The sequence below is a fragment of the Lycium barbarum genome, chromosome 12 (genome assembly GCF_019175385.1).
Source record: "Lycium barbarum isolate Lr01 chromosome 12, ASM1917538v2, whole genome shotgun sequence".
Lineage (NCBI taxonomy): Eukaryota > Viridiplantae > Streptophyta > Magnoliopsida > Solanales > Solanaceae > Lycium > Lycium barbarum.
The window spans coordinates 10,765,746-10,826,300 of record NC_083348.1 but is presented as its reverse complement, the minus strand read 5'-3'; the positions used below and the strand labels follow the sequence as shown (position 1 = coordinate 10,826,300).

At 38.4% G+C, this 60,555-nt stretch overlaps 2 long non-coding RNA genes across 19 annotated transcripts; one reads left to right on the top strand and one right to left on the bottom strand.

Moving 5' to 3' along the window:
• Positions 1-433: 433 nt before the first annotated feature.
• On the top strand, positions 434-14,549 carry LOC132625150 (uncharacterized). 18 transcript variants are annotated; one of them, XR_009576676.1, is made up of 7 exons: positions 434-2,157; positions 3,166-3,294; positions 3,706-3,775; positions 8,595-8,836; positions 9,561-11,132; positions 11,982-12,039; positions 13,206-14,548. It is a non-coding gene; the product is annotated as an uncharacterized LOC132625150 (long non-coding RNA). The 18 variants fall into 18 exon arrangements; XR_009576672.1 differs by lacking the exon at positions 13,206-14,548 and having other exon boundaries at positions 435-2,157; positions 9,561-9,669; positions 10,430-11,132; positions 11,982-12,286; XR_009576682.1 differs by having other exon boundaries at positions 441-2,157; positions 9,561-9,669; positions 11,972-12,039; positions 13,206-14,549.
• A 20,280-nt stretch (positions 14,550-34,829) lies between these two features.
• Positions 34,830-40,283, bottom strand: LOC132623834 (uncharacterized). Its single transcript, XR_009576440.1, has 3 exons — positions 40,095-40,283; positions 39,804-39,839; positions 34,830-39,667 (listed from the first exon to the last, which is right to left on the bottom strand). It is a non-coding gene; the product is annotated as an uncharacterized LOC132623834 (long non-coding RNA).
• Between the last annotated feature and the right edge of the window lie 20,272 nt (positions 40,284-60,555).

The window sequence follows — 60,555 nt, the reverse complement described above, 5'->3', positions numbered from 1 at the left end:
TATTTTTTACCTGAGTTTTATTAATATATATAAACTAATTTCTAATTAAGAGTTAAAGGGTATTTTAGTAAACTTACAAGTTATTTTATAGTACCATACAGTCAAACCAAACAATACAAATGTTATTAAACCATAACAAACGATACAGTCTATCCAAACATTATGTTCATTAATACAGTACAATAAAATACAACACCATATTGTACATACCATACTGTACATTAATGAACCACGAGAAACAACCATCCAAATAGAGGGTTACTGCTACAGTTGCTTTACTTGCTTTGTTTATCTGGCTTTTTCCTGCCGTTATTTTCTTTCACAACTGTTTTGATTACTTATTTTGAGCTAAGTCTTTTGAAAACAACCTCTCTAACCAAAAAGATAGGGTAGAGTTTCGTACATTTTCCGTATTTCACTAGGCATGTTATTGTTGTTGTTGAAGTTGAAATATTACTGCACGAACATTGGCCACAATTAAAAGTAATTTTTATTATTTTATCTTTCCTGCTCACAAAAAATGGTTTCCGCTCCAATATTTTCTCCAAGGTCACGAATACATCCAAAAAAAGCAAAACGGCTAGCATCTTGAAAATTTTGGGAACCAAATCCGTCACCGATCAGCACTGCCAACGACATAGACCTGATTTGATTCTTGTTTTCTTGCACTTTGGGGATTTCTTTTAATGTGCGAAAATTAGTGATGATCTTGAACTGTATGTTCATTCTCTGTATGCCTGCTTCAAACATCTAGTGTTCTCTATTCTCTTTCTACTTCAAAATTGCGATGAATTTCATACAAAAATTGGTCAAGTTATGATATTCCATGAATAATCTCTGCATTTTATCTTTATAGTTGTTGTTAAGTTACTTGGTGGATTGTGAAGGTTGATTATATTGTTCTATAAAAAATTGTTCCACAATTTTGTCGTTGCAGAGAGATTTTAATTGATCATATCCTTTTAGGAAAATTAGAAATATTTTTTAATGGAGATATACAGTGGGACATAAATCAATATATTAGTGGAGAAATACATATAGATGAATGCAATTTTAATTGAATCTGCCCAAGGATCTTAGCTTTGCCGATCATTACAAAATTCCTTTTGGTGTGTCTTATCTTTATTTTCTTATTCTGCAACTTTTTTCTTAGTGATTTTAAACATTTACTCTTACGTGTTTGTTGATTCAAATATTGCTTTGCTTTTGAGTGAGTGGAGTGTGCTAATTCAATCATTTCAGTTTTCGACTTGAGTGGTCTGTAAAATTCCAAGCTCTCTTTATGATAACGGCTTTGTCGTTAAAGGAAAATTTTAGATTAGACTTGTATTAATAGCCATATAGTAGCATGTCCTACTAACTTCTACCATAAAGTCTAAGGCAGATCTAGGATTTAAACTTCATGGATTCGATTGTAATTCGATCACATCCATCAAATTTACTGTGTTCAGAATCTATTATTATTCATATTTAGTAGATCTTTCAACACATATGCATAGCGTAGGCCAAAACCTATGGCTTCATATGAAGAAAAGTGGACATAGACTATATACAGGTACCAAAGTAGTGAAGACTTTATGCTTTCTGCTGTAATCTGTGAATAAAAGAATTATTACAGATGTATATTCTTTAGAAAGTAAGTGCACATACAGAGAAGACGATGTTACTCCATTTGCAAGCCTTTGATAATTAGGAGTGGAGATATCTTGTGGATGTCAAATTTATTCGCAGATCAAGACTTGCAGTTGACATTCAGCATAGTTTTACTGGTTAGGATTTCAGTTGCTTTGTGTAGTTACCATTTGCATTTTTGTAGTTGCCATTTCCATCGTTCAGTTACTAGTTGACACAAAACTTGCCTGAATTGTGCGAATTAACTAGACATGACTACAAGCCTGCATCCTAGGCTATCGTGGTGTTACCGGTAACATGGATTAGAGCTGCCGGAAAAATTTGGATATGAATTTTACGAAGCACTGTTTTGTGGGAGATATGGGGAGAGAGCAATAGAGGTACCAAGAGAGAGTTGGAATATGGGCAAACGTAATCTGAAAATTATCTGTTGCGGTCTTCCTTTTAGTAAAATGATCTTTATATCCAAGAGACCAAGATTGTTAATCGTCTGTTTGAAGAGGCAATAGTGAATACTTCATAAAGGTTTGTTCTACTTGAGATGACAAAATATTAGTTGTTGTTTCCTTCAGTTTTTCATCAGACGCAGCAGTAATGGGTATAGTGCTATATTTTTCCTTGTGTAAGTGGTCCTGCAATGAATGTGTACTTCGGTACATGGACTTTAAATGTATTGAAAAAGAGAGATGGTAGCATCAAACAACAATATGAGAAAGAGAAATAGTATTTGCATATAGTATGACTCCTGTAGAGTCTATTAAGACTACTTTTTTCATTATTTATCTGTGTATTTGTGTGATGAATGCGAAAACGGGATTATTCATTTGTTTGCTTATATAAGCTTTCTCTTTTTACTGTAAATCTGTAGATGATGGAGTTAAGAAAATTGTCAAACTCTAACTTTGCATTTCAATTTAATGTTACTGCAGTTAGGTACTTCTTTTAATCATATTTACAATTATAGGTGTTTTTTATCGACAAAAAAAGGGGGAAAAAGCACCGGACATGAAACGCATCGCCGTTTGTCAATACGTAAATAGCTATGATTTGGTAACACGTTAAATATTTTATCCTAAGCTGAGGATCTATCGGAAACAACCTCTCTACCTCCCAAGGTAGGGTAAGGTATGCATACACTCCCCAGACCCCACTTGTGGGATTATACTGGGTATGTTGTTAAATATTTTCTAATATGATGCTGCCGTGAAAGATTGTATATTTTGACACAAAATGTATGTAAATAATATTCAACAACTAGCATGCAATGTTGCCAATCTTATTTGATAACTTACACACATTGATCTGATGAGAATGAAAATTGGTAAATTTCACATCTACGGACTCCCATTCTCCCTCCCAAGTGATTCTCATCCTCACCGCAGCCTTCTTTTGCCGAAAAATGCTGATGACATGTGGGAAATTTAACTGTTAGATATTGACTTCAGATTAGTTGTGTTCTAAAGTTTTTCAAATCTTTGAATTAAATGTAGGAATTCTACTCATTTTTGGTTTCTGCATGAATTTTGTTTTTAGGTGCAAGTAGGAGGATCACCAGTTTATAAGATTGGAAGGAAGTTTTGCAAAGGTGGTTTTTGACAGGTGTTTTTGGGTCAACGTCTTGCTGGCAAGAACGAATGTGCTAATGGTCCCTTGGCTCTGTAGGTAACGTGGTTGCTTGCGAATTCTCTAGCCACTTTTATTTCTCCTCCTTGAAAAGGTGCATTTACCTGTCAACAAGTTTTAGCATCTTCTGGATAGAATTGTTAATGAAATCTCATTTTACCTGATAAAAGAAAACCACATTGACTTTATGCTATGGTCCACAATTTTAGGTATTCGCTTAATCTTATTAAGTATAGGTGCTTTTCTTCTATTATTCAAGGCTCTTTATTTTGGGGGCGTACATGGTACCTGGGCTCCGGGTGGGGGAGAAGTAAGAAAAATTATAGGTCGCACTGAAGTTTGAGCATCGAAGCAGCAAAGGGTGGAGCTATGGCCCTCCATATGAGTGGCAACTTAACACTTATATTGAAATAAGATTTGCAGGTCTGACTGTATGCTTTTTTTGTTCAGTACTCTTGGAGGTAGCCATGGAGTGCCAAGAGAGCATTATAAAGGAAGGGCAGGAAACTATTATGTCATGGTATGTTTATTGAATGCAAATCTGTATTACTTACAGTAATTATGGAGGACAACAAAATTTGAGTTGTAGCTTATTCATTATGAGGAGAAGCATCAACATTAAGAGTTGCGGCTCTAATTGTGACCTCTTTTACCGTTCTAATTTCAGCTTTCATAAAGAATTAAATATATATATATGAGTTTCGCTAATCTACAACATGAATGTTGTAGGATAGCAATGTACCCATTTTTACTTTTTCTTAAATGCCCCTAATAGTATATTGCAAGTCATAGAGGTGGTCTTTTGGTCATTTCCGAAAAATTAAACCCACCATCTTTGTCATCCTTTCGAATCCTTTCACTGTCGTCTCTCTGTTCCTCTACTTATTCGCCCCTCATTGTTGTAATGCCCACAGATCTGAGGTTGTAAATGAATGCAAAGAACAATTCAAGGCCTTGAGGATAAAGTCATAAACCCATTTTGTCCTAGTGGTTTTTTGGAGAAGTAAACGGGGAAAATTAAAGAATAGGGGGAAGAAATTAAAGAGCAAGTGTTTGCTTTTATATGGAAAAGAATCCATTGAAGCTGAAAATAAAGCAAATAACACATTTGTAGTGGATTATTTCATTCATTCAACTCAAGATGAACAGATGCACAACTTTTTCAATAACAAACAGGAAAATTTGCCCAATCAAAAATTATTCTTATGTTCAAGTCAAGATTTGTGTGATTTACAACTCAATCTTGAAAGAATATGTTGAAGGTTCCATGACCTCATGTGAATTGCTCCTGATAAAAACATAGGCAGTTAGTCTTTTTTCTGCCTCTGTATCGTTAAAAGTAAATTGGAGAATGTAGGAATAGGAAAAATTCTGAAACAAAAAAATTATTTAAAATTTTTGCTTGCTGCCTGTGAGTTTTAGCTTGATTTCTTGTTGGCATCACCATGGGCAGAGCAGACAAGAAAAGAAAGAGGGGGAAGACCAAAGTATTGGGGTTTTGAGTAAAAGACAACTAAGCCCCTCATGTTAATATATTGTTGGTGTGTTGGTAAGGGTATTTAAGGAAAGTAAAAGTCGGTACATTGCTATCCTACAACCTTCATGTTGTAGGTTAGCAACACCCTATATATATACACACACACACATTAAACAAGAATGATAGTCTTTTTGCTTAAAAAGTAAAACCCAGTTATCATTCTTCTCTTTTTCTGCTTTTCCGTCTCCCTATCAGCTATGGTGAAACTCATTCTTCACCACCTTTAATCATTTGTCATTCTCAACTCCAAGCAAAGATTCACAACCACCAAATTTTTCACTGTTGCCATTCCTTCTTCCATCTTCAAACAAGAAACTCTAAACACTTTGCAAGCTCCACCAAATATTGTGCTGCCTTCTCCATTTTGTGCAGCTCTTTCAACAATTAATGAGTTATCCCTTCCTTCCTTTCCTCTTCAATATTATCCTGCAAACGCATCTCGACTGTCACGCCTATATATTGCCACTAGCGTCAGCGCTGCAATCTTTGTTGTCCATCACTAATTTCTATTTGTATAATAATATCTATAAGGGGGATGAAGATGCAGGAACATCTAGAAAATAAAATCTAGTACATTTAGGTGAAAACAAAAATAAGCAATTGAGGGATAGAATGAGAAGATGAGGATAAATGAAGCACAAATTGTTAAACATGAAGAAGAAATTGGGCAATTTTAAAGATGAATTGGCGGGTTTTGGAGAGAGCGAAATGAGTGGGGTTTCGGGTGAAAACATGGGAGAGGGAAATGAATTGGGATTTTGTAATGAAATGATAAAAATATTCCTAATTTATTTTAATGGCAGAAAATAGTTAGGGCATTTAAGGAAATTAGAAAATGGGAACATGGCTAACCTACTACCTTCGTGTAGTAGGCTGGCAAAACCCTATATATACATATTGAAAGAGAAGATTTCAATGTGTCAAAGTGTCAGTCACTTGGAGCCTCAAATAATATTGAACAACAAGTGAGTCATTTAGTAATTAGCACCAAAATTCTGAATTTTTTTAGAGGTCATGTCGCCATGATTCAGTGAACTTTCATCAACATTATGAGCAAAGGGTAGCGTTAAGAATGTTATGGATCTTGCACCTAACTGAATCCCAAAAGTTAGCTCAAGATGTGAAGATTACCCAAGCCATATTAAAGAGTGCACTCATCCCTTAAAGGGGCCGATTTGAAAGGAAGTATGGGTTTACCTAAGAAACACAAAAAACTGTCCGGTGACCCTATATCAGTTAGATAAAATTACATAGGAAATAAATTATGCATGTATCATCAATTTAACTTGCAATGTACTTTGAATTGAATAAAGAACAGATTTAAACATTCTAACCCTCCCGCCCATCCATAAAACATAGAGAGCGAAACAAAAGAAAAAAAAATGAAACTTGCTTTCTTCCGGAACAACAGTAATATCACTGGTTTTTCAAATTGTACCAGACCGAAAAGGGAATGAAAGCTTTTCACTACTACATTTTATTTCAATATAGCAACAATTTCTAAGGATTTTAAAGTTCAAAATTCAAGTATTTGTCATACATAACCAATTTACTGAAAAACTTGAAAGAGGCAATGCACATAACAAAATTTCAGTACTGTTACAAGCACTAGACAAAGCAAGAAAGACTGCAACATCGCAAATGAATAACAAAAACACATGTGCTGTAATTACCTCAGACAAACTAATGAACTGGCAGATCAGAAAATTTTAATCTACTCTGAAAATCAACAATTCTTTTATTATTTGGGAAATCAACAATTCAAGAGTTAATATCTGTATAAATTGTATCGACACGAAGAAGAATATGAACCAGCAAATTTCTGCTATGTCTCCTTAAGCTAGGCCCTAATGTAGGTTGGACTTGTAAGATCTCCGCCTCTACACTTTGGTTCTTTTGAACGGGCTTCAATGTTGAAACTTTTGGATCCACAGCATCCTGCTGAAAAGGCATCTTTGAAATCTGTTTCATGTCATGTCTAGATACAAAAACACTCATTCCTATTTCTTCTCAAGCGACATGGTGTTAGCCTGTTGCTTCAAGAATGGAAGCTTTGGGTGAAAACTCAATTAAGCAAATCTATCTCCTCCCCACATTGCTATTTCTCTTTCCATCATCAACTCTCTTCTTACTTCGAACTCTAGCATGTGTCTTCGAGCAACCTCTTCTGCAATGATCTCTTCCCTAATGTGTTCCTTCTCAATCTCTCTCCTGATTGCCTCTTGCACATTGATAGAATCTTGATAACAATTGAATAACTGACCAATACGATCTCTCTTTTTTACTTTTTGTTCTGTTTATTTGGTTGGTTAGTTACATAGCCCCTCGTAGTGGTCAGTCATTCAATTGTTTTCAAGATTCTAGCAATGCGCATGAGTCAATGGGGAGAGAGATTGAGAAGGAACGTATTGGGGAAGAGATCATTGCAGAAAGGTTGCTCGAAGACACATGTTGGAGTTCGAAGTAAGAAGAGAGCTTATGATGGAAAGAGAAGTAGCAATGTGGGGAGGAGATAGATTTGCTTCATTGAGTTTTTCCCTAAAGCTTCCATTTTTGAAGCAACAGGCTAGCGCCATGTCGCTTGAGGAGAAGATTGGGATGAGTGTTTTTGTACCTAGAGACATGAAACAGATTTCAGAGATACCATTTCAATGTCCTGCTGTGGAACCAAAAGTTTCAACATTGAAGCCCGTTCAAAAGAACCAAAGTACAGAGACAGAGATTTTACAAATGCAACCCACTTTGTGGCCTAGATTAAGGAGAGAGAGGGGAATCATGCTGGTTTATATCCTTCTTCACGTCGGTATTGTTTATATAATTATTAACATTTGAATTGCGGATTTCCAAAAAAAAAAAAAAAAAAAAAAAAAAAAGAATTGTTGGTTTTCAGAGTATTAGAAAATTTTCTGATCTGCAAGTCATTTGTCTGAGGGAATTACTTCACACGTGTCTCTGTTATTCACTTACGGAGCTGCAGTCTTTCTTGTTTTTGTATGTCTTGTAACTTTACTAAATTTTTGTTATGTGCATCGCCTCTTTCAAGTTTTTACGTTAATGTTTAAGAATGAAAAATATTTGAATTTTGAACTTAAAAATCCTTAGGAATAGTTGCTACATTGAAACAAAATGAAGTAGTGAAAAGCTTTTGTTCGTTTTTCGGTTTGGTAGAAGTTTGAAACTAGTGATAATACTGTTGTTCCGGAAGAAAACGTGTTTTAACTTTTTTCTTTTGTTTCACTCTCTGTTTTTGTGGATGGACGGGAGTGCGTTAGAATGTTTAAGTCTGCTTTTTATTCCATTCCAAGTACATTGCAAGTTAACTTGATGATGCATATACAATCTATTTTCTATGTACTTTTATCTAACTGATATAGGGTCTCCAGACAAAGTTTTTCGTGTTTCTTAGGTAAACCCATAGTTCCTTTCAATCGGCCCGTTAAGGAATGAGTGGTCGCTTTAATAGATTGGGCAATCCTCACCTCTTGAGCTAACTTACGGGGTTGAGTTCCCCACGATCCATAACATTCATAATGCTACCCTTTGCTCATAATGTTGATAAAAGCTAGTCTTTGCTCATAATGATGATAAAATTGCATTGAATCATGGCTGGAAATATCCACGTGACCTGTAAGACTCTTCAGAACTTTGGTGCTAAATAACTTACTTTTTTTTCAACATTGTTTGAGGCTCATCCAAGTGATTGACACATTGAAATCTTCTCTTTTAATATGTATGTCAGAGAAGGGGCCTTTCAACTACTGAATCCTGAAGTTACACTGACCAGTCTCTTGTTGGTGAATAGGCTATTGTCAGTCTCAGGACAAGATGTGTAAAGGGTTGTTTCCCTGGCAGTTGGTGGCCGTATTACTTGTGAATTGGTGGAGTCAGTTGTGACATGGGCAGGCCAGTTGTTGACTTGCAAGAGTCAAGTTTATTTGTTTGGGTTTCCAAACCATGTGATGGTTTTGCAACTTCTTTTCTGGTGTAATTGACAGATGCATCTATCTTCGGTCGTTGATTTTCATGTGTGGATTCATCTGGAGGGTAGGCCACCTTGTTTTGAGTGCAAGGAATTTGCTTTATCTACACAAGGACATTCCCCTTTCTGTCCGCTTTAGTGGTTGAAGCGTTAAGCTGCTTATGCACATCTAACAGAACTAGCCGGTCTTTAGAAAAGTACACACAGTTTATCAAACAAATGTTATCACCTACTATTAAAAGGGCAGCCCGGTACACTAAGCTCCCGCTATGCACGGGGTCCGGGGAAGGGCAGGACCACAAGGTCTATTGTACGTAGCCTTACCCTGTATTTCTTCAAGAGGCTGTTATCACCTACTATTATATTTGTATAAGTTCTGCAAATTATTCATCTCTCCAACACATTAGTAGGATTTATTAGTTTAAGCTTTTCTGATAAACTTCTCTTCTTTCTGGGTTAGAAGTATAAAATTTTCTCTAGTGTAATTTTTTTCTGCTGAATGTAGATTCTCGGAAGCAGGACACTCAATCTCCTCTTTCTTAACACTGTAATTGATTCCTCCAAACTTAAGGGAGGTAGCGATATAGTTGAAACGGAGAAAGTATATCTGTTTCGATTCTTGAATAGATGCCTATGTTCCCTGATTTTCTTCCTTTAGGTCCTCTGTCCTCTGTCCGCATTAGTCATGTTCTTGGTTTTCTGGTGACATAATAAAAGCTAACGGGACGTAATTGAATTTATATTGTTGTAATTGGAGGTTTAGATGCTGATGTTGTATCACTTTTACAGGGAAGGATTTAATTTTCAGGATTTGAATCTTCTTTTTTAAGAAGCAATTATTTAGAAGATCTGGCAGAATAATCATGTATCCATTTAGACCTGTTTATATCATTGCAAGGTAAGTCATCTCTAAATTGAGCAGCCAAAACTAAGAAATAATTTCCTGGAATAGATAACTGGAAAATTAAACTTTGTCAATGGAAACAACATTAATTCTTATACAACTTATATTGGCCCAGTTTAGCTCAACCAGTAGATAATGCTTGCATGTTAATGTCCTCCAATACATATTTCAGTTATGCTTTTGCTCTCTTGATAGATTGTCCATGGGTCCCTCAATGAACAAGTACAACTTCCTATCCCCAGGCCCTCGAGTTTACTGTCCTCGAGTAGTGATGGCCTAAGTTGCTCGGACTGCGGTGTGGGTGTCCGATATGGGTGCAGATCTGGAGGTTGGGTCCTTCATGATCTAAATTTTAAGATTAGGGAATACGGATCTAGGTATGGATATGGGTGCAGGATTCGGCTAAAAAATAATTCGAATATCTAAAAATAGAATGATAAGCTATGCCTAAATTATGGTGGACTATTTGAAAGGAAAGGAATACACGAACTTTTGAGAGTAAGTTCGAATATGTAATTACTATCAAGTACAAATGCATCTCTTTAAAATTTTTTGGGTGTAACATGGCTATTGCAAATTATATAGACGTCATGATATACTTCTTGAGTTCATTGCACAATCATCAGTGATGTTGACCTGTAAATATCTTTAAAGCACCTTCTGGTTGCTCACTTTTTTATACAAAATATCTTTTATCGATGCCAAAAGATATGCCTAAATTATGGATTCACCCTAGCTTTTGTTTTGATTTCAGAAATCATTGTATCTGTCTCGAATTTCTCTGTCGATTTTGGTTAAAGTACCCAAAATCGTTTGGCCATATTCGGTACGGATACCATACTCACGTCCACACCCATACCCACGCCGTGTCTACAGGGGTGCAACACCAATATTGAAGAGTCTGCACAACTTAAGTGATGGCAGCTACTGTCAATTCAGAATTAGGACCCAGATTCTCCTTGTTTGTCACATTCCAGCGAGCATTTTGAGAAAATCATTATGCTTCGTAATGTTCAGGCATCATATCGGCCTGAATCTTTACTGTGTTATTCTCTGCAAGTTGAAGGCAGTTGAAATTGTTTGGTTGTCACATCATTAGAGCCAATTGGCATTCCATTTCCAGCAACAACTGCTGTTTGCACCTGGTATATTAATACCAAGTACACCAGGCAGTCCTCCAGTAGTAAGAAGAAGAGTGAGGTTGGCACCTGCTTTTCTAATTCCTTCATTGTCATCCTCTGAATCTGATTTATCTCCCTCAAATCCATATTCTTTTGCCTGTTCGTTTCTGGCTGCTCTACTACTTCATCCTCTTCTTCATTAAATTTAAAACCACTACAACCATAAACAGTCCCATGCACTAACTCATCCCTGATTCACCTTCGCCATGAAACTATCAGCTAGAGCTTTCAGGTCATATGGAACAACTTACTCCACAATTGTAAAGCTTTTACAAGGTCAGTTGCATATCATTCATCGTCTTTAAATAACAGCGGTTCAAACCACCGCTATTTAAAAAAAAAACAATTAACCTATGTAGTGAATTTATATCAACACTTGGGCGCCTCATTTATTTCGATTGTTCCAGAACTTCTTCGGCGCCTTTCGTAGGTAATCTCTCAGAATAATTTTCTCAATCCCTAGCTGTAATTCGTCTGGCTTAGTGAATTTCTCAACTAAGCAGTGCATTTCTCAATCCCTAGCTGGAAATCGTCAACTTTGTTTTGTGCTTATGCAGGTTTTTAGCAAAATAATGGAATTTATCTAAGGTTATGAACCAATAGCAGACTTTTTCCACGATTCTTCTTTTAAATTGATTTTTGGGGTTCATGCATGACAGGAATTTCCTATGATTTTGAAATTTCATTTTATGTGTAGTGATTTTACTGTTCAAAGTGTCTGAATTTGTCGCTACGAGTAGTCCATTTCACTTTCTGGTAATCGATTACTCTGTGTTTGATAATCCTTTGGTATATTAGCAATCGATTTCACTTTCTGTGTGTTGGATAATCCTTCGATGGAACTAAAAGACCTTTGTTAGGGTTCATGCATGTTTGGGAATGTAGCAATTTTCCCAATTCCTGTTCTAATGCTTTCATTTTTTTCTTTCTCTTAGTTTTCGGTCTACTTATTGTTATTTTTCAGTTCAATTAGTTTGATATTTGCTTCAATTTTCGCTGCTTTGTCTCGTATTTGGATTGCATGCAATTAATTTTGACATTTTTAGTAAATTTACCAGTTTCATTTTTTTTTTTTTTGACATTTTTAGTTGTTGTTCCTGCTAATATTACTCTAGTATCATACAGGTAGCAAACCTGCTAGTGAAACTATTGGGATCGATGTCGACGTTTAACTGTTTGATAGGTATAAAATCTTATCAATTTCAGCAGTTTCAGTTGTGACAATGTAATTTGTAGTTTTAGAAGCTGAATTGATGTACTTCTTCATTTTATGTCAAATTTTGGAATCACAACTGTTACACTTCTGTTACTACTATCTGTGTTCACCAGGAATACATTTACAAAATGTTGGTACAGTTTGCCATTGAATCAGAACCATAGCTTGTAAACCTGCATCACAATGCTTATACATTGAGTTTAAGTTTTACGAACTGTTTTTCGGAAACAGCTTGCCTACCTTTCGAGGTAGGGATAAGGTCTGCGTACACTTTACCCTCCTCAGACCCCACATTGTGGGATTTCACTGGGTATGTTGTTTTTAGAAGACTTTGACACTAAGAAAATTGTACTATTGCTTGAATATTGAAATTGGAACTTTGTTAGTTGCATATACGGGGACAAAAAGAGTACTACTTTTTGTAAGTTTATAGTAGTGTTCAACTGCTACAGATTGAAGCTGGTAGTGTATTTGGCTCAAGAGAAAAACTAGATGGTTTAGTGGCAAGAAAAAGCACACGTCTGTAAAATCTAAACGTGTTGAGAATTTGTTCTTCTGGTGTAGGAGGAAAACAGTTACTGATTTCCAGTCCTCAATCAGTTACTGATTTAGAACACTTACTGTTCTAAGTGTGTGAATCTGATGTTGGAAGTCTTAATCGAGAGAAACACACAACTAGTTTCATACAGTTAACAGAGTCTTAAAAAAAAAAATCACAACTATTTGCATGTCAAGAAGATCCAGATGTAGAGTGATTGACTATTTAAGCTTTCCCCTTTTGAATAGGGCAATGATTATTAATTTCATCTTTTTTGACTCTGCATCTATCTTTTTCGTTGCTCACTCTTTCCCTAGAGAACTGTCGTTTATTTAACAGCACAGATTATTGTCTGTTCTTTCTAACTGTGAATGTCTATAATGCCCCTCTTTTCCCTCCTTATATCAATTTTTTTTTGAGGAAGCTGTAGTTAAAATCTTATTTCAATTTCTGCCTTTCTCTGGAACCATTTTACTTCTTTCAGTTTATCATAAACTGAGTTTGTTCTAGATCAGGGTATACCAAAATGAGTATTAGCGGCAATCCTAGCTTCTGTTGAAAAAAGGTGGAGGCTTATATTCAATTTCTTATGCAGACGATGCTGAAGTAGTACTCCGATCACTTTTATTAGTATAATAATTCTTTAAGCTTAACATCTCCGTGAGTTGGTGGCCGAAAATGGAAGAATATATAGAAGCTTATATGAAGACTGTGAATCATGTGACCCAATTGATTGAAGGCATTGGCATGGCATGACATTGACATGAAGATGGGTGAAAAATATTCTAAGTGTTAGGTGAATCCATGAGGCAGAATTCGGGCTAGGCACACGCACGACACATGCCAAGAAGGCATGCACACGGGGCATGCATGAGGGTCATCTTTTATTAGTACAGTCAGACCTCTCTACAACGGCATCCGCATATAACAGTACCTCTCTATAACAGCCAAGTTTTTTCGGAACCGATTTTTTATGTTATATTTTATTTCTCTATAACAGCAACAACCAACTTTATAATAGTACTCTCTTTGCCAAATTACCCCCATATAACAACTATCTTTTTTTTTTGGTAATATAATAATTAACCATCTTTATAAAAATAGAATATCTTGATTACTAATAATAAGTGTAGAGATTTTACTAAATATTTGATCCTTTGATACAATATTTATGACAAAAAATATCATATGAATATATATATTATCATTATAAGATTTTCCTTCATTATACAAAGTGTGATTAAGCTTAGAATTTGGCAATTAAAAATGAAAAATTAGATTTTATGCATTTTTTTGCCTATAACAGCAAAATATTATTTAAATGTCAATGCTGTTAAATGCGTATAACAACAATTCTCTATAACAACAAAAAAATTTCGGATCCAATGATGCTGTTATAGAGAAGTTTGACTGTATAATAAGTCTTTAAATTCAACATCTCCGTGAGTTGGTGGCTGAAAATGGAAGAAGATATAGAAGCTTATCCGAAGATTGTGAATCGTGTGGTCCAATTGATTGAAGGCATTGGCATGGCATGACATTGACATGAAGTTGGGTGAAAAATATTCTAAGTGTTAGGCGAAGCCATGAGGCAGAATTCGGGCTAGGCACATGCACGACACATGCCAAGAAGGCATGCACACGGGACATGCATGAGGGTCATGCACACGACACAAGCGACAATTACGCAGTGTGCGTTGCAGTTTCGTCAGTTGAGGCGAATTTCTGAAGGCTTCCCCTCATGGGTGAAGTGGTTCCCTTAGAATCAGCTTAATGCCCTCTTATGGAACTGCTGGCACATGCCAAGCACGCCCCTACCCTTGTAATTACCCTGGCAGGTTTCTTTATGTAGGCAGAATTTGGCTAAGGCATGGATCAGTTTTGTAAGCCTCCAATTGTAATATCTGAGAGATAATAAAAGTTTGGGCATTTGCCTGTAAACGTGTGTGTCCCTTTCAGTATACTGTCCCGAAATTAATCTAAGTGTCAAACGTGTGTGAGCGCGCAAAGGCTGGAGTTGGCTATGACGCTGGCCGAGCAGTAGTGACGAGAGAAAAAATCCACACCTATTACAACTGGTATCTCTGGCCAGTTTAATTTATGTCTTATTTTTCCTTTTTTGTTAAGTTTAAAAAAATGTCACTTTTATGAGTATAATAGTTCTTTAAATTCAACATCATACATGACACATTTAAGACAACAAAGTACTAAAGGCATTATGATACTATACATGCATCTTTAGTTTACGACCAGAAAATACAAAAGGCATTATGGTATTAGTAGAACTAATTCTTTAAATTCAACATCCTACATGACACATTTAAGACCACAAAATACAAAAGACATTATGATACTGTACATGCATCTTTAGTTTACGACCGCTAGAGTCTTAATCGAGAGAAACACACAACTAGTTTGCTTATATATGTGTGATTCTTGTGGAAGTAACAGTTAACAGAGTCTGCATTTTGGCTAATTATAGAGTTCTCTATACTAATGAAACATGCCTCTGCTAACATTTTGGACACTATTAACCATATCCATTAACTAATAATGGTGTATGCATTTTGGCAAATTTTTAGGAGAGACAGTGAGCTTAGGTTTCAAACTTCTATTTATGTTTGCTTAATTTTGTCCATGAGCTAGCTTTTTCATTTTGATATTGTGATGTTTTTTTTTTAATTTTAAGTTGGATCATTATGTGTTCTTTCTAGCCATGCCAATTGATAAATCTTGGATTAGCAAACTACAAAACACACCTGAATATGAAAATGTGCTAGGAAAATTTTTGGGCTTTGCTTTCGAGCATGGGTCTGTTGATGGGCGTGTAATTAAGTGTCCATGTCCGAGATGTGGCTTTAAGAAGTGGCAAGGAAGAAGTGCAATTGAAGAGCAGCTGACTTATAAGTCTTTTCTAGAAAATTACAAATTTTGGTATTTGCACGGTGAAGAGTCAAATGCAACTGTGCCATAGACTTTTCAGAGCACAAATGTTACAGAAGATACTCTGCAACCCCAAAATTCGATGGCAACCATGATTAATGGTGAATTTGGTTCACCAGGAACAATGTCAATGAGCCTGATGTGTCTTGTGAGCCTATAAATACAGAAGAAACATTTAATGAAGGGCACATTAAGGGGAATAATGAAGTTTGTGCGAAGTGTTCTTTGAATTGATCGAAGATGGCAAGCAACCGTTATACGAAGGGTGTATGAAGTATTCCAAATTGTCATTCCTAATTAAGTTGTATCATATATAAAATGTTTGTGCCGCATGACTGACAAAGCGATGAGTATGATATTATAATTGTTAAAAGATGCCTTTGAAGATACCAAGATTCCAGTTACTTTTTATGATGACAAGAAATCCATAAACACGTTGATGGTTCACTCAACAAAAAGTGGAAGGAGTTCAGGATTAACCAATGGCGTGCGGCTTGGAATCCATTAAAGAGTAAAGAAGAAATCATCAAGAAAGTTTCGGAAGGCATTCCCATGGACCAATGTCGCTCCCAAACGCACACAAGTATTCAAGACCGTACAAGTAATATAGGATTAAAGTCCAAATATCATATTCACTGGGACTTATGATTAACCGTCAACTAAATTAAACTAGTGCTAATTATCTAAACAAGAAATAATCCAAAATTATATTTATAAACTAACAAAAAATAAAAAGAACGCAAATAACGAACTTCGATCAAGAAAGAGCAGTTTTTTATCGGAGAAGAGAAGAGATAGATCTAGGGATATGACCACTAACAATCCAGCTAAGTCTTCTAATCATTACATGGTTCTAGTTGACGGGTTAATTATTGCTTTATGAGTATCGTCCGAGTTGCTCACAAGCCTGTTGATGTTACACTAACGCCTATATTCCTATGGTCATCAGAAAATAATAGGAACACATTTATAGCTCCGTATTCAACTAAGCAAGGCTAAAGGGTATATTTCTATCCTCATTAGTGAAACGATGTATTTATTCTTATTACGCATGCAAATTCCCTATCCCTAGTTCAATTCACACTCCACAAATAGCGTCTAACTATTGGCCAGATAATCAAACAATTGAGACCAAGAATAAATAAATAACTCCAACGATTGGAAACCAATAGATGTAAACGATAATCAAACGACAACTTTCATGTTTGAGCCAAAATCCTAGAACTAAAGAGTTTAGCTCCACATAGACATGGAGGAAAAAAGACAAACCATCCGAATGAAAACATAAAAACGAGTACTACAGAGAAGAAAAGGTCAAACCCCGAAACTACTGCCTCAACGGCGGCTCCAAGCTCTCTCATAGGTGTAGGAAAAAGTCCAGACGAAATAACCCAATCCAAAATAAAATGAGATAAGTTTTAATCCGAGAACCCCTTGGTTGCTCCATTGTTATCAGAATCTCAGGAATTTATATGAATTCGAGTGATTCCTAAGCTATTACAAGAGTTTCTATGAACTCGAGTGAAGATAGCTAAGTAATGGAGCGTAAAAATGTAGAAGAAGTAGTTGTGATTGAAAAAGAGTAAAAGTATATTCATCCATGAAATCAATATTGAGATTACAATCCTTTATAAGGCTGAATTCAAATCCGTGAATGTGCTAACCACCCAAACTAACTTTCCCGCTTAAACTGCATTTGAACTAACTCTACTTGAATTAACCAACTAACATACTGCTGAGCTGGAAATTCTCAATTAGATGGAATTCCAGCTGATTACGAATCAATTACAATTCACTAAACACAAATCATGTATCAGTACTCCCTGCATCAAAAGATCCTTGACCACAAGGATCAAAATTCAGGAAACCTAGTGTGAAGTACATTGACAAACTCCCAAGTAGCAGCATTAGCTGTAAGACCATGCCATTTCACCAGGACCTGAGCTACTGCTTTATTGCCCTTCTTCACCATTCTTCTTTGTAAAATCAACTCAGTGTTGGGACAGTAGGGACTGTCAACATAGACCACTGGAGGGTAAGCAATTTGGGACGGCAATTCATAACATTTCTTCAATAATGACACATGAACTATAGGGTGAATTTTGACAGAATCAGGAAACAAAAGTGTGTATGCTACAGGACCAGCTTTCACTTCAGTATTTGGAATGGTCCATAATACTTGGCAGCTAGCTTATGAAATGGATGACGAGAAATGGTCATTTGTCTATAGGGTTGCACTTTAAAATACACCCAATCTCCCACATCAAAGTTCCTATCACTTCTATGATTATTTGCTTCTTGTTTCATCCTCAATTGAGCCCTCAGTAAGTGATGCTTAAGAAGCTGCAGTTTGAATTCTCTGTTAATAAGTGGGTTATCCACCTCAGAAGAAGCAGATTCCCTAGGAAGATAAGGCAAGTGTAATGGAGGTGGTCTGCCATAAAGAGCTTCATAAGGTGTCAAGCTAATAGCTGAATGATGACTAGTATTGTACCAATACTCTACCATAGGTAAACAAGAGAACCAGTTATGAGAATCATCAGCACAAAAACATCTCAAATAGGTTTCTGTTGATTTGGTATTAATGATTAAGATTGAGATGTTGATTTGATATTGATGATTAAGATGGATAGCTTAATTTTAGGAATATATTGTATTGATGTAAATGATTAGGAATTGATTGTGTAATATTGTCTTTCCTTATTTAGTCTTAGAACTCATGTATAAGTACCCATTCTTATGGATTGTATATTCATTCAGAAATACAAGAAGTCCTTTCTTCTTGCTAAAAATCTTCATGGTATCAAAGCCATTGCTGCCTTTTTGAGGTGAGTTTTCTCCCTCGCAGCACTAGGGTTCCGTGTTTTATCTAAGAGGTCGAGTTTTTCTCTCTCTTTGTGGCTATCCGCACAAAAACTCCTCCAGTTCAGTTCGTTTCTGGATTATTTTTCTCTGTTGGGGTTGCTGGAACATTCTGCGCCTATCCCTATCAGTTTTTTTTTCGATCACCGGAATTAGGATTCCGGCGTGGCAGCCAACTTTCCGGCGATTTTTTTTCTGGATTTTGTTTTCAGTTCTCGGGTCGTAGGCCTATTCTAACCCTTCCCATCCAGATAATATGGGTGACACTACTTCTGGAGAGACTTTTTCTCAAGATGAAGTTCAACATCTTCGCCGTCTTCTGAACAAACTTGACTCTTCTAGTGTTGCTAGCCCCAATTATGTGCAGTCAGGTATTGCTTTTAATGCTCAGCTTAATTGTTGGATTATTGATTCTGGTGCGAATAGACACATGACAGGCTCTTCTAAAGGCCTTCAAAATTACTCTCCTAGTCCCAAAGGGGATTATGTCAGAATAGCCAATGGCTCCCTAGCCCCTGTCTCTGGAACAGGTTCAATGTTTTGTACTCCTGATATTACCTTATCATCCATTCTTCATGTGCCTGATTTTCCTATTAACCTATTATCTGTTAGCGCTATCACCAAAGAACTAAACTGTAGTGTCAGATTCTTTCCTGATTATTGTGTTTTTGAAGACCTTCATACAGGGAAAAAGATTGGCAGTGGTAGATTGCATGATGGCTTATATTTGATCGATGGAACTCGAGACTCTGGTCAGGCCTTTTTTGTAGGAAATAAGGATGTCAACCGAGAAATAATACAGTGGCATAGACGGTTGGGACACCCATCTTTTTTTGCTTTAAAAAAGTTATACCCTGGTTTATTTTCTAGAACTGAGTTTGAATCTTTGTCTTGTGATGCATGTGAATATGCCAAGCACACTAAAACTCTTATCCTCTGAGTGACAATAAAAGCACAATTCCCTTTTCGACTATTCATTCTGATGTCTGGGGTCCTACTCAAACACTTTCTTTATCTAGTAGTCGATGGTTTGTTACTTTTATCGATTGTTGCACTAGAATGACATGGGTATATCTGTTAAAAGCCAAAAGTGAAGTTTTCTCCTGTTTTAAGTCATTTCATAAGATGATTTGTACTCAGTTTGAGGCTAAGATAAAGATATTTCGAACTGACAATGGCACAGAATACATGGATAAAACTTTTGGAGCTTACTTGGAGTCTTTTGGGATAATCCATCAAACTAGTTGTCCTTATACTAGTGCACAAAATGGGGTTGCTGAAAGAAAAAATAGGCATTTGTTAGAAGTAGCAAGATCCCTTTTGTTTACCATGAATCTGCCAAAGCCTTACTGGGGGGATGCCATTCTAGTAGCTGCCTACCTCATCAATAGAATGCCACTTAAAACTCTTAATTTCCGGAGTCCTTTAGAAGCTTTAAAGGGTAAAAATGACTATACTGTTCCTCCAAAGATATTTGGGTGTGTTTGCTTTGTTCACGCTAGTAACTCTGGGAAACTTGAACCTAGAGCTCTTAAATGTGTCTTTATTGGGTATTCTCCAACACAGAAAGGGTACAAATGTTATCACCCTCCTTCTAGGAGATTCTTTGTCAGTATGGATGTTACCTTTTGGGAATCTGAGCCCTATTTCAGTATTACACCATCACCTCTTCAGGGGGAGAATTATAAGGAAGCAGAGATGGTTTTTCCTAGTTCTATTGTTGAAACTACTGCCATAAGAGAAAGTGAAATTAGAGAAAGAATTGATAACTTACTCAAGGAGAAATAGAGTAGAAGAAGTCATCATGCAACCTGCCGAAGCCGAACCTTCTTCTTCTGGTGAGTTATCTATACTTCTTAATGAGTTAGATTTGCCTATTGCTCACAGGAAAGGAGTCAGATCTTGCACTAAACACCCTTTATCCAACTTCGTTTCCTATAATTCTTTATCTCCCTCCTATAGAGCCTTTGCCTTGTCTATTTCTTCTGTGTCTATTCCCCAGAATTGGAGGGAAGCTTTTGGAGATTCTAAGTGGAAGCAAGCTATGATGGAAGAAATGAAGGCTTTATCAAAGAATGAGACTTAGGAACTTGTTGCATCACCACCAGACAAGAAGTTGGTTGGTTGCAAATGGGTCTTCACTGTAAAACATAAAGCTGATGGTTCCATTGAAAGGTTCAAAGCAAGATTGGTGGCTAAAGGATTCACTCAGACTTTTGGAGTGGATTATCAAGAGACATTTGCTCCTGTTGCAAAAATGAATACTATTAGAATTCTTCTATCTTGTGCAGCTAATCTTGACTGGGACTTGCAACAGTTTGATGTGAAGAATGCATTTCTTCATGGAGACTTAGAAGAAGAGGTGTACATGGAGATTCCTCCTGGTTTTGGTACTGAACAAAGTCAAGGAAAGATATGCAGACTGAAGAAAGCCTTGTACGAATTGAAGCAATCTCCTAGAGCTTGGTTTGACAGATTCTATAAAGCAATGATCTCCTTTGGTTACCAACAAAGCAATGCGGATCACACCCTCTTTATACGACATTTAAAGGGTAAACTCACTCTTCTCATAGTTTATGTTGATGACATAGTAATGACAGGAGATGACAAAGAGGAGATGACCCGATTGAAGAAGTTGTTGGCACAGGAATTTGAGATCAAGGATCTAGGAAAATTGCAGTACTTCTTGGGAATTGAAGTTGCTAGATCAAAAAGAGGAATCTTTATTTCTCAAAGAAAGTATATTCTGGATCTCTTGAAAGAAACAGGCATGACAGGTTGCAAACCAGCAGAATCACTCATTGAAAGCAATCACAAACTACAAAGCGGAGTTGGAAAGTCAGTTGATAAAGAGAGATATCAGAGGCTGGTTGGAAGACTCATTTATCTCTCTCACACTAGACTAGACATAGCCTATTCAGTCAGCCTAGTGAGCCAGTTTATGCATGATCCTCGAGATCCTCATATGCAAGCTGTCTTTCATATTTTGCGGTATCTGAAGTCTGCTCCAGGAAAAGGTCTACTTTACTCCAGACATGGTCACCTCCAAATAGAAGCCTTTACCGATGCAGATTGGGCTGGATCTTTAGATGACAGAAGGCCTACATCCGGTTACTGTACACTCGTAGGAGGAAACTTGGTCACTTGGAGAAGCAAGAAGCAAAGTGTAGTTGCTAGATCAAGTGCGGAGGCAGAATATAGAGCTATGGCCCAGGGTGTTTGCGAACTTTTGTGGTTACAAAAGTTACTAGAAGAATTGAGATTGTCTGAAAAAAGGAAACTTTCCTTGTATTGTGACAACAAGGCTGCAATCAGTATAGCTCGAAATCCAGTCCAGCATGACCGAACAAAGCACGTTGAAATTGATCGACACTTCATCAAAGAAAAAGTCACGGGTGGTGTCTTGAGTTTATTCCACGTGTCATCAGAAAAACAACTAGCTGATGTGTTTACTAAAGGCCTCAACAAACGGACTTTTCATACACTGATTTGCAAGTTGGGCATGTGCGACATCTTTGCACCAACTTGAGGGGGAGTGTTGATTTGGTATTAATGATTAAGATTGAGATGTTGATTTGATATTGATGATTAAGATTGATAGCTTAATTTTAGGAATATATTGTATTGATGTAAATGATTAGGAATTGATTGTGTAATATTGTCTTTCCTTATTTAGTCTTAGAACTCATGTATAAGTACCCATTCTTATGGATTGTATATTCATTCAGAAATACAAGAAGTCCTTTCTTCTTGCTAAAAATCTTCTGTTTCTAAACATCTGTTAAGGACCTCAGTTTGTCCATCAGATTGTGGATGGTAGGCTGAAGATATGTGCAGTTGAACCCCTTGTATTGAAAAGAGTTCTTGCCAAAAAGTACTCAAAAAGATTGCATCCCTATCACTAGTGATAGCATCAGGTAGTCCATGAAGTCTTACAATAACATCCACAAAGAACTTAGCTACAGACTGAGCAGTGTAAGGGTGTTTAAGTGGAATGAAATGACCATATTTACTTGGTCTATCCACTACCACCAAGATGACTTCATGACCCTGAGAATTTGGTAAACCATCCACAAAGTCCATACTGATCTGAGACCATACCACATCAGGAATAGGAAGAGGTTGTAAAAGACCAGGATAAGTAGCTAAGTCAGCTTTACTCCTCTGGCATACATCACATTTCTGCACAAAGGATTTAACATCCTTTCTCAGCCCTTTCCAATAGAATAAAGTCAGTAACCTCTTGAGTGCAGCATCAACTCCTGAGTGCCCACCTTGAGCAGTAGAATGCCAAAGTGAGATGATAGTATTTCTCAGTTGATCAGATTTACCAATAACCAATCTTCCTTTTCTCCTGAGCTGATTATTGTGCCAAGTGAACTGAGAAGGAACATCAGCATTAGACTGCAGCCTCTCAATTAGTGATTTCAGTTCCACATCAGTACTCCAACTATCAGAATTGGTATTAGAGAATGTTAGGACCAGTAATTCAGCACCAGATATCTAGAGAGAGCATCTGCAACCTTGTTTTCTACCCCCTTTTTATACTTAATAGTATAATCAAAAGGCATAAGTTTTGTCAACCAAAGTAACTGTGAATTGGTGTGAAGAGTTTATTCCATTAAGTACTTCAAAGCCTTCTGGTCAGTTCTAATAATGAACTTCTGGCTGAGTAAGTATTCAGACCACTTGGTAACTGCATGTACAATGGCTAAATGTTCTCTGTCATAGATAGACATAGTTGCATGTCTTGGAGATAGGGCCTTGCTAATGAAGGCAATGGGATGACCCTCTTGCATGAGAACAACTTCAATTCCAAACCCACTGGCATCAGTCACAACCACAAAGGTCTTGGTGATGTCAGGCAAGGCTAAGACAGGTACATTTGTCAAAGCATTCTTAAGTTTTTCAAATGCTGCTGTAGCCACTGGTGAGCATTTGAAACTATCCTTCCTTAGTAGGTCAGTTAGAGGCTTTCATATGATAACTAAAACCTTGAATGAATCTCCTGTAATAACCCAGCTAATCCAATAAAGCCCCTCAACTGCTTCAAGGTTGTAGGAATAGGCCAATTTTGAACTGCTGCTATCTTTTGAGGATCAATGGACACACCTTCCTCAGTAATGAAATGACCTAAATACTCAATTTTCTTCACCCCAAAGAAGCATTTACTGTGCTTAGCAAATATTGATGCTTCACCATTTCTTGGAAAACAACTCTCAACTGCCATACATGCTCATCCACTGCGTTGCTGTATATTAATATGCCATCAAAAAATACCAATACAAACCTCCTCAAGAAAGGTTGGAATACAGAATTAATGAGACCCTGGAATGTTGCAGGTGCATTGGACAATCCAAAGGGCATGACTGAGAGCTTATACTGCCCTGAATGAGTCCTAAAAGCTGTTTTTAGTATATCTTCAGTTGCCATATTTAGCTGGTGATAACTAGATCTAAGGTCAATTTTAGAAAAAATCTTTGAGCCTCCTAACTCATCCAATAGATCCTCTACCGTAGGAATAGGAAATTTGTTTTTAACAGTGGCCTTATTGGGATCTCTATAATCAACACACAATCTCCAAGTCCCATCCTTTTTCCCCACCAAAACTACTGGTGCAGCAAATGGACTGCAACTAGGTTGTATCACCCCTTGATTCAACATTTGTTTTACCAATGATTCTATCACTTCCTTTTTAATAGATGGATACATTTAAGGTTACTTATTTATAGGTTAAGTCCCTTGGTTTAACACTACTCTATGATCAAATACACCTCTAGAGGGTGGTAATTGAGTAGGTTCTTCAAACAATCCCTTAAACTCACCTAGCAGATTGGATTAACTAGTATCAGTCTGAGTTAATGTATTAGCTTCTGGTGAATGCCAATGTACTTCGTCATAACTGGTAGGTTGCAACTGAATCATGAAAAGTTGAATATCATTACCTGAGATTTTTGCCAATTTACCATATCCTGTGTGTAAAACTTGCCTTCCAGCTCCCCTCAAGACATGTTTCTTGCCCTTGTATAGGAACTCCATTGTAAGATTCCTGAAGTTCATCTTGATATCCCCTAGAGTGCATAACCATTGGACTCCTAATGCTACTCCACAACTTCCTAATGGCAATAGCAAGAATTCAGCTTTCAACTCTGCCCCTTGCAATAACCAAGATAACTGACACATTTTATCAACCTATGGTCCCATTAGCTGCTGAAACCACATCAGGAATGGTTTCAATAACTTGATAACCCAACTGCTCCACTACTGCAGGATCAATGAAGTTATGTGAACTTCCTATATGTATTAGTATGTGTAATGGGTTCTTGGAATGATAGCCAGTGACCTTCAAAGTTCTGTAGCCCATTGATCCATTCAAAGCATGAATAAATATCTCTATGTGCTCCTTGCCTTGCAGTTGTTCTAGTTCTTCAATCATCAATTCATTATGTAATTCCTCCTTAGAGTTCTGAACTCTATTAAGTTGTTCTTCTAACTCTTGGATGTATAGTTGTTTCTGGTGCTTGCACTTGTGTCCCATGACATACTTCTCATCACAAAAGAAGCATAATCCTTTGGCTCTCTTCTCATGCATTTCCTCAGGTGTCAATGTCCTTCTATTGAACCCCTTCTGCTGTGGTATATTATTCCTATGAGAAGTTGGAAGAATAGGTTTCCCTTGAGTTTTTGGATCATTAAATCTTCTTACAGGATTGACTACATTGCTCACAGTTAAAGAAGCAACTTGTTGTAATGCAGCAATGTAAGCTTCTTGCATCCTAGTAGTTTTATAAACTTGTGATAAAGTAGTTGGATTTGTGACTTTAATTGCAATGTATAACTCAGGTTTCAACACCCCCCCCCCCCAAGAAACAACTGATGGCATTTTCCTGAGACAAATTTACCCTTGTCAAATTCCTCTCAAAGACTGCCTGATAATCCTTCACACACTCTTCTTGTTTCACTTTTTTGATTTCTTCCACGGGATCATCAAAATCAGTGCCAAACCTCTCCCCCATGCCATGATGTATTCATTCCAAGTAGCTGGTTTTAGGTATTGTTTGTATTTCACAAAAGAAAGGTGCCATTGAATATCATCACCTTCCAATTGCAGAGCAGCAACCCCAATTTTCTCATCATTTGGTACATCTTCCATCTCAAAAAATTGTTCAATCTTGAACAACCAAGATCTGAGATCTTCTCCAGAAAATCTCATGAATTATAACCTTGACCATCGATTGAAATTTGAATGCTGAGAATTGTAACTTGTAGGGATTCATTCTCTTTCCCTTTGTACTCTCTCCTCTGAATTGTTATTTCTAGATGGACCTTCTTCCTGTACCAATGCAGTATGCTCTCTTGGAGTCTTGTCCCTTCGATTTTCTCCAGTTGCTGCTGCTAATTGATTCTTCAATTCCACCATTGCTTGGTCCAATTTCTCCAAGTGTGAAACCTTGCCTGCTAAGGTTCCCATTTCTGTTATCATGATTTGCATCATATCTCTCAATTCTCCCACTTCTGTAGTTGATGTTTCAGGAGTTGGTTCACCATTTGTCCTTGTTACTTTCGCCCTTAATGCCGAGTATTGTTCAGCTCTAATACCATTGTTATCAGAATCTCAGGAATTTATATGAATTCGAGTGATTCCTAAGCTATTACAGGAGTTTCTATGAACTCAACTGAAGATAGCTAAGTAATGGAGGGTAAGAATGTAGAAGAAGTAGTTGTGATTGAACAAGAGTAAAAGTATATTCATCCATGAAATCAATATTTAAATTACAATCCTTTATAAGGCTGAATTCGAATCCGTGAATGTGCTAACCACCCAAACTAACTTTCCCGCCTAAACTGCATTTGAACTAACTCTACTTGAATTAACCAACTAACATACTGCTGAGCTGGAAATTCTCAATTAGATGGAATTCCAGCTGATTACGAATCAATTACAATTCACTAAACACAAATCATGTATCATCCACGACGTGCAAAGCATCAATATTGCTCACTGTCAGCTACGTGTCACGAGGAAGTCTGTTTGCTACATCACTTGTAATTACAGTTGTTCTTTTTCAATTTCAAGTGTAATTTTCATCTATTGTTGACCCAATCATCATGTGTAATGTTGATGGTCCCCTCAATTGTCTCCTCTTCTTTTACTTTCCTTTTGTTACCGCACTTTATTCAATTTTGCTCCAAATTTTTTCATCTTCACACCGCTTTATTCTTATATGGTAAAAATATAATATTAAGCACAAAGCAATATAATTTATACTCAAAAGACGATTAAAAGTACTAGAATGTGAGGAAACAATGGCTAAATATATGCATTTTAGGCCGAACATCAACCAACAAGCACTGTTTGCTGCTAATTATTGCCTGAAAGAAGAAACACAGTTACTTACTCTTCTTTCTGCTTCTGCGACTGCATCTTCTTCTACTTCTTCTGGGAATGCTTCTGCTTTTGCGTCTGCGAATGCTTCTGCTTTTGCGTCTGCGAATGCTTCTGCTGTGAAAAGGAGAGCATCAAATGGTTATTTTGCTTCTTCTACTTTTTTTTTGAGACTGGTACTATTGTATTCCTCAGCATTAAGGGTATGCTGGCCACCTTCAGAAAAAACAGAGTTCAACAGAGAGAAAGAAAAGAAAAGAAAAAAAATAGATCTACAGGGCACCTAAGAAATCCACCAGATCATCTACCTCCTCTATGAAGTTTTCTTTACACCAAAAGAATAAAGATAAATTACAATTCCATTTTACTTTGTATATGGAATTGATTTTATCTTCAAAGCATCTATCATTCCTCTTCTTCCAAACAGTCCACCAAATGCAGGGTGGTATAATCCTCCACCACTTCTTCTGAGTCTTACTGCCCCCTCTTCTGATCCAGCAACTCATCAGATCTGCAGTGTGCTCGGGCATTGTCCACTTGATCTTTTTGAGACTAAAGAACATGGTCCATATTTGAGCATTGAATTTTCAATGAAGGAATAGATGATTGTTGGTCTCTCCCGTCTCATTGCATAAAAAACATCTGGTTACTACTGGCATACCCTTCTTTTGTAGTACTTCATGAGTGAGACAAGCCCTTTTGGCCACCAACCATGTAAAGCATTTCACCTTAGTTGGTGCCAGACTTTTCCAGATATTCTTCCAGGTCCTTGTACTGCTCCCCACCTAGTATTTTGCTTCTTCTACTTCAATCTGAAATTCGGTTTTTCCCCTCTTTTTCAGCTTTTTTGTTTGATTTAAGTTGTTGATCGATATAGAGTATTCATACAACTTTACTCCAACTAGTTTGGAAATGATTTTGTAGTTGTTATTTTGTTGTATTGGCATATTGCAAATAGGTTTTTGTGTTCGAGCTGAAATTTGATCTCACGTGATGTATGAATTATATACAGTGTTATATTTCAATCTGAAAATCATTTTTTTCACGAGATTACTTATAGCATTTGTGTCCGTAAACCAGTTATGTATCTTGTGATATTTTATGAAGTCTTTATATAAGACAAGAGTTTTGGCTATCCTTTTTAGCATGATTACTTAACATAGTCTTTTACCAGAAAAGCTATTCTTATTTTGTTATTGTTTTGTCTTTCGTGTAGGAGAGAATCGAAGCTATCCTAAGGCAACCCTCAGAAGGTCTTGCAGGAGTTTCGCCTAATGATGCGCTTGGTGTGGTCTTCGATCCCGAGCACCCTGGCCGTGTTCGAGGGTTTGGCATGCGTGTCGTTCCAACTGTGGCATTCAATCAAACATCAAGGCTAGGTGGTCGTTTTTTATACGCGTTCATCTAGTGCTAGCGCTTCACCCCCACAATGGCAACAAGAGATGGCGGATATAAGATCACAATTAAATGCGCTAACAAGCTTATATCAAATGGACATAGGGAGTATCCCGAGGAGTTTAATAACTTATTTCCGACTCCTCCACATGTACAAGTACTTATTTTATCTTTATTATAGATTTAAAATATTATGATGCACATTTTGAGAATACACATTTTGAGAAGTCAGTACCTTTTAATACAACATCTTAGTTGCATAGACACTTGATGGAACATAATCAACAAGCAAACTACTATTGTCTTCTGGGTTTTAACTGTTGTTGAGTTACTTTCTTTTATTTCTCTTCTATTTTTGCTGGTTTGACACAATTTTTGCTCCTCTTTTCTAGGTTAGTCTTGAAATTTGAAGCTAGTGAATTATTTTTCTTGAATTGGTCGTTTGCTTAGTCTAGTGTTTTAGGTTTTTAAATTGCATGAGTTTTGTTTCCTTGATTTTTTTCTTTTTTTGAGTAACTAAAAGCCTGCAATTCTGGATGATTCTCCCTTTTTTTGGTTGATGATTATTTTCTGTCTGATTATATTGGGTATTGAGAAAGTTGGGACCTTTGACTTCTTTAGGTGGTTTTGTAATGGTGTAAAGAAACGATCTTTTGTCTCATCTATGCCAAATGGAATTAGCTATCCCTTTTAATTAACAATTTCCTCTCTCATCTTTGTTCTGTTGGCAGTTATTTATTTGTTTACTTTTAATATCCAAAGAGAGTTTTTTTTTTAATTATTTTTTATTACATAGGGGTAGGGGAAGGAGAAATGTGAGAGGGGATTACAATATGGAGATTCGAACCCTCACCAACAAGGTAAAAGTTTAGGTAGCCACCAACTGAACTACTAGATCCCTACCCAAAGATAGAGCTTTGGTTAAGTGGTTGCGTTTGTTTTTTCTTGAGATGAATGAACTTGTCCATTAGCTGATGCTGATCTTTTTATTTAGATGTTGGTTTTATATTCTTCTTTCTGAATGTTTGTTGGTCACCTTTTATAGCTTAGTGATCTTGGAAGATATATTTAGTACAGATTGGAAAAAAAAGTTGTTTGCTGAGTAGCCTAGTCCCTATCTTGGCCTCCTTTAGTCATTACCAAGGAAGAAAGGAGTCGTCAAACCTCAGATGGTCTTGCAGATGTTTCGCCTAATGATGCGTTTGGTGTGGTCTTCAGTCCGAGCACTCTGGCCGTGTTTGAGGGTTAGACATGGGTGTCGTTCCAACTGTGGCATTCAATCAAAGATCAAGGCAAGGTGGTCATTTTTTTATGGGTTCATGTGGTGCTAGCGCTCCTCCACAATGGCAACAAGAGTTGGCGGCTATGAGATCACAATTAAATGCGCTAACAAGCTTATGTCGAATGATAGGGAGTATCCCCGAGGAGTTTAATTACTTATTTCCCACTCCTCCACAAGTACAAGTACTTATTTTATCTTTATTATAGACTTAAATATATTATGACGGACATTTTGAGAATACACATTTTAAGAAGTCAGTACCTTTTAAAAAAAGTTAGTTCTTTAACTAGAGGTGGTGTCTTTTGGGGCATCCCGTGGATCTAGGATTTTGATGAGACACATCTTGCACCAAGTGGAAATAATTGACTGATATGTGTAGTTGTGGACGCGAAGATGACTATCTTGCACAGTGGCAAGAGAGGTTTAAGATTTTAATTATACAGTTATTTTATGTAGAGCACTCCCTGTTGTATCATTTAGCATTCTCAGCCTGTATATAATACTTGTTTAGTTGTAATCCTATTTTTTTTAGCAAGTACAAGATTTAGGAAGCGTTCCATCTCCAATTGGACCAGGAAGATCCTCGATAGAAGTAACAACGGCGATAGAGCGAGTGACAATTAATAATCATCATTTGGATCAAAACTATGTTTTTTGGGTATTGTTGGTGAATCCCTTTGAAACTCTAACTTGAATCTAGATGTAATTTTGGGATACTTTTGTTTTCTCATTTAATCCTTGCAAGTGTTAAAATTATTATGGTGTTTGATTTCATAAAAGGTGGAATTGTTATGAATGGTGTTTGATTTCATAAAATGTGCAGAAATAGGATCTAAATCTGATATACAAAATTGTTAACTGCTTAGGGTGGTCTAAACTGCCAAAATATTATTTTATACAATTACAAAAGTCAGTATAAAAAATGCATTTCGAACCATCGTTATTGTCGCCTAAAAAATACAAATTATTAGCACTAGTATATAACGTGCATTTTACGGCGGTTTTGGCAGAAACGGCCGTAATAGTACTAAATCAAAAGGAAATGGCGATAGAAGGCTAGCTTTCAGAATTAGAAAAGGCACCTTATTATCATGATAGGGGGATGCTTAGACAAGCAAAAAGCATTCAACAAAACGGGAAAAATGCTTTCTTAGGAAGGATTCCGCTCTGGGGGTGGGACTATTACATAATGGCGGCAGGTATTGTGGCGGTGTTGAAAACCGTCATTTTGGCTGGTTACGGTGGTTTGAAACCGTTGTTATACCTAATTTTAACCGCCGTAATCTTTCCCTTTTTTCTGTGGTGTGTTACCGCATCGCTCGTTCACCCTTCCGGCTTCTTACATTAAAAAAAAGGTAGTCTTTCCTTGATATATGGGGCCAAGAAGGCTTCTCTTATAAAAGCATAACTCATCAGATCTTTTGAAATATTAAGGCAACTATTGGACTTGCTTTTCCTAACTGTGATATTACACTTTGGTTTAAACTCTGTGAAGTGGTTGAGTTGATGGAACCAATTAGAGTATTAAAGCAAGTTACAGGGAACTCTCCTTCTAGTGGTTGGATTAAATTAAACACAAATGAAAGCTTTATGGAAGCAAAAGGAAAAGCTGGTATAAGGGGAATAATTAGGGATGACTAAGGAAACCTAATTATGATTTTTTTGGTCCCAATCATGTACAACAATAACAATCAAGCTCAAGCTGTCAAGTTTGGAGTTGGTTGGTTCATTAGAATGGGAATCAGGAAATTGATTGGAACTTGACTCCCTGATCATAACGAACTTCTTAAAAAATCAAGGTATGGACAACATGAAGCTCAAGATGATTATTGAAGACACTTACACCAAGCGGAGGTAAAATTAATTATTGTTATAGAGGAGCAAATCAAGTAGCGGATGGGTTGGCGAAACATGCTATGACTGTGGAACAATCTAGTTGTTTTCCAATGAAAATGGATTAGATCAGAAAATCAGTTAGAGATTTGTTTTTATAGGATTTGAAGACAAGTAAGTCGTATCCAATCCTGAAAAATCTGTTATGAGCCCGGTTTGGAGTAGCAATGAGTACGGGTAAAGCACAATGCGAGATAACAAACAAGAAAATGATTCAAGAAAATAGATAAATAATGGATGTTCTTGTCTATATTGCCTTAGAGAGAATAGAGAGATAGAGTTTATAAAATGTGAGCAAGATGCCCTTCTATCCTAAGCTATCCTTATATAAGTCAAAGTTGGACTTTTCAACCCCTAAAGTATGGGTGATGTGACCTCTCTGTGACCACAATGTTAGTGTATGATGTGGTTCTCTGATCGAGGTCGGTAGACGTGATAGGAGTTGGTAGGAGTGGAAGCCAGCTGTATGGATACCCCAGACCTCTTAAGCATCCGGTCACGCAAACCAACCTCAGGTGCATTTTCCACCCAATACACTAGCATCTACGACACGTTTCAACCACCGACTTTAGAGTGTAAAGGACACTTTCAGGTATATAAATTGCAGTTACCAAATTTTAGTGGTGGGTTGGGGTAGTGGTGGATAGAAAAGGGGCGTGGGGCGGGGGACGAGGGGCCCATTGGGAGGAGAAATAAGAGTGAATGTCACATATGATTTTGTTTCTCTAGTCCCATCATAAAAGTCATTTTCTTGTTTTTTGTTGTGTGTCTTGGCAGCAGAAAGTTAGAAATTTTATTTACTTCGCCTTTGCATCGTGAGATGATAATAGTGTGTGGATGTTGAAAGAAGTGTTGTCTGAAAGTACAGGGGGGGGGGTGAATTGTAAGCCTGTTAAAAAATTTAGTCGACTACTGTTCGGTGCCAGTCGACTGATAGCGAGACAGCCTGCACAAAATTATTAGTCCTTCAATTTGCACAAGTATAAACCACAATAAATAGTAAGGGTGCAGAATATAATATGAGAGAAATAAAATAAATGACACCAGCAATTTTTATACTGGTTCGGAACCAATGTGGTATCCTAATCCAGTCCCCTTGGGTTGCAAGGAGGTTATCTCTTTAAGCTCTTTGTAGTTTGAGTTGAGTACAACCTTTGTGGTTTTTCTCGTTCACCACCAACGTTTACAAGGTTGGTTTTTACTCGCTCACCAACAATGTATAAGGGTTGGTTTTGACACGCTCACCAACAACGCACAAAGTTGGTTTTTCGCTCACTCACCAACAACGACTCTTTGGTTTTCACTCGCTCACCAAAGAAACGAACAATGACACAACCTCTCAATACAAAGCCTCACCAACTATACTATATCTCTCCTCTCTTTTTTGTTTACACAGTAAGTCACTCAGAATTACAATGCTTATGAAAAGTAGAGCAAAGAACTTGAGAAGGTTGAGACGAAAGTATAAGTGACTGCATATCTCATCTCGCTTCGCTTGCTCCTATTTATACTGGTTCATTTGAATTTGACCAATGTAAGAATCTCTTTCTGTAGCAGTGATACGATCCACCAAATCTCTTTCCATAAAATTGATTGCTTACTTGAATACGGGCTTGAACTTGGACATCCTTGTCTCATTAAGAGAGAATCTTTATTTAAGGAATGATAATTGTACTCATTCCTTTAATAACTTAGTACTGTGCTGCATTTCCCTTCTTTGATTGCCTTATGTTGACTTGTAGAATATTCCAAGCAGAATAGATGCCACCAATAACTTAGTACCAAACTTTCCTTTTTGTCAACTTCTTCTTAATAGTTTATTTCCGTTTGCCTCTGCCTTGAGCCACAACTCTTATTTACTTTCCTTGAACACATGTATTTTCCAAGATATAGAATATAATAAAATATTCTTTCATAAATGATGGTAGTAATTTGAACACCCTGAATCTTCCATTCTTGATTATGGAAAATAAAATCTTTTTCAATAACTGATATTCACTCAATATCCTCCTTTCATAGTCAACAAATCTTCACAATAAACTAAATCTCCATGGTCTTCACGAGATTTGGAACTGTAGACTTGTAGTAGAGATCTTTCTTGCCTTCCAACTCGTAGTAGATGTATATTCATATTTGAAATGCAAATTCAAATATTTCTTTTCTTTTCTGGCTTGTACAAATATGAGCTTTTATTTAATCAATCCAAGAGGATTTCAAGATCCTCTTCATTTCACCTTGGATCTTGGTTTATATTAATTTGAATGTAGTCACATCCATCTTCTTGAATTAGGAGTTTGATCACTCTGAATATGGACTCTTTTGTGAACTTGAATCTTCTGGCATATCTTGATGTTCCATAGATTTTGAACCTTCCTTAAGTACCAGATTGATCTTGATCTTGATATTTTCCTTCCATAGGATCGTAGTAAATATTCTTCCCTTAATTCGTGTACCTTGATTTGAGTAAGTATTTTTCTTTCACATCTTCTTCCGTAATTTCATCTCGTAATATCTTCTTTTCCATATTTGATTAGATCTTCACCAAATCCTTCTCCATCAAATAAACCTATACCAAAAATAAATTTACCACAAGTAAATGTTCTTTTATTAATAATTATGTTGGTTTGTTATCATCAAAATTAATAGGTGAAATCTTGGACCTAACAATCTCCCCATTTTTGATGATGGCAAACCATTGAGTACAAAACTTTCAATTTTAATAAAAGACAGAATCAAAGATGATAAGAAGATGTGAACTTCCCCGAATTAATGAGCTCCCCCTGAATGTATGTTCCTTGATTCTTGAAGCACAACTTGAAGGAGTGGCTCCCCCTCACTTTATGCTTTATCGCTCTTCTTGTGCATTTCATGTCTGAAAATACTAACAAAGCAAACGTTTTGTACAAGAAAACTTCTCCCCCTTTTGGCATCATCAAAAGGGTGGAACGTATAGTTGCACCTTAGCAAAGATTTAGAGCAAAAAAAAAAACTCACAGGATACTTAATTTTCCCAAAGTACTTTTGAGCATATACTTACAAATAATTGCAAATTCTCATATCTAGTTTACAATATGAACTAATAAGCATTGAGACTCATGCAAACATTTAAATCACAATTATCACATGTAGAATCTCAAGTAACCCAAAATTAATTTTGATCAAAATGTCTAAATCATTAATTCAATATCAAAGTCATTGGACAGTTATAATGGGTTGACCAAAGACCAATTCAGAACAAGTGAGATATTATGGTCATACAAAAATGTAGCACTGTAGGAAATATTTTGAGTCCATTTTTAGAAAATTTGTGATTGACTCAATCTTCAGAAATATTTTCAATGTCTTGCAAACTCACAAATGATAAACATATAGTAGTTAAGAGAATAATGAACCAATTTGTATCATGAAAGGATATAAAATTGTACTTCATTGCCATATCAATTTCTTTCCTCAAAGTGAGAAAATATCTGCATCTTAATATGCAATGTCTTCAAGGCAAGCTTCCATATAATCTTTTATCAACTAGATAAAGTTGTGAATCCTTGCTCTTGACTCTTCATGATATACATGATCAAAACATGATTTATGCTAGTCAACTTTGTCTCCTGCAAGGTTTGCATCTAAGGGTATCCCGCTAGATCAAAACTGTTAGTTCTTGGATACAAAAATCAATTTTTTGAGTGCCAACCAGAAATCTCAATAATCTTTTTATAAAAGAATAGGGTGGCTTAAACACGAAATCTGGTCTAATAATTATTGAATTACAATAGAGAGGTAATCATACCTTGGCACTTTTGATTTGTGTACTTACCACCATTTTTCTTATTTGCGAGAGAGATATGATGAGCTTACTAGAGTATTCATGTACAACAAATTTTTCATACAAAATCTCTTGAGTACTCCCTTTGAATACTTGGCTTCGCTGAAAAACCTCTCATCTAACTTTGCATTATTTGAAACTTGAAGAAGGATGTTAATTCTCCCTCGTAATCATCTCAAGTTCGAATACCTTGTAAAATCTTCTTGTTGTGAAATCTTGAGCTACAATTTTACCCTTAGTTCTTACAACCTTACCTTTTTCATAAGGTTCATCTGAACATCCATAATTGTAGATCAGTTTCCTTGGCTATAAGTTCTCATATGTTATTTCCTCCATTTGCATTCAACTATTCTTGCATTGTTGGAATCTTTCATTTACTTCCATGCTTCATCTCTAGTTAAGCTTGTACATACATATGCATATCAATCGATTTCTTGTTGTCCAGAGTACGCTATTCATCTTCATGCTCAATTTCACTTCAACAAACATTAGTCTAAAGAGAACGTGCATAAAGATCTTTATAACTAATTGTTTAAAAGCCATAAGAATTATCAGTAATAAAGATTACAGAATATGCCATGAATTTTACCACTTGGTCCTTACCATGACGATAGACATTTGCAACCAAAAGGATGAGAATAATCAATAAATGATTTTTCTTCCTTTTCATATCTCATATGAAGAGTTCGTTAAGATAGATCAAAATCATAACTCATGTAACTTGTGAATACATACCTCTCGCCTTCAAGATTTTGAATATGTCCATATGAGGAGGTTATGAAGGCCTCGAGTTATATACCGTTCTTGGGCTTTGAATGAGGAGTTATTATTCTTACCAAGAGAGAGAATATCATACATGCGATTCCTTCAAGAATAATCTCATACCCACATATATATGAATTAAATTTGTATGATATTAATAATGATTGCATGCTTGCTTGTCCTAATAACTTGTGACATATATATATTAAAAAAGTGCAAGCCATGTATTCTAGTCATTCTAGCTTGTTCCGCTTTTCTAAGCATATAATTGGTTACTAAATGTCATCTGGTGATGGGAGGAAAAACAATACCACCAGTTTTAGTGTTACTGATGGTTGTGGCAATTTGAGCATACTACTGGTGGACAAAGATCTAAAAATTACAGGAATCATGATTATTATGGAGCCTGTTTATGTGAGAAATGAGGTGGTGCTATACTAGTTCAATGATCCTACTTAGTTGAGAAATGAGTTGATCCAAAAATGGTGTAAAGTGGAGTTTTATATATCTGTCTTTATCACAAGAAATGACATGAGACTTGGTAAGTTGGGAACAAGTTTTCCATGGAAACTAGCAGGCAGCAGGATTTGGTTTGGGACTTGCAGATGTACAACAGTTACAAAAGGTAGGGTGCTGCTAGTCAGACAAGGTCACAAGTGCTGTAATTATGCTGAAAATTCATGCCTGATGGTGATATTGAAGATGGTTGTTGGTGGTGGGATAGCAAGGAGGCCTTATCACCATATTAAATCCTATGGGAGGAGAGCATGGTGGTAAATTTTTACACTAACACTATTTTCTTTTTTGCAAGTTTAAGTTTTGCATGGAAATACAACAGCACCAGGAAATCAGGAAAACTAGAACATGTTTGTGCCACTGATCCTAAGCAAATGGGAATGAAGTGATGCAACTATGGACCAAATTTGATAATATGCTATACCTTATTGATCCTACTCAGCTTAGAAATGATATGGGAGTTATAGCAGATATAAGGAAAAGGAATAAACAGGCTACATGGATATATACTGGTAGCAGGAATTTTGGTTACTGGTCATTATGCAAGCAGCTGCTACTGGTACTGATTTATATTGGCAACAGGATTTTTGGACTTGTGGTTAGTGTTTGTGTTACTGGTCCTACTTACGTAGGATATGATGTGATACAAAATTCATACAATGTAGGCTACTACTATTATTTCATTGATCCAAATTCAGGAAATGATATGGGATATATTAGTTCTACTGGTTGTGGTGCAACAACTACACAAGCAAAGTTGCAATTTCAAGTTTCAAGTGAGAAAGGCAGAAGTTGCTACTACATGCAAGATTCTGCAGCAGAGAAAGATTACCAAATATGCAACAAATTGCTCATACAGCTACAACATGAGATGATGCCATATATGCAAATATTTGGCAGCTGCAGAGGATATATGGCAATTATACATTTTGCTGAAATAGTTGTTTGATCATTTAATGACCAAAAATCGTTTTTATCTTATAGTTTACAATGTAATTTTCAGATTTCTAGTTAGTAGGCTATTAGCAATTTGTAGCACCAACTTAAGATATCATATAAATCTTAAGTTGGTCATTAGATTAATTTTTGCATCTTTATTAGCCATTTTGGCTACATTAGTAAAGATTCTTTATTTGTTTCGCGTTGAAAAAAATATATAAAATCAGCCCTAGGCATCATGCCAAGTGGACTTTATTAAAAAAAATGATGAAAAATCAAAAGGCAGAACGACAAGCAAGATACAGTAGACAATTACTATTACAAATTATTTTTTATTAAGTACATGATAATGAGAAAAAGAGACACATGCATACACAAAAACACCATATTTACTAATGCAAATTTGAAAATTTTCGAGATTTCCATTGTACCATTGGTTACAAGAGTGATTAGATTTGCAGATTCTACACTTCGTTTATGGAAATGTTACTTGCGAATATTAATGTCTTGGCTAGCAAAGTAAAAAACTGCTTCCATATCCGAAAAGGAAAAAAGAAACCATAGTTTTTTATTTCATAGTGTTCCTAATCCCAATCTACACACTGAAAGAAATGTCTCCAGATAGGAGGTCATAACCACTGATGCTTCTATGTGAAGCACAAGTCAACACTTTGAGCAGCTCAAAAATATGAATTTACAAAAACCTCTTAAAGTATTCTAACAGACGAGTATTGTAGGTTCTGCACATGGACGGTTCGAGATACAACATTTACATTAGAGAGCACAGTTTCTCTAAATAAAGAGACAAAACAACATCTCATTATTAAGTGCAATTGCTGGCTTATCGGAACATACTTTTATTTCCTCTGTTGGTTTTCCAGAGTTGCAACTAACAGTAAGGACCTTTTTTTTAGACTTACGATCTCTAGTTTCATAAAAAAGTATTTAGCAGCAAGAGATTATAAAGATAAAATAAATTTTATCTTCAACGTGCAGGATTCAAGATCATTTCTTGAACGCAGGGCTCTTGGTGTAAAGTCAGTAATTATTCAATACAACAAAGAGGCCAAAGCTATCAACAATTTCTCATGGGGTTATCAGGTAATTCTCAGCTAACAGATAGCCCAAATCTTTTGTTTGCTTAGTCATTGATGCTTTTGTTCATGCCATATAATGTATAAACCACTACCCCTTATTTAAGTAAATACTTTTTAAGGCATTTCAATAAGGAGACACTTGTCTATTTGGAGATTCACAGCAAAACCAAAATCAAACAACAAAGTAAAGGAGCAAAAATGGAGGAAACTTGACCATTGAAGCTTTGCATAAGAAGATTCTAAAGATTGAAGTGATGGATAAAAAACTTATCTTTACCGTTGATATGCCACTGAAATTACAGACAAGGGATGTAGATGGATTGGATCAAACTAAAATGGCTTTTAAGCCAAAATGATCGGACAAAAGGCAAAAGGGCTGACTGCCATTTAAAATTTGATTTGCTGATGAAATAAAACTACGGGAATTTCTATTTTGAAACTTAATTTATTTCAAAATAATTGTGTATGAATTGCTTACTTGATTACAACGAGATTTTGTTTTTGAAAAACTTCCTTAAAAAGCTTTTCTAATGTATATGACAACCCAAACTTGGTATCCATAACCAAAAACCTTAACAGATAAAAAAATCCAAAATTCAAACAACAACGCTAGCCACAATAACCACAATTTTTTTTTTTTAATTTGCTTCTTTTAACGGAACCATTAACGGTTAAACCTAATCGTATCGACATCATTCTTTAAACCCAAAGATAGCAATAAAATGACTAATCAATTAGAATTCTTCAAAGTGTCTAATTCCACCAATTACGCATCTTAAGCATAAAGTATAAATCCTCTTAAGAAAGCAAACACATAAGCTTAAATCTCCAAAATTTCAACACTTCCTTGCAGCATAAGAAGAAGCCAATCCAGAATAGATTTTAAGAAAAATACCAAAGAGAACACTAAAAGATTTAATTCGAAAATTATAATGGGACAAACCCCCAAAAACAAACCCCAAAAATTGTATTATGCATCTCAGGCATAAAGTGTATATCAAAGGAATATGGGACTACAATTCAGAATCAACTATTGAGAATTGCAAAATAAATACAAAAAAATTATGAGAGAGGGAGTACCTGGAGAGAAGCAGACGCAATCAACCGAGCTAAATGTCAAATCTACTGGTAAGCGATCTCAATCGACGAACTCGAACAAACTCTACAGAAAATTTTGACAAAAAATCAATCAAACAATTCTAAGAAAGGTGTAATCTTTTCTGGGTAAATGGGATTTAAAATAAAAGACAAACAATTTAACTCGAGAAAAGGAAAAATAATCTCAATTGAAACCTCACCATTGCGATTCACATCGTAAAGTGTTGGTGTGTCCGCTGTTCAAAGAGAACCCAACAAGAAAAGCACATCAATATCAAAATCAATTAGATTTTGCAGAACAAGACCCAACAACAACAAAAAATCTTAGAACTTTCGTACATCAAATATGCAATATTGATTTTATGTTGCTGCTACAAAATGGAGCATATACTAACATTTTCCTGAAATTTTCTTTTTTATATTTTGTTTGAAATTCCTAAAAGAAAAAGCTAATAGCGATAAGCTAATGGTATAGAGGAAGGAGAACTTACTTTGAATGGAGTTCGTCCGTGAGGAGATGGCGAGAAGAGTTGGTGTTAATGTGTTTGCCATTTTGTGATAAGAGTTGGTGTTAAAGGGTTTGCAATTTTGTGATATGAACTGGTGTAAGAGCGTTTTGGAACTTTGTTTTATTTTTTAGAACAAATAAACAAATAGAGATTAAAAGAAAAGAGTACAAAGTTTTTGGGGGTTTGGAGGGATTAGTGAAATTTTAGGAGGGAAAATAACGAGGGAACTAAAACCGTACCAATAGAATTTTTTAACCCAAAATTTGTTCCATTAGATACATCTATTGGTACGGTGGACAAAACTGTAGCAATAACTAGAGCTATGGCAACGGTTCAAACACTATTGCAACAGTTTAAGAGTCGAAATGTTCCAGTAGCATCAAAGTCCTATTGTAACAGTTGGAACTGTTGCAATAGACGATCTATAGCAATGGTTGTGTAACCGTTGCTAATAAGTTTGTTGCCATAGGCTCATTTTCCAGTAGTATATTTTGTATGTTTCAATGCATAGATGGTGAATATTTCAAGGTAGTGAAAGTTGATGAATGTTACTCCCTCCACATAAAAAAAGAGTTCACTTAGCCATTTGCACACCCCTTAAGAAAATACTAACTCCTAGACAAAATAGATAATTTGACTAAACTACCCCTAATTAAATAGGCATTGAGATTTGATCATATAACACTTAATAGGGGCCAATATGGAAAAACAATATTAATTCTTTTTTTTTTAGGGGGGTAAACAGTTTCATTCTATTCAACCAAAAAGTGTTCGTTACAATGCAAGCGGAAGCTGACCTTCCGCACTCAAAATACATAACAAAATCCTATACAGACTACACTGTCTATACAAGTACAACATCATAAGAAATACAATAGAGCTCATCAGTCCTAGGGATAAGAATTAAGTTGACTAAGAGTCCCTTGCCAGTTGGAGATAGTATTTCCTCTGATGTGTATATGCTGAGCCATTCCCTGCACAATTTGTTTGCTGAAGTAGTCCCTCTCTGAAAACTGACTGCATTCCTATCTCTCCATACCAGATATATCAACATGCCAAATGTGTAGTTGACAATTGCCTAGTAACCAGATTTCCTCCTAGCTGCTGTATTAATCCAGATCACCTCAGATGCCCAGGTTCCAACAAGCCTATGCTGTCCTAACCAAGCTAGCATCCTAGTCCACAGAGTCTTGACATAAGGACAATCAAAAGAACAAGTGCTCAAACACTTCATCAGCCAACCTACAAAACACACAAGTCTGAGGCACTTGCATACTAAATTTCATCAACCTGTCTACAGTAGCTAGCCTCTTGTTTGCAGCAAGCCAAAGGATGGACTTAAATCTGGGGTGTAGCTGAGGTTGAAGTACCATGTATTTCCAGGGAACTCTTGGGTATTGTGGCATCATCAGAAGATACAGTTTCTTGATGCTGAACCTTTCCCCCTGCTGTAGTTGGGATAGCCTTTCTGTGATGTTGCCTGATATGCCTTGTAGGCCAAGTAGTATGTCCCTTGTTCCTAATATTTTCCTAACAACCCAAGCTGCATGTCACGACCCGGCTAGGGGGCCGCGACGAGCACCCGGTGCTACCCCACCCGGGCACCCCCAGATCGTACATAACATAACATCTAGGTGAACCATAAGTTAATTCGTGCTTTTCTTATCGTTAATCATATTGATCCCATTAGACGACCATCATCATTTAACATATCATAGGCATCTATGCCACATCATAAGTACAAGGCCGACGTGGCTAACAAAAGATATACAAAACATGGGCCGACATGGCCGAACATCTCTACCCACATACACATGACTACGAGCCTCTAAGAGTATGACATATCGTATGAGCGGGACAGGACCCCGCTATGCCCATAATTATATACACAAAAGAATAAGTACCCAAAAGCTACGGCTCCGAAAGAAATGGAGCTCTGCTATGAAACCTCTGAATAAGCAACTATGGATCAAGTCTGTCTCCCTGTGCACCTGCGGGCATGACGCAGCGTCCACAAACAAAAGGACGTCAGTACGAAGAATGTACTGAGTAGGTAAAGCATGATCAACATCAATATAGAAGCATAATAGATATCATATGAAATAGCATAGGAGGGGAGACAGTAATATCATCATCATCATGTCGCTTACTTGCATACATCGTCGTTCGTATCCCATAATAATAGCCATACCACTTTGTGTTCATATTCGTATACATGCCTTTACTAAGTCTTATCACACTCATATTCATATTATATACATGGTCATATCATATACATAGTATTTACATAGCATACCCAACCTCGTAGGATCGGTGTGTCATACATACTTGGCCAACCAAGGCTCAAGATCATACATACCTGGCCCTACCAAGGCGTCAGGGTTATCCATACCATCTGCAGAGGTGTGCGCGCATTTCGTAATCGTATACATACTTTATACATAGTCATATACATATAGTCTTACCCGGCATCATAAGCTCGGGGTCTTATCATAGCCCTTCATAGGCATACATATACATATATCATAGCTCGTAAGAATCTCTAATCTCATTTTACTCTCATCATCATTACTATCCTCATCATTATCGTTACATCTACATTATAGACTTACTCGTCGTACGAGGAACATAGTATAATCATAGTACATATCAAGGGTCGTGAGCTTATGAGCTCGGAATGTCAACCATGTGAAGACAACATACTCATATAGAGGAATTAGGAATTTGGCCAAGAACCATGCCTTATGAAAGAAGGGTTAGCCTTACATACCTTTCCGTCGAACTATTCTACACTTGCACGTTCCTTTCCAATGCTAGCGTTTATACCTTCATTAATATCATAACAATGGCCATTAGTCATTCACATCACCCACATTATCTAGATTTCTCAATTTGCTTCTAATTCTCCCATATTTATGGTCATGACCTCCAACTTCGTCCATTCGTCTAAAGTGTCGAGTTCATGATCTTAGTACCATTTATAATACATTCATATCGTAACACAACAACATTCATAATTCAATTCCAACTATTCCTCAAAATGTCACTATTCACCATTCATGACCTAGTTGACCACATTTTCTACAATCCATGTATTTTAATTCTCCAATATCTTAAACATCTTGTAAAAATCATGAATCTTACCTTAGAAGTTGTAGGAACAAGCTTTGGTTGATAATAGTCTCTTTGAGCAAAACCCTAGTTTTTCTCCATTTGGATGTCTTGACTTGGATGATCCTTGATGATTCCCTTATCCTTGATTTACTTGTCTTAATGTTATCGATGGCTTATAATCCTTGAAAACTCATATAATAAATGTAGAGAGAAGTTTTAGAGAGAAGTGGTGTAATGTTGTAATGAAATAAGACAAGTCTTGATCCTCATATTTAATGAATTGAAAAATCTGTGCTGGGTGAACAGTGGTCGTCCATGGAGGTTTACGGCCCGTATTCCACTATACGGCTAGTCCTCCATGGGCGTAATTAACCATTTCCAGAACCAGAAGCTAGGCTGCCTTCATGGTGGTTTACGACCATGGTTTACGAGCCGTAAATCACTTTACGGTCCGTCCACCTGGTCGTATTTAACCATTTCCTCGGCTGGCAGAAAGTTAAAGTTTGGCATGCCAGTTTACGACCTGGCAGTTTACGGTCCGTATTTGCACTTTACGACCACTGGGCAGAAAGCTGAAGCTTTTGCATGGCAGTTTACGACTGCCAGTTTACGGACCGTATTGCACTTTACGGTCCGTATTTTGCGATATACGACCACTGGGCAGTTGCAATTCTGCAACTTCCCATATTTCTTAGACTTCTCATTTTAATCACCCCCGTCCATGCATATGCATTGCTCACCTTGTATCTCATCTTAACTTAGCCAACTTCCTCGTCTCACATCGGATACTTTCGAAATCTCGGCTAAGGTCATCAAACGTCGTTTCTTGCTCATGGAAATCATGCACTCATATTCATCACTAGTTCGTTCTCTTGCGTACCAACGGAAAATTTTCCGAGGTGTAACATTCTACCCCCCTTAGGAACATTCGTCCTCGAATGTTAAAGGCTTGGGGAATTCTATAAAACAAATTCACCAGAGTTTCCTCTGTAATGTGGCACTACCACCCTGTCACAACAACCCACAATAACAATGCCTCACAGGGCAATAATACAACAGCACTAGAAATTTGGCCACACACGACCTGAATGTATAAAAGGAAAACCTGCATACCTTATGATTTTGACGTCTCATCTTGGACTTCTTCCAAGGGCTGAAATAAATGTGGGTATTTGGATCGCATACTCTCTTCTGCTTCCCACGTCATTTCCTCTCGATTGTTGTTCCTCCATAAGACCTTAACTGAGTCCACTTCCTTGTTTCTAAGTCTCCGTACTTGCCTATCTAATATGGCAATGGGTATTTCATCATAAGTTAGCTTTTCTGTCACTTGAATATCATTCACTGGGACGATCCTCGTAGGATCTCCAACACACTTCCGAAGCATCGAGACATGAAATACTGGACGGACTGACTCCAAATCTGGAGGTAGATCTAGCTCATAGGCCACTTTGCCTATTTTGCGCACAATTTCGTATGGCCCAATATACCGGGGACTGAGCTTCCCCTTTTTGCCAAATCTCATCACGCCCTTCATCGGCGACACTTTCAAGAATACCCAATCTTTCACTTCGAACTCTAAGTCTCTTCGACGATTATCCGCATAGGACTTCTGACGACTTTGAGCCGCTTGCAACCGATCTTGTATGAGCTTAACTTTCTCTATTGCTTGCTGGACCAAGTCTGGCCCTATCAACTTAGCTTCTCCAGTTTCAAACCACCCAATTGGGGATCTACACTTTCGCCCATATAGAGCTTCATACGGTGCCATTTGAATGCTAGAATGATAACTGTTATTGTAAGCAAACTCAATGAGTGGCAAATGGTCATCCCAATTTCCTCCAAAATCTATCATACATGCCCGTAACATATCTTCAAGAGTCTGAATAGTATGTTCAGCTTGCCCATCGGTCTGTGGGTGAAATGCCGTGCTTAGGCGCACTTGGGTCCCTAGACCCTCTTGGAAGGACTCCCAAAACTTAGCTGTAAACTGAGTCCCTCTATCGGAGATAATAGATACCGGAACGCCATGGAGTCTCACTATCTCTTTAAGATAAAGCTTTGCATAATCTTCTGCCACATAGGTCGTCCTGACCGGTAAGAAATGACCTGACTTTGTGAGTCTATCCACAATCACCCATATGGAATCATACTTACGTCGAGAACGGGGTAACCCTGTAATGAAATCCATATTAATCACTTCCCACTTCCAAGTTGGGATTTCTATAGCTTGCAATAAGCCACCCGACTTTTGGTGCTCGATCTTCACTTGTTGGCAATTTGGACACTGAGCTACGAATTCCGCTATATCTTTCTTCATCCCATTCCACCAATATATAGACTTAAGATCATGATACATTTTTGTTGCTCCGGGGTGAACGGAGTAACGGGAACAATGAGCTTCCCTCAATATTTGGTGACGTAGACCTACTACATCGGGAACACATAACCTGCCTCGACATCGGAGAACTCCGTCTTCCGAAATATCAAATGATGACTCCTCCTTCTGAGGGAGTGTATCTCTGTACTGCATTAGCATGGGATCCTCATATTGTCGCTCCTTTGCTTCCGCTACTAGCGATGAAACTGCTGAATTCTGAATAGTAGCTCCGCTGCTACCTGAGTCCACTACTCGGACTCCTAGGCTCGCTAACTGTTGAAGCTCACGGGCCATCTCTTTCTTTTCTGGTCGTACATCACTTAGACTTCCCATGGATCTGCGGCTAAGAGCGTCAGCCACAACGTTATCCTTTTCGGGGTGATACAAGATATCAACATCGTAATCCTTTAGCAACTCCAACCATCGTCGTTGTCGCAAATTCAACTCTTTCTGCTTGAAGATATACTGAAGGCTCTTATGATCTGTATAAACATCCACATGGACACCATATAAATAATGTCGCCATATCTTTAATGCATGGACCACTGCGGCTAATTCTAAATCGTGGGTTGGGTAGTTCTGTTCATGTTTCCGTAATTGTCTAGAAGCATACGCAATCACCTTACCATTTTGCATCAATACACAACCTAGCCCGACGTCTGAAGCATCACAATAAATAACATATCCTTCCAAACCCTCTGGAAGTGTCAAGACTGGGGCTGAAGTCAATCGGTCTTTCAACTCTTGGAAACTACGCTCGCAAGCATCTGTCCATTGAAACTTAGCTGACTTCTGAGTCAACTTTGTAACCAGTGCAGAAATAGAAAAGAAAAACTCAACAAATCTTCTATAATATCCTGCTAAGCCCAAAAAGCTACGAACCTCCGTAGGGGTCGTGGGCCTTGGCCAAGTCTTCACTGCCTCAATCTTTTGGCTATCCTCTCGAATACCGTCAGCTGCAACAATGTGGCCCAGAAATGCCACTGAGTTCAACCAAAACTCGCATTTGGAAAACTTCGCGAATAACTCTCGGGTTCGAAGAACTCCAAGGACAATACGCAAGTGATCCGCATGTTCCGCCTCGGATATAGAATACACTAGGATATCATCGATGAATACAATCACAAATAGATCCAGAAAAGGCCTGAATACATTGTTCATTAAGTCCATAAACACTGCCGGTGCATTAGTTAGCCCAAACGACATTACTCGGAACTCGAAATGGCCATATCTTGTTCTGAAATCTGTCTTAGGGATATCTTTCTCCCTAACTATTACTTGGTGATACCCGGACCTCAAATCAATCTTTGAAAATCACTTAGCACCTTGCAATTGATCAAATAGATCATCAATCCTCGGAAGAGGATATTTGTTCTTAATCGTCACCTTATATAATTGTCGATAATCAATGCACATTCTCAAAGAGCCATCCTTCTTCCGGACGAACAATACGGGTGCTCCCCACGGGAATGAACTAGGCCTAATGAAGCCTTTATCAAGCAAGTCTTTCAATTTCTCCTTCAACTCTTTCAGTTCTACGGGCGCCATTCTATAGGGAGGAATAGATATGGGTTTAGTGTCTGGCAACACATCAATCGCAAAATCAATCTCCCGCTCGGGAGGAAGGCCTGGAAGCTCTTCCGGGAACACATCCGGAAATTCATTCACTACTGGAACTGACTGAAGAGTCGGCGACTCAGCTTCTACATCTTGAACTCGCACTAGGTGATAAATACACCCTTTCGTGATCATCTTCCTTGCCTTTAGATAGGAAATGAACCTACCTTTTGGTGATGCCGCATTCCCTTTCCATTCTAAGACTGGTTCTCCCGGAAACTGGAAACGAACCATCTTCATTCTACAATCAACATTGGCATAAAAAGAAGCCAACCAATCCATGCCCATAATAACGTCAAAATCTACCATTTCTAGCTCATGCAAATCAATCATGGTACGACGATCACAAATCACAATCATACAATTCCTATATACTCGGCTAGCTATTACCGAGTCACCCACGGGTGTAGACACCTCAAAAGGTTTGATAGACTCCGGCTCAATTATAAATCGACCCACAATATATGGAGTAACATATGATAGTGTGGAGCCCGGATCAATCAAAGCATATACATCATGAGAGAATACCGATAATATACCTGTGACCACGTCAGGAGAAGACTCAAGATCTTGGCATCCAGCCAAAGCATAAATACGGTGCTGAGGACCGCTAGTACTGGGAGCTCTGCCTCTACCTCTACCATGGCCGACTGGCGCATGTGAACCTGGCCCCGTAGGGCGTACAGATGCCGAAGATCCGGCTACCGACCCTGATGGCTGGGTCCTACCTCTACCATGTACTGAGGGGCAATCACGCATAATATGGCCTGGCCGACCACATGAATAGCAATCATCTGAACCAAATCGGCATCGACCCCAATGCATCTTCCCACATTGGGAACACGGTGGTACAGGTGGCCTTGACTGGCCCAAATCACCTCTGAACTGAGGTCCTGTGTAACTCGGACTCGGCCCTGAACGAGCAGATCTATCAAGGCCCTAGCCTGAAAACCGTGGAGGTGGACTGGTCATAGAATAGCCTGAATGGCTGGGAAGCTGCTGTCTGTGTCCACCCCTGGACTCGCTCCTCGAACCCGAAGGTCTAGCTCTCTTGCTATGTCCCCTATCTTGCTCACGTTCATTTCTACGCTGCTGTAGGTGTTCCTCTAATTCCTGAACATGTGCCTGAATGCGTGCAATATCCATGCCATCCTGAAGGGACGCAGTTAAGCATTTATCCATCAAGTGTGGCCCTAGGCCTTTCACAAACCGGTGCACCCGATCGCCCATATCCGCTACCATGGCCGAAGCATACCTAGCCAAGGAATTAAAGCGGAGACTATACTCTGTAGCACTCATGCTACCTTGCCTCAGATTCAAGAATTTATCGGCCCTAGCTCGCCGAACTTCTGGGGGCATATAATGACGGAGAAAAGCATCAACAAACTCTTGCCATACCGGTGGAGGTGCATTGGCTCCCCGCGAAGCCATCCAAACCGTATACCACTGGATTGAGACATCCCTCAATCTATATGACGCTAGCTCCACCGATTCGGTGTCTGAAGCATGTATCAACCGGAGCGTCCTTAGCATACCATCAATAAAGTCCTGGGGATCCTCCTCCAGTTTCGACCCAAAGAATTTCGGGGGTTTCAAAGAAATGAAGTCACGGGCCCTTGCACTAATAACCCTGTCACCATGCCCTGAACTCTGCCTCTGAGTCTGGGCCGCAACCAACTGAGTGAATAAATTAATGGCCTCTTTGACATCTTGACCCGAAGCGTTTGGTGGAGGAGCTGGAGGTGCTGGAGCAGGGGCTGAGGCTCTCTCATGCTCCTCAGTAATAGGCACTGTCTGGGAAGACTGAGATTGAGCCGCACTCTGGGACTCATCTTCCTCTACTACCGGTGGCGGTGCTCTTTCAGCCCGCTTTTCTGCCACCGTCTTGCCCTTTTGGGCTGCTGTAGCCTTTTTATTTTTAGGCATCTCTGAAATACACAACACACGATTAAGGAACAAGAATTTCTTACATCATAGCTATATCGCACGATTCTTATGAAGAAAGAAGGTCATATATTCCTAAAATGTCAGCAGCTTCTTGTTTATAAGTGTGGCGCGCAACACACCCATAACCAAGACTCTACTAGACACGGCTCGTAGACACATCCTAGGACTGAACTGCTCTGATACCACTTTTGTCACGACCTGGCAAGGGGGCCGCGACGAGCACCTGGTGCTACCCCACCCGGGCACCCCCTTAGAGTACATAACATAACATCTAGGTGAACCATAAGTCAATTCGTGCTTTTCTTATCGTTAATCATATTGATCCCATTAGACGACCATCATCATTTAACATATCATAGGCATCTATGCCACATCATAAGTACAAGGCCGACGTGGCTAACAAAAGATATACAAAACATGGGCCGACATGGCCGAACATCTCTACCCACATACACATGACTACGAGCCTCTAAGAGTATGACATATTGTATGAGCGGGACAGGACCCCGCTATGCCCATAATTATATACACAAAAGAATAAGTACCCAAAAGCTACGGCTCCGAAAGAAATGGAGCTCTGCTATGCAATCTCTGAATAAGCAGCTATGGATCAAGTCTGTCTCCCTGTGCACCTGCGGGCATGACGCAGCGTCCACAAACAAAAGGACATCAGTACGAAGAATGTACTGAGTAGGTAAAGCATGATCAACATCAATATAGAAGCATAATAGATATCATATGAAATAGCATAGGAGGGGAGACAGTAATATCATCATCATCATGTCGCTTACTTGCATACATCATCGTTCGTATCCCATAATAATAGCCATACCACTTTGTGTTCATATTCATATACATGCCCTAACTAAGTCTTATCACACTCATATTCATATTATATACATGGTCATATCATATACATAGTATTTACATAGCATACCCAACCTCGTAGGATCGGTGTGTCATACATACTTGGCCAACCAAGGCTCAAGATCATACATACCTGGCCCTACCAAGGCGTCAGGGTTATCCGTACCATCTGCAGAGGTGTGCGCGCGTTTCGTAATCGTATACATACTTTATACATAGTCATATACATATAGTCTTACCCGGCATCATAAGCTCGGGGTCTTATCATAGCCCTTCATAGGCATACATATACATATATCATAGCTCGTAAGCATCTCTAATCTCATTTTACTCTCATCATCATTACTATCCTCATCATTATCGTTACATCTACATTATAGGCTTACTCGTCGTATGAGGAACATAGTATAATCATAGTACATATCAAGGGTCGTGAGCTTATGAGCTCGGAATGTCAACCATGTGAAGACAACATACTCATATAGAGGAATTAGGAATTTGGCCAAGAACCATGCCTTATGAAAGAAGGGTTAGCCTTACATACCTTTCCGTTGAACTATTCTACACTTGCACGTTCCCTTCCAATGCTAGCGTTTATACCTTCATTAATATCATAACAATGGCCATTAGTCATTCACATCACCCACATTATCTAGATTTCTCAATTTGCTTCTAATTCTCCCATATTTATGGTCATGACCTCCAACTTCATCCATTCGTCTAAAGTGTCGAGTTCATGATCTTAGTACCATTTATAATACATTCATATCGTAACACAACAACATTCATAATTCAATTCCAACTATCCCTCAAAATGTCACTATTCACCATTCATGACCTAGTTGACCACATTTTCTACAATCCATGTATTTTAATTCTCCAATACCTTAAACATCATGTAAAAATCATGAATCTTACCTTAGAAGTTGTAGGAACAAGCTTTGGTTGATAATACTCCTCTTTGAGCAAAACCCTAGTTTTTCTCCATTTGGATGTCTTGACTTGGATGATCCTTGATGATTCCCTTATCCTTGATTTACTTGTCTTAATGTTATTGATGGCTTATAATCCTTGAAAACTCATATAATAAATGTAGAGAGAAGTTTTAGAGAGAAGTGGTGTAATGTTGTAATGAAATAAGACAAGTCTTGATCCTCATATTTAATGAATTGAAAAATCTGTGCTGGGTGAACAGTGGTCGTCCATGGAGGTTTACGGCCCGTATTCCACTATACGGCTAGTCCTCCATGGGCGTAATTAACCATTTCCAGAACCAGAAGCTAGGCTGCCTTCATGGTGGTTTACGACCATGGTTTACGAGCCGTAAATCACTTTACGGTCCGTCCACCTGGTCGTATTTAACCATTTCCTCGGCTGGCAGAAAGTTAAAGTTTGGCATGCCAGTTTACGACCTGGCAGTTTACGGACCGTATACCAGTTTACGGTCCGTATTTGCACTTTACGACCACTGGGCAGAAAGCTGAAGCTTTTGCATGGCAGTTTACGACTGCCAGTTTACGGACCGTATTGCACTTTACGGTCCGTATTTTGCGATATACGACCACTGGGCAGTTGCAATTCTGCAACTTCCCATATTTCTTAGACTTCTCATTTTAATCACCCCCGTCCATGCACATGCATTGCTCACCTTGTATTTTATCTTAACTTAGCCAACTTCCTCGTCTCACATCGGATACTTTCGAAATCTCGCCTAAGGTCATCAAACGTCGTTTCTTGCTCATGGACATCATGCACTCATATTCATCACTAGTTCGTTCTCTTGCGTACCAACGGAAAATATTCCGAGGTGTAACACTGCAGTCTTAGGTATTTGAAGTTGTGCCAAATCATTTTGTTTAATGTAGAAGCTATGTATCCATTTATTCTAAAGGCAGTCTTTTTTCATAGCAATTGCCCAGAGTTGTTTTGTGACTGCTGCCTTGTTCCACATACAAAGGTTTGTGACATTCAGGCCCCCTGCTGCCTATGGCATACATACTCTCTCCCATGCAACTAGTTCTTTTTTGGAGATAGAAGAAGTCCCAGTCCATAAGAATGATCTGCATAGGGATTTAATCATCTTCATCACCTTTTTTGGCAGCAGGAAGATCTGTGACGAATATGAATGAACTCCAAATAAGACTGATTTTATCAGCTGCAGCCTGCCAGCATATGAAAGCAGCTTAGGCGACCAGCAGTTGATTTTTGAAGTAATCTTCTCCACCAAAGGCCAACATTGAATAATGGACAATTTTTTTGTTGCCAGGGGAACACCAAGGTATCTGAAGGGTAGAGCGCCTTCAGGTAATCCCAAAGTCTGAATAATATCTATCTTCAGATCATTTGATATACCAGCAACATAGTTAGAGCTCTTTTCTGCACTTGCATGGAGGCCTGAGGCAAGAGAAAATTTGGTGAAAGTCTCTAATAAGAGCCTTACAGATAAATTCAGCCCTGCAAAACATTAAAAGATCATCAGCAAAGCATATGTGTATAATTCCCACCCTTTTGAATCTTGGATGGAAGGAAAAGGTCCTGTTCAGTGCTAGTTGAGCAAACTCCCTCTGCAAGTATTCCATAGCAATCACAAATAGGTAAGGAGACATGGGGTCTCCTTGCCTAATGCCCCTCTTTCCTTGGAATGGTTTAGTCAGTCCTCCATTTTGTTATATCCCGCATTTTCGCATATTCGGAAAAAAATCTGAAATAATTTTTACTTGTAAGAAATAAGACCATAATTTGATTTCTATTTAATATATATGTGTTGTCCATGAAATGTTGATGTGGAAATATCGAGGAAGGCTAAGGGAAAAATTGGAATTTTGGAAATTAATTTTGTGAACTACAAATTATTTAATCAAGCAATTGGGCTAGGAAAAAAACAATCACAAAATTTGAGGCCCATCTTAAGGGGGTGGCCGGCCAAGGCCAACCCACCATGGCCCAAACCCATGGTCAAATAAGACCAATTAAATAAATAGAAGGGACTTTGTTTAGTCATCATTTTATAAACTTCAAGAAGATGAAAAATTGAGAGCACCACAAGAAAGGGCATTCGGCTACAAGAGAGAAAAAATAATATTTTGGAGCTCAAATCTTTAGTCCAAAAATTCATCCCTTGTTGAATTAATACTAAGCTCAAGGTCCTCTTCAATGTGATACAAATTTGGAAGCAAAAGAGTACTTTTTTTACAAAGTGAAGAATTTGGAAAAGGTAAGATTCTACTCTTTTTAGCTTGGGAGAATTTTATATATATGTTGTAGTATGTGGGAATGCATGTAGAGTATGAAAATCTTGTGTTATGGGTATGTGGCCGAAAATGGGTGGATGGAGATAAATGATTAAAATTTATTTATTATGTTAATTGTGTTGTAATGACTTTTTTTTATGCAAATGGAAGAATTCTAGTTAAGTTGGCATGAAAATTGTTGTTAAGTTGTTATGGGAAATTTTGTGATTTTATTGTAAATTTATGTAATTATGGAAATGGTGTGTTAAGGTGTAAATTGTGGTTGTTGTTGATGAAATGGGAAGATGAAAAAAATGTGTTGTGAATGTTGTGTCAAAGGTTGGAGATTTCGGATGAATTCTAGTCTTGGTGGATTTTTGTATACTTTGTAAAATGGTATGAAATGCGTTGGAAATGCTTTTGAATGATCTTGAATTGGTAATGAATGTGTATGTGTCGATATTGGCTTGAAAAATTCGTAGTTGAATTGAATGTCGATGAATTATGTTGAAAGGAAGGTTACTAGTGTTGAAATGCATTTTAAATGGTTTTTGATGTTATTGGTTTGGTTGTTGGTATTGTTGGTATGGTTGTTGATGAATTTGGCCGAGTTTAATTCTCGGGGATGTTGAATTTACAGGGGAGGTGCTGCCGAAATTTCGGTAGACAAATACTAATTAGAATTAAAAATTCTAAGTACTAGTAGCTAATTTTTGGAAATTGATAATATTATTGTAGATATTGGAGAGCCCGAGACTTGAGTCGGGATTTGTTTGGCAAGTGATCGAGATTTGGTAGTGAGCGATCGAGGTATGTAAGGCTTAGCGTTCTTCCTTTTGGCATGACCCTTATGAAATAAACGAATAATATATTTATGTATGTTCCAAAGAAAATTCTACTCTTAGAGCCACTAGGATGGCCTATGTCTTTGATTTCCATGAACTATTTCATATGACTTGTCACATACTTATGATGTTTGAAATTTTAGTCGGTACGCTTCCGGATATGGTTGAGAAAATATTTGATATGGCCTAAGTTTGGATATGTATATTCTAGAGATGTGCATATGATTTTAAGGCTCCATTTGAAGTACTCTATAAGCTTGTTTGAAAGCTTCTTAAAAATAAATAATACTAAATTTTCAAGAAAATGACCTATGAAGTGATTTCGAAAGTTTGGAAATTTAAAAGCTCGCAACTTTTGTATAATGATTCCGATGGACTCTATACTTACTTTGAGCCTTCTGCTATCAGTGTATATATTTATTCGTCGAGTCTCGGAATTTATTTACGTGTATGCATATGGTTTCCGCACTACTCCGCTCGTGCCAATTACTATGATATCGTTCGCCGGATCCCGGGCCGGTTTAGTGATCGTGCGCACTATGTGATATTCGGCAGTACGATGTGTTACGGTTCCCGAGACCTCGCCATAGGGCCGGGTACCGCTTATATACGGCGTTATGATGTGATATGGCATACGATATGTTCGGATGATATGATGTGTTCTGATGATATGATATGTTCTGACGATATGATATGTTCGGAGATTGTACAGAGATTTGAAACTTTCTGGAGTATGATGTGTTGTGGCGCCAGCGTCGGAGTGGCGGCCACGTTCCTGAGCCTTATGCATGATTTTTATTTGCATGATATATATATATATACATATACTTTCTGTACAAATTTTGATATACCCATTCTGTACCCATGTTTTGTACTCCTCACTTCGGTTATGATTCGGATTTCTATATTTCATGCTTTGCATACTCAGTACATATTTCGTACTGACCCCCTTTCCTCGGGGGCTGCGTTTCATGCCCGCAGGTACGGACGTTCATTTTGGTGATCCTCCAGTATAGGATACATATTCTGCCACTTGGACCACTCCTTTGGATTCGGAGCTCATATTTTTGGTACATATCTTCTGTTATATATATTCTTTATATATTTGACTATTTGGGTACGGCGGGGCCCTGTCCCGTCATATGTTCTGTTATGTTATGTAGAGGCCTGTAGTCATATGTGTGGGTCATGGGTCATGTTTGTTCGTTTGTGATTATGATTTGCGTCTTAATGCGGCCCCGTTTACTATTATGGCCAAAACGACCCATTTGATATATATATATATATATATATATATATATATATATATATGTGTGTGTGTGTGTGTGTGTGTGTGTGTGTGCATATTTGAGCGATGTCTATTCCGCCAGCCTGCTGGATTTGATATGATGTTTACGTACGGGCGACCGCTTAAGGTGATAATTATTTTTAGTATTTGCTTACAGTAACGTACGTTCAGTTTGAATGGAATTTTGATATGTTGATCTGGTACGTAAGTCCGTTTGGGTGTCCAAACAGGGCACCAGTCGCGGCCCACGGGGCTGGGTCGTGACAGAAGTGGTATCAGAGCGGTTTGTCCTCGGAATGTCTACAGGCCGTGTCTAGTAGAGTCTTGGTTATCGGTGTGTTGTGCACCACATCTATAAACAGGAGGCTACAGGACATTTAGGGTGTTACCTTTCTTTGAATCTTAGATCGTGCGATAGATCTGTGCTATTAGGATGACTCTTTTCTGACCGGCTGTTATATTCTTTTTTCAGTGATGCCTCCAAAGAAGGCGACGACTGCCCAGAAGGGCAAAGCTGTGGCAGGAGAGACCAGTCAGGCACAGAGAGCTACTCAGACTCGTACTCAGACTACGTCTGATACTGCGTCGCAGTCAGCGGGCTCCGCTATGCCGTCATCATCAGAGGAGCCTGGAGCAACTCCACCATTAGCCCCAGAGACTCTAGCGCCCGAGCCTCCACCTCCTCAGCCAGGGGCGGAGGACAGGGCGATGAGAGAGGCCATGTAGTTATTGACGACACTAGTAGCAGGTCAGGCTCGCAGACGCGGGCTAGGAGGTGATGATATGGATAGACGTGACAGTCTGAGGGTTCGGGATTTCTTGACTTGTGGTCCCCCAGAGTTTTACGGGTCAAAGCCCGATGAGGACCCCAGGATTTCATCCGACAGATACAGCGCTCGTTGAGACTGGTCAGGGCTTCTGAGACCGAGTCTGTCGAGTTAGCTTCACACAGATTACGAGATGTTGCGATCAATTGGTACGAGTCATGGGAGCTGTCCAGAGGTGAGGATGCTCCACCGGCCGTATGGGATGAGTTTGTAGCCGCCTTTCTCAGCCACTTTTTGCCCTCAGAGTTGCGGCGGGCGAGAGTTGATAGATTTCTGCAGCTGCTGCAGAGAGGCAGGAGTGTCCGAGAGTACAGCTTGGAGTTTGATTCTTTGGCTAGATATGTACCTGCCATAGTAGCTGAGATGCCTGATCGGATGCACCGGTATGTGATAGGATTGGATCGTTATTTGATTGACAGCTGTATGGCGATGGCATCGCAGACTGGTATGGACATTGCCCGGTTACAGGCTTATGCGCAAGGGATGGAGGACCGACACAGAGAGGATCAGTCGGGCAGAGATCGTGATAGGAGACCGCCCAAGCGGGCTAGGTCAGCCGGGTATTCTGGAGAGTCTTGAGGCGGGCAGCCTTAGCAGCAGCGGTCTAGTAGATATCCTCCTCCGTCAGGCCGGAGTACATAGTCTACGGGTAGACGGTTTGGCAGTACAGGGTATTCTGGAGCAGGCCAGAGTTCCAGAGTTCCAGGTTCTCGGACGAGCAGAGGTCCTAGTCAGTCTAGGCCACCCCTACCCCGGTGTTCTTATTGCGGGAGGTCGCACCCAGAAGAGTGCTATAGAGCTACAGGTGCCTATTTTTCTTGCGGCCGCCAGGGCCATATTATGAGAGACTGTCCGTTGGCGGGTGGTTCTGGTGGTGCAGCTCAGCCGACGAGATCAGGTGCTGGTTCGTCTTCTACTTCTTCAGTTATGCGCCCTGCGGGGCGAGGTATGCCAGCACTGGCGAGCCGCGGTAGAGGCCGTGGCGGGGCTTCTGATTCTAGCGGTCCTTCGAACCGCATATATGCATTGGCTAGCCGGCAGGATCAGGAGGCGTCGCCAAATGTTGTCACAGGTACATTATTGGTTTTCTCTCGAGCCGTATATGCATTGATTGATCCAGGGTCTACTTTATCATATATTTCTCCCCTCGTTGCTAATAAAATTGGGATAACACCTGAACCTATAGAACCGTTCGAGGTAGCTACGCCAGTTGGGGATTTTATTATAGCGAGGCAAGTATATAGAGATTGTTCTGTGATTATATGTGGCCGTTGCACTAAGGCTGATTTGGTAGAATTAGATATGATGGAATTTGATGTTATTATGGGTATGGACCGGTTAGCCTCCTGTTATGCTAATGTTGATTGCCAGAAAAAGGTGGTTCGTTTCCAGTTTCCAGGGGAACCAGTTATAGAATGGGCAGGAAATACAGCATCGCCGAGAGGTAAGTTTATTTCATACCTCAAGGCTAAGAAGATGATCCAGAAAGGGTATATCTATCATTTGGTTCGAGTGCATGATACTAAAGCAGAAACACCTACTCTCCAGTCAGTTCCGGTTGTTAATGAATTTCCAGATGTGTTTCCGGACGAGCTTCCAGGTCTTCCCCCTGAGCGGGAGATAGATTTTACGATAGATGTATTGCCAGATACCCAGCCTATATCTATTCCTCCTTACAGAATGGCACCTGCAGAATTGAAAGAATTGAAAGAGCAGCTGAAAGATCTATTAGAAAAAGGCTTCATCAGACCTAGTACGTCGCCCTGGGGAGCGCCGGTATTGTTCGTAAGAAAGAAAGACGGGTCGCTGCGGATGTGTATTGATTACAGACAGCTAAATAAGGTGACTATCAAGAATACATATCCCCTTCCCCGGATTGATGATTTATTTGATCAGCTGCAGGGTGCTAAATATTTTTCAAAGATAGATTTGCGTTCGGGCTACCATCAGGTGCGAGTACGAGAGGCAGATATTCCAAAGACTGCTTTCAGGACCCTGTACGGGCATTATGAGTTCAGAGTGATGTCTTTTGGGCTAACTAATGCCCCAGCAGTGTTTATGGATTTGATGAATCGGGTATTCAGGCCGTTCCTCGACATGTTCGTGATTGTGTTTATTGATGATATTCTGGTTTATTCACGATCAGCAGAGGAACATTCAGATCATCTGAGGACCGTACTTGGCACACTTCGGCAACAGAAATTATATGCTAAATTCTCTAAATGTGAATTCTGGTTAACCTCAGTGGCATTCTTGGGGCATATTGTCGGAGCAGATGGTATTCGGGTTGATACACAGAAGATCGAGGCTGTACAGAATTGGCCTAGGCCCACGACACCGACTGAGGTATGCAGTTTTCTGGGATTGGCCGGATATTACAGGAGGTTTGTGGAGAATTTTGCTTCTATTGCGGCACCATTAACAAAATTAACTCAAAAGGCAGCAAAATTTCAGTGGACCGATGCTTGTGAACGCAATTTCCAGTTGCTGAAGGAAATATTGATTACAACTCTAGTTCTAGCTCTTCCTGAGGGGCCAGACGGGTATGTTATTTATTGTGATGCTTCTGGTATTGGGATAGGTTGTGTACTAATGCAGCACGGTCGAGTTATAGCCTATGCTTCCCGGCAGCTCAGACCGCATGAGAGGAATTATCCCACCCATGATCTGGAATTAGCCGCAGTGATTCATGCTTTGAAGATATGGCGGCATTATTTATATGGGGTCCATGTTGATATCTATACGGACCACAAAAGCCTTCAATATATTTTTAAGCAAAAGGAGCTAAATTTGCGGCAAAGAAGATGGCTAGAATTATTGAAAGATTATGATGTCGATATTTTGTATCATCCAGGAAAGGCTAATGTTGTAGCAGACGCACTTAGCCGCAAATCTATGGGCAGTGTGACCGACGTGCAGCCAGAGAAGAAGGAATTAGATCGTGAAATTCATCAGTTAGCCAGCCTTGGAGTCCGTTTGGCCGATTCTGGAGATATTGGGGTTTTTGTCCGAGAAGTTGCTGAATCATCAATTATGGAAGAGGTAAAACAACGTCAGTTCGAGGATCCTATTCTGGTACATTACAGAGATACATCCATTGATAAGGAAAAGACCTAATTCGAGATGTCACCTGATGGGGTATTGCTATATAGTGGCAGGTTATGTGTGCCTGATGTTGCAGGACTGCGGCGACAGATTATGGGAGAGTCACATTATGCTCGGTATTCTGTTCATCCTGGATCCATAAAAATGTACCACGACCTCAGATGCTTATATTGGTGGGATGGTATGAAGAGAGATATCGCAGAGTTTGTTGCTCAGTGTCCGAATTGCCAGCAAGTTAAGATCGAGCATCAAAAGCCCGATGGGTTATTGCAGGAAATGGAAATCCCAGCTTGGAAATGGGAAATAATTAATATGGATTTCATTACAGGTTTACCGCGCACTCCACGTAGGTATGATTCTATTTGGGTTATTGTTGATAGACTGACGAAATCAGCCCATTTTCTTCCGGTCAGGACTACTTATTCGGCTGAGGATTATGCTAAATTGTATATTAAAGAGATAGTAAGGCTTCACGGAGTTCCTATATCTATTATCACCGACAGAAGTGCTCAGTTTACAGCAAATTTCTGGAGGTCATTTCAGGAGGGATTAGGGACTCAGGTGAGTCTTAGTACAACATTCCATCCTCAGTCCGACGGACAGGCCGAGCGTACTATTCAGACGCTGGAAGATATGCTATGGGCCTGTGTTATTGATTTTAGAGGTAGTTGGGAGGATCATTTGCCGCTTGTTGAATTTGCCTATAATAACAGTTATCATTCCAGTATCCAGATGGCACTGTATGAAGCCTTATATGGTAGAAAGTGCAGATCTCCGATCGGTTGGTTCGATGTGGGTGAAACAAATTTGATCGGACCTGATATGATCCAGCAAGCAGTCGATAAGGTAAAACTCATTCGGGAACGGTTATTAGCAGCTCAGAGTCGACAGAAATCATATGCAAATAAACGACGTCGACCGTTAGAGTTCCAGGTTGGTGACTGGGTATTTCTGAAAGTGTCACCTATGAAAGATGTGATGAGATTCGGCAGAAAAGGAAAGCTCAGTCCGCGGTATATTGGGCCTTATCGGATTATTCGAAAGATAGGCGAGGTTGCCTACGAGCTAGACTTACCGTCTGATCTGGAGACAGTACATCCGGTATTTCATGTGTCAATGCTCTGTAAATGTATTGGGGATCATTCCAGAGTATTCCCCATAGAGGATATTCAGGTAACGAAGGAATTGTCTTATGAAGAACAACCTATAACTATTCTGGATCG